Below are 63641 nucleotides of genomic sequence, written 5' to 3' on the forward strand. Positions count from 1 at the left end.
AATTTCTGTTGATAGCAGCTCGTCAACCTGTCCGTGGAACTTCTTTCCATTTCATTATCCGTTATCTGTTATCAAGAGCCAGTTGTCGTGCATAATGTCCAATCTAAGGCGTAAATGTTGTTTTAACTGACGTGATCACACATGGCAAGGGTTCTAGGGTCATTCCACTGATTCTGAGGTCACCAAACTATGTTCTTAGTCAGCATTTGTTCACCAGTACTCTATGCCGCACTGCCTCTGTATAATGGGCGCTTCACGCCTATACAAATATGCCCAAAGTGGCACTGCAGTTACAAAAAAAGAGCTGGAAAGGGTGTTAACGCGGCTGAAAAGAGCTTAAAATGACTGGCAAAAACTATGTAAAACTGGAAGACTGCAAATTCAGTCAAATGTTTCTAATAGCATTTTTACTCTTTTATGATATAAATCACAAGCTGGGCGTTTTCGGTGAATTGCAGTCGATGAGTAGAGCATTAAGAAAAAACGTAAAGGAAACAATTTTATGTTAACTTTATATTATATGTAATTATTTGTTGTTTATGTGTATAAAAGCACGTAAATCTGTCGAAGTGTATAAACTGTAAAAATGTACGGACCTTTAGGATTCGTTTTATGTAAGCTGCATACGCTTCCGTCACAAGCAAAAGAAGGGAACCAGCGGAAAATTGCTCCTCTCGGAGCACAAGAAAGGTGAATATGTTCCCATTTGATAGACAAAAAGGGGATCCAGCTATCTCAGTCCTCATTCCTCCATCCTCGTCAAAATTTTAAACATTCGAATATGTTCACCCTTTTTTGTGCTGAAAGAGAATTTCAGAGAGACAGCGATGGTGGAAGAGAAAAGAAACAGTGCCAGTGGGAGAGAAAGAGAGAGGAGACAGTGGTGGTGGGAGAGAGGAAGTGGTGAGAGAGGGATGGTTGAAGACAATAGCAGTGGCAGCCAAAGAGAGAGGCGATACTGATGATCAGTGAGAGACAGTGCCACTAAAAGAGAAAGGCAGGACCAGTGGAAGCAAAACAGAGGAGACAGTGAGACAGTGGAAATGAAAAGACAGATGAGTGGACACCATACATAGGCTTAAGGGGTCTGGACGCTTCCGTACTTTATCACTTATGCTGAGGGGCGGTTGCGTTTCGGACCTGAATTTTAAACACTTGGGAACGGAGGAAACATTTGGTTGAACTCCTCCTGCCGAAGTATTGTGATGCCAGCAGCAATGGCAAAGAAGTGCAAGAGGGTACAGTCTGAGAGAGGTGATAGCAGCAGTGAGATATACAATAAATCAATGGGAGAAATGCAAGTCAGTGGGAGAGAGACACAGACAGTGGCAGTGAGAGGGAGATGCTGAGTATGAGGGCCTCACTGCAAAGAGAGACTGGATGAAAAGATTTAGAATGTTCTGCGTTAATAGAGCGCAGATATGTTAGCACGTCTGATTTATTGGCGAGGAAGGTGGCATGTGTATCCGTTTCTGTCAGTCTTTTATGGAGGGACGTATTCACTTTTTTGTGCATTTTTCGCTGATTTATACTACAGTACTATACGTTGCACGAGATATTGCCGGCGAAAGTGGAGCGAAATTGTTCATGGTGTAATAGGTTGAATCTGAGCGCGCGCGGTAGTCTACACACGTACATCATCGAGCCACTATTAACAATACTAACTTCGGTATTATGCGGGATGCAGCGTTGTCCTGTGTTACAGAACATGCGAATATTCGAGGAAATTATACAACTTGTATTGCAGAACATGTGAACATTCGAGGAAAGTATACAGACTGTGGCATGTCACTGGACTGTATTTAGAAAACGGATGCCCCCGAAGAAATAGTTCGAAGTGTTCCGATGCAGAGCAGAAAGTTTGTATACAGGCGTACCAGAGTAATGCTCCTGATATTCTGATGTCGTAGAGGACAAGAATATAAACGTTACTTGTCAGTAATACAGTGTTTGCAAATGTTTCGTATTCTACACAAAAGTTAGTGAACACCATTCAGAGTTTAGACGATTTTATTTCGGTTGTTATTCTTATCATGGAAACAATGAGCCGCTGAAATTATTAGGTTGGCGCGTAAGTTCGTAGCGTTTTTGTTTTGAATGTTGGTATTACGGTTGCTATGGCTGAGTTTATGTATTGTCATTTTGAGGTTGGGAATAGTGAGTGGAGCTGAGGACGCTAAAAACAGGAGTGCCATGTGGAGAAGGCGGAACATAACCGACGTATTCTTGTGTTTGAGTTTGTTGCGTACACTTCAAGTTCGATAGAGGGGTGACAGTAGCGGAGGCAGCCTGAAACATTTGCACCGTTAATGGGGATAATGCTACAGGACAGAGCATGGCAAGAAAACACTTTTCTCGTTTAACGGGAATCGTTTTGACATAGCGACTGTCCACATTAATTCAAACATATTAATCCACAATGATCCACGTCAGTGTACTCGAAAATTGGCAAATGTGGTGAACTGCGATCACTCCACCATCTTGCGACATCTGCATGCGATTAATAAGGCTAAGAAATCGGGTTTGTGTGTACCGCATGCTCTAAGCCATAAAATCACAAAAATCAGTGGGTGGCAATATGTGCATCTCTGCTTGCACCTTATCAACTGACTCGTGAACAGCACCGACCATTCCTATCCTGTGAAGATAAACGGTAAAAATGTAAATGTCGTGTGACTAGGGCCTCCAGTCGGGTAGACCGTACGCCGGGTGCAAGTCTTTCGGTTTGACGCCACTTCGACGACTTGGGCGTCGATGAGGATGAAATGATGATGATTAGGACAACACAACACCCAGCCCCTGAACGGAGAAAATCTCCGACCCAGCCGCGAATCGAACCCGGGCCCTTAGGATTGACACTCTGTCGCGCTGACCACTTTTTTTAAAAATCTCATTTTGTTCGTTGCATCTGCTGGTGGCGGACGTCGCAAGACACCCGTTTCAGTTCCTTGTTGACCAATTAACTCAGTTTTTTAATACAGAGGGCAGCTAACTCTCTGACCGAACACGCTGAGTTACCGTGCCGGCATATTTTTGAATGTTATTTAAATTCGTCGGTAACCAATCTACTAGAAACCACTCAGCTACCGGGGGCGGACAGATTAACGGTGTATTTGTGCTAGCATAAGGGAAAGAAAGCAATGACAGAGCCCAAACAAAGCAGCAACTCCCCGTACATAGACCCCACGCAAGCACAAAAGATAATTCTATGCATGTGGTGGGGCAGCGACGGTGTGCAATACTACGTATTGCTTCCCCGAGGTGTAACCATCACTGCTGAAATTTATTGTCAACAGCTGAGACGTCTTGCAGACACAGTCCAAGAACAACGACCAGGAAGACTGGGTGAAGTGATGGTACTCCACGATAACGATCGTCCGCATTCTGCTAACTGACAAAAAACACTATGGAGGAGTTTTTTTTTGGGAAGTCATTCCACACCTACCTTATTCTCTTGATCTTGCGTCCTCAGATTTTCACCTTTTCTGTTCTCTGTCGAACATCCTTCAAGGAATTTCCTTTCCGGATTAAATATGCGCTCCAGACATGGGTCGATGAGTTCTTCGCCTCAAAACTACGTGTTTTCTACAGTAGCAGAATCAAGACGGTACCCCAGCGTTGGCAGAGTGTTGCAAATAGTAAAGGAGAATATATTATTCATTTCTAAAGCCTCTCTTATGGTTATTAAACTTACGGAAAAACTCTACGAACTTTTATACCAACCCAATATTTTGTTACTACGAGTCACAGAATATATTCTACGAATTTTTTTTACTTACTTTCGCGTATAAATATACGTAACACTTTTTTTTACGAAAGTGGGGAAAGACAGGCTTCCTGTTTACGGAACTGACATGAAAAATTAAATTTACTGCCTCCAGCACGTAATTTTTCCGAGCACACTTTCTGCGTTCTCTTTCCTATTTCCACATACATATTCAATCGGACATAGAGTAGATTGGGTAGCTACGAATTTAAATAACATTTATAAATATATATGAAATTTTCGTTATATTTAATTATATTAGTATCATAGAAAGAAAATAGTTGGTAGCACACCTGCATGATGATCCTTTGCTAAGTTCATGCTCCAGATTTCACACTCGTTTTGCAATGCACTCCTGCCAGCACTTTTATTAAAATATGCAGCCATTTTCATCCCATCACAAGTCCAAAACGACGCATTACTGGACGTTGCTTTATTAAGAAAAATGTTTAATTTCATAAAACTGCTAACAGCTATTATGATACAAATTGTGTAATGTTATATTACAATCAACACTATTTGGAATGTAGTAAAACAAAAAATAGTTGTAATCCATGTCTGCTGTTTTCCTCTGCGACTCTGAAAGAACTAACGAATGGTATGAATCATCAATGAATGTGCAGAAGCTATATATACTAAGAAAGAATATCAGCACTATGATGCTTTCATGGAGTAGGAGACTGAAAAAATAGTAATAAATTCGTTTGAAAAGTAATGATGAAGACAGTTATCAGGAGCTCAAGCACACTGCAGCTAGGGAACTGGGTAATAGCTCAATCATGACGTCCACGCCAAGGGAGAAAACTGATACAACTGAAAAAGTTATAAGTTCATCTCCAGGTGCTACTCAGTAATGAACTATTGTAAAATGGAAGTGCGCTCATTTTAATTTTGTTTTTTAAATTGGTTTAATTTACTTTCACTTCAGTTTAAAACAAATGTCTTAATATTATACGGATCTGTACATTGACGAAATGTATGGTGCCAGCAAAGCTGCGATATGGGGTGTTCCGTCCTTGGTCTTTGCCTGGACTGCCCACACATCTTAGTAAGCAGACATCAGCACGTTCGCAAGCAAACGGCAGTGAATCGCGCTACGGCCCTGCCTATAATATTCGTTCAGCAAATGTTTCAATAACAGTATCAAAGGCTAGGTGATTTTTCAAATTATATTCAGTGTCCAAGGTCTCTGAAACTGAGAGACGTTGTTGACGCATAGCTAATCTAAGAGGGTTTTTAACTCGAGCCAGAGTGCTGAATAACCTTTCTTCTTCAGCTCCAATCACATGCATTCGGAAATAAGCTCGAAATTTTAAGCTGGTGCATCTTATTCTAGAGGTTTAATGGTTGCAAATAAATGTATTCAAAGTTTTAAGTATGAATTGTTTTCAAATATTTAATTTCTTCTTCTAAATCTGTTGTGACTTCATTATGGTATTTATTGATAAATAATTTGCATGCCTCAGCGACCTGATCGTCAATAATTTTGAGCATTTCCATAAAACTCAAATGTTTCATCTAAAATCTCCACAGTTTCATATCGGATTTTCAAGTTAGACACTAGATTGTCAATAATAACATAAAATACATTTATCCTCAATAAATCTTCTGAATTCACATCTGTCCCTTCACTCCTGGTTTCATCATGAAATGATGTTCTCTCCTTAGCGCGCACCAGTGGAAATTCAGGATCGGTATTAACTGCAATGGCGACAACTTTAGATCAGGGAGAATGGCGTCCCAATTTTCACGAATTTTCTTTAAGTCATTTAATAAGCACTCAAAGTGTCTTACCTCAATATCAAATGTAGTATTTCGAGCTTGTAGTAATTTGCTTCTGCAGTCGGTTGGTACCAACAACATTAGATAAACTGATGCCATGTTTAAGCTTTTAGATAATCTCTTACAACCATAACACCTACCACAGAACAGTTTTCAACCAACAAAATGAATTTACTGAGAGTTTCAACAGAAATAGCCATCTTATCCAAGTGAGCTGAAACTGGTATAGCTGCGTCAACCGGAGCACTCCAACGGGTGTTCAGACATCGAATATAAAGGACTTCCAACACACTGTTTCTGAATGTCCCACCGTTGTGGACAGTTACTGAACGGGTTGTAAAGAAGTCGAATCATTCCGAAAGAAGTATCTGCTTGATGACACGTCTCAGCTGCATGTACTCCACATGTCTATGACAACCATACAGAAAAAAATTTACAAGAGGATTTCACGAAGGAAACGTACCCGAGCTTCTTTTTTCATTTTTGTTTTATTTATTTATTTTTTGCGGGGGGGGGGGGGGAGAGTCATCAGTCTTATGACTGGTAGGCCGCCACGAACTCCTCTCCTGTGCGAAACTCTTCATCTCAGAGTAGCACTTGCAACCTATGTCCTCAATTATTTGCTGGAGGTATTCATATCTCAAATCTCTGTTTTCCTCTACAGTTTTTACCTTCTACAGCTTCCACTAGGTTACCATGGAAGTTCCTGTGGCGTAACAGATCTCCTATCATCCTGTTGCTTCCTCTTGATAGTGTTTTCCACATATTACTTTCTTCTCCGATTCTCGGCAGAACCTCCGAATTCCTTACCTAATCAGTCCACCTAATTTTCAACATTCTTCTGTAACACTGCATCTCAAATGCTTCGAATTTCTTCTTTTTTGGTTTTCCCATAGTGTGTTTCACTACCATACAATGCTGTATCCCAAACACCCATTCTCAGAAATTTCTCCCTCAAATTAAGGCCTATGTTTGATACTAGTAGACCAGAAGTGACACTTTTCCAGCATTACAAAGTGTCATTACTTCTGTCTCTAAGCTGGTCGTAGGTTGTGCTCCAAAAATGAACAGCATAGGGACAGAAGTGATGACACTTTCTACAGGACCTGACCATCTATTTGCAGGACAATGATCAAGCACGTACAGTGTTAGCTGTTATTGATTTGTTTGACTGATGTGGCTGCTAAGTGCTGTACCACCTACAGCAGTCTCCTGATTTAAGCCCTCCTGAATTCAATTAGATTTCTAAACCGAAGGAAACACTTCACGGAATTCACTTCACAACTGCTACAAATTCATCTGGCAACAGACCACGCCGCTCGAACTGTCAACATAACTGGCACTGCTATGAGTATCCTACGACTTCCACATTGCTGGCAACGGGTTATACAACAATGCTGGTGACTACTTTGAAGGTCAGTAAAACTTTTAAACACGTATCTATTTTATACGAACTGTAAATAAATAGTTGCCAATATTAAAGTTCCAACCCTAATAAATAAACAGATTGCCTCGTCGCCTTTGCAGAGGCTGCTGGTGAACTGAACAGAGTAATTAAAATTAAATGTTTACATTATTTTACTGAACGATCACAATCATTAGTGATGCAAGAAATGGAAAAGTTCTCTGTAGGCGTATACCATGACATGTTTCCATAAAACATAACTAACAACACAATAAGGGCTATGATAAAATTAAATACAAATGGACTTCATTTTTTTGTTTTGCAACAAAAATAAATACGTAAAGAAGATCCAGAAGCACATTGTTCTTCCATAGTGAAATGTATCTACTGATTTAAATATTCTACATTAAGAAGTTTTTGATAAGAAACGTAACTGTAATATGAGAATGAAATTCGAAATTCTTTGTACACATCACTTAACTAATATGATTTATAAATTTTAAAAATAAGTAACATAGATTCTAAGCAATTTTGTTTAATGACTTTAACACCACGGTATTAACGAAAGCACTAGGTATCAACTAAGTGTCATGCAGATTTATACCCTTGTTGATGGCATTTTTTTTTTAAAAAAAGCAATCAGTTTTGATTCAACATGAACCATTCAAAGATCTGATTGTATCTGTTACATGAGTACCCTTGGGGACTATCAGTAAAATTTACATGCTGCGTCACATCATAACGAGAGAAAGAAAGAGAGAGAGAGAGAGAGAGAGAGAGAGAGAGAGAGAGAGCTAAGTGGCAGAATGGAGCACAGGTATAATGAATGATAGGTCTCTTACAAAAGTTTGTTTGTGAACTTTTTGCAATGAATTCAAAGCGGATACGTTTGAATTTTTGTGTCATTGTTGAGTTTGTTTTAATACTTTACATCATGTTGCAACAGGAATACATGTATTAAGATCTTGAACAGGACATCTTTCAGCCATGTAGATGTATTCAGCGTTAGCAAACATATGAACAATATCAGAAAGAATGGGATATCAGAGACAGGCAAAATTCGGGTTCTTCTACTAAATCTCCTTCCACCCTTATTTCATACATTACATCAATAAATTGCTGCAGGAAAATAGTAAAAAATGATAATATTATAATAACAAATTTCAAAATGAAACACAACATTATTCCTGATACAGGAAATTCTTGGCTGTAAAGTGTAAACGCTTTCATTATCTGTCAAGTGATTCTCAGAATGAATTTATTTCTAGTTATGCCCATCTTGTCACGGGTATCATCTTGTAACCGAGAAAAAATGAGAAGCATTATTTAATTACTATTGATACAACCTCTGATTCTACATCTATATCTACATGGATACTTTGCAAATTACATTTAAGTGCCAGGCTGAGGGTTCATCGAATCACCTTCGTAATTTTCTATTATTCCAACCTCGTATAACGCTCGGAAAGAACGAACACCTGTATCTTTCCGTACGAGCTCTGATTTCCCTTATTTTATTGTGGCGATCGTTTCTCCATGTGAAGGTCGGTGTCAAGAAAATATTTTCGCATTCGGAGGAGAAAGTTGGTGATTAGAATTTCGTGAGAAGATTCCATCGCAACGAAAAACTCCTTTCTTTTAATGATGTCCAGCTCAATTCCTGTATCATTTCTGTGACACTAAATATGGGAGACCATATTTCGCGATAATACAAAACGTGCTGCCCTTCTTTGAACTTTTTCGATGTACTCTGTCAGTCCTATCTGGTAAGGATCCCACACCGTGCAGCAGTATTCTAAAAGACGACGGACAAGCGTAGTGTAGGCAGTCTCCTTAGTAGATCTGTTACATTTTCTAAGAGTCCTGTCAATAAAACGCAGTCTTTGGTTAGCCTTCCCCACAACATTTTCTATGTGTTCCTTCCAATTTAAGTTGTTCTTAATTGTAATACCTAGGTATTTAGTTGAATTTACGGCTTTTAGATTAGACTGATTTATCGTGTAACCGAAGTTTAACGAATTCCTTTTAGCACTCATGTGGATAACCTCCCACTTTTCGTTATTTAAGGTCAACTGCCAATTTTCACACCATTCAGATATCTTTTCTAAATCGTTTTGCAATTTGTTTTGATCTTCTGACGACTTTATTAGTCGATAAACGAGAGCGTCATCTACAAACAACCTAAGACGGCTGATCAGATTGTTTCCCAAATAGTTTATATAGATAAGGAACAGCAAAGGGCATGTAACACTACCTTGGGGAACGTCAGAAATCACTTCTGTATTACTCGATGACTTCCCGTCAGTTACTACGAACTGTGACCTCTCTGACAGGAAATCACAAATCCAGTCACACAACTGACACGATGTTCCATAAGCACGCAATTTCACTACAAGCCGCTTGTGTGGTACAGTGTCAAAAGCCTTTCGGAAATCCGGAAATACGAAATCGATCTGAAATCCCTTGTCAATAGCACTCAACACTTCATGTGAATAAAGAGCTACTTGTGCTTCACAGGAACGATGTTTACTAAACTCATGTTGACTGTGTGTCTATAGACAGTTCGCAGCGCGAGTGCTCTTAGAACAATTCTCTATATCAGACTTACGTTTCCGAGGTATATTGTAATAGTTTTATATCCCGTTCTCGAGCTTATAACAGAATTTTATTATTGTATCTCAACTGTAATTCGCCATAAAAGCTATCCAGCTTCGAGAAATGGTTTAGCAGTTCTTTTTAAAATTTAAAAAAATGCGTGCATGAGTAAACATTGGATTTGCAGTGTCACGGAAGAATCCATCAACACTGAGTCGCAGACTTCCACACAAGCGTCGTCCACATCTCACTCACGTTTCCCATATTAAGGGTCTTTTTTTGTTTTTGAAATAGCCTATGTTATTCTTCAGGATTCAAGCTATCTTTGTACCAAATTTTATCAAATTCGGATTACCGGCTCAGTCGTGAAAAAGTAACAGCTACTTTTGCATTTATAATATTAGTATGAACTAAAAACGGATGAAAAATGCTGGAAAATGTCTGTTAAGGAAACATACCCTAAGAAGAATTTGTATTTTCAAATAGAGGTGGAACCCCGTTGTATAACTTGACCTCCACACGCGGCAGCTCCTGGGGCATAAAAAAATATAAAAAAACAAGGCATTTGTAGGGACATGGTAAACGTCCACTTTAATGAACACCTTGCACATGAGCAGTTCATACAAATTTCAAGTCTATTACACCGAACCAAGTTGATTCGTACTCCTTGGTGAAAAAACAAGAGCGATGTGGCCATTACACGAAACCCTAGCAAGTTTTTGGATCGTACCCATCGAGCATGAAGGGCACCAACACACGAATCATCTGGTCATCTGGAGTTCTCTACGCTGGCCATGTTAGTGGCTACGCAGACCATGCATACGCGCTACGTCACCCGACATGGTGCGAATGAATGATTCTGCTGCATGGAGTGCCGATCTCGGTTCCTGCATGCGGAATCGCTGGAACTGTGTTCTGGCAAACCTTTTCGTTGGAATCGCTAATGGAGTCACTGACGAACTATATAAGGTTCAAATGGTTCAAATGGCTCTGAGCACTATGGGACTCAACAGCTGTGGTCATAAGTCCCCTAGAACTTAGAACTACTTAAACCTAACTAACCTAAGGACATCACACACATCGATGCCCGAGGCAGGATTCGAACCTGCGACCGTAGCAGTCGCGCGGTTCCTGACTGAGCGCCTAGAACCGCTAGACCACCACGGCCGGCAACTATATAAGGGAAAGCTTTCCAGATTGTACTCTTGACCGTGGTCCAGCTGGTAGCACACGTCTGTGGTAGGCGCTAGCTGACACTCTGGGAGTAAAATCGCACCTAATTTGTGTTGCGGTGTGAGATTAGCAATGCCTACTCGTCTGATGTGGTGGCCCAGAGGTGAATGAACTTGCCTTGCCACGGGAAACTATAACGATGTTAGTGAATGCACCCCTTGCGCCACCAGCACCAAATCTGACACACAAATGACTTGATGAGGAATTCTTCAGTGGGATCACAATACAGTCTCGCTGAAATTCAGTTAATTGCACAAATTAAGCTAGTCGATGTCGTACACAAAACCAACTATGGTTTAAGAAACAAACTACCAGTCTTTCATCTGGGCCATACGGATTGTTATCTGTCTCGCTTTTACATAATCGGCTCATGGTCCGTACTCCGTTCTCGGCATGGTTCTTTAAACCATTGCTTATATCAACCTCTGCCAACATCGCTTGCGAACATGGAGTCTTTGCTTCGAGTCTTATCAAGTTTTCATTTCGTACCAGTTTCTGGGAGCGGTCTCTGGGACTGGCAGTACAGAATGGGTAAAGACTAGAACATCCAAAACGTATTATGAACAATGATCGACGAGGTGAAGGTCGTTGTTATAAGACTTTGGAGTAATATAATAATATTTAGGCCAGACCACGATGGGGAGTACAAACATGAATGTTGTCAAAACATTGGGCGACATGATCAGTAGTAAAGATGGGAGCCGTTTGGCAACATCACAAGTAGTATAGCTCAAGTTTAGTGATTTTCTCTCTTTCTCTCGTACCTTTATTATTTAACTAGCTGCGTACTCAGTGTTGTCTGGCTATGTATTTATTCCAATCTTCAGTTAATCCATCTCGTCCTTCCTCCTCTCTCTGCCAACTCCTCCTCCCCCTCTTCCTGTTCGCCTAATCCTCTTTCCATTCTCTGTCCGTCTCCTCCCCGCTCTGTAGATCTCCTCCCCTTTCCCTGTCCACTTACTCCTCCTCATCTGTCTGTTCATCTCCTCCTCTTCTTCTCTTTGCCTCTCTCTCTTCCTCTTCCTGTCTCTGCCCGTCTCAGTCTCTTTCTTTTCTCTGTCTATCTCCTCCCCTCCCTCTTTCTCTCCATTTTCCCCTCCCCTTCTCTGCCCATCTCCTCCTCACCCTGTCTGCATCCATTTCCTCTTTTCCCTCACCGTCTATCCTCGTTCCAGGGGTTTGGGATAAGAGATTTTAGCCATGACTTTGACCACATACGCTAATGTCAAATATTGTCAGGTACACTACTGGCCATTAAAATTGTTACACCAAGAAGAAACGCAGATGATAAACGGGTATTCATTGGACAAATATATTATACTGGAACTGACATATGATTGCATTTTGACGCAATTTGGGTGCATAGATCCTGAGAAATCAGTACCCAGAACAACCACGTCTGGCCGTAATAACGGCCTTGATATGCCTGGGCATTGAGTCAAACGGAGCTTGGATGGGGTTACAGGTACAGAATTCCATGCAGCTTCAACACGATACCACAAATCATCAATAGTAGTGACTGGCATATTGTGACGAGCCAGTTGCTCGGCCACCATTGACCAGACGTTTTCAATTGGTGGGAGACCTGGTCAGGGCAGCAGTCGAACATTTTCTGTATCCAGAAAGGCCCGTACAGAACCTGCAACATGCGGTCGTGCATTATCCTGCAGAAATGTAGGGTTTCGCAGGTATGAAATGAAGGGTAGAGCCACGGTCGTAACACATCTGAAATGTAACGTCCACTGTTCAAAGTGCCGTCAATGCGAACAAGAGGTGACCGAGACGTGTAACCAGTGGCACCCCATACCATCACGCTGGGTGATACGCAAGTATGGCGATGACGAATACACGCTTCCAATGTGCGTTCACCGCGATGTCGCCAAACACGGATGCAACCATCATGATGCTGTAAACAGAACCTGGATTCATCCGAAGAAATGACGTTTTGCCATTCTTGCACCCAGGTTCGTCGTTGAGTTCACCATCGCAGGCGCTCCTGTCGGTGATGCAGCGTCAAGGGTAACCGCAGGCACGGTCTCCGAACTGATAGTCCATGCTGCTGCAAACGTCGTCGAACTGTTGGTGCAGATGGTTGTTGTCTTGCAAACGTCCCCATCTGTTGACGCAGGGATCGAGACGTGGCTGCACGATCCGTTACAACCATGCGGATATGATGCCTGTCATCTCGATTGCTAGTGATACGAGGCCGTTGGGATCCAGCACGGCGTTCCGTATTACCCTCCTGAACTCACCGACTCCATATTCTGCTAACAGTTATTGGATCTCGACCAACGCGAGCAGCCATGTCGCGATACGATAAACCGCAATCGCGATAGGCTACCATCCGACCTTTATCAAAGTCGGAAACGTGATGGTACGCATTTCTCCTTCCTACACGAGGCATCACAACAACGTTTCACCAGGCAACGTCGGTCAACTGCTGTTTGTGTATGAGAAATCGGTTGGAAACTTTCCTCATGTCAGCACGTTGTAGGTATCGCCACCGGCGCCAACCTTGTGTGAATTTAAATTTCGCGACTGTAGCACGTCATATTCGTGGTGTAGCAATTTTAATGGCCAGTGGTGTATATTTAACAAATTTCACAGTTATTTATACACACCTTTATCTCAAGCGAATTTCGTACTGGAGTTACAGTTTTTCACAGCTCAATGTTTATGACGCCGCATCTCCTAAACTATGTGCAATGATATAATTTTGGAGGCACTTTCAGTGGTATACGCGGCTACAGCCTACAAAACATGTTGTGAATAGAGTTTGTAATGAAGAAGTAATAAATTAAAACGTCCTGCATCATGCGGTAGTTTTTCACGCATCTCAGTTCAAATGGCTCTGAGCACTATGCGACTTAACATCTGAGGTCATCGGTCCCCTAGAACTTAGAACTACTTATACCTAACTAACCTAAGGACATCACATAAATCCATGCCCGAGGCAGGATTCGAACCTGCGACCGTAGCAATCGCGTGGTTCCGGACTGAAGCGCCTAGAACCGCACGGTTTTGTGTCGTGAGCTATATCTCTTCTCCATAACCACCACTTTGAGAGGTACGTGGTTCTTACCACAAAAGTTGCACTTTCCAGTCTGGGTATGTGTACCAAGTTTCGCTGAAAGTGATCCAATGGTTTGGATGGCAACAGCTGTGACTGTGTTATACTTTTTATTTAATTTTATTTCCATTTGATACATATACCAAGAAAAGAGCACTATATCACATTATTAGTACACCTGACGATAACACCATATTTGTGCTATTATATACAGAGCACGTAGTTATTGATAATTATATTTGTAGGACATAATCTCTTAAAAAGTTAAGGATTATTTTACGTTTTTCTTTTTTGGATGAAAGTAATCTTACAGTTACCTTAGTATCTCCCACAAAGATACTTGTTGATCTCTGTAGCACGAAGTACGGAAAAATTTGCAGAGGAGGAAACAAAGATGGATAGTTGTCCTTACCATTGACGTTCGGTACCGTCTGTTGGATGTGCAGTCCGTAAACCAAGATATTCTGAATGTAGCCCATGGCACAGCTTTTTTACCACGGTGTTTCTTCCCATTCTTCAGCCCATGCGTTATATATCCGCCGTTTAAGTTTAGCTATGTGGTTGTGTCCATCGAAATGCAAACTACTGAAGCGCCAGTTGAGCATTGCATCGTTTGCGATGAAGTCCACATCCTATCTAGTCGCATATTTCTATTCTTTCAGTCACTTATGAGAAAGTAGGTTTTTGCTCCATCCGTTGAGCATTTATTCACTCATCCATTCACTCTTTATCGTATTCCACAGATATTAATCAGAAGGAGAAAATGTATGGATGTAGAATGAGATAGGCACCAAAATTAGCGTAGTACGCCTTACGATAACACCATATTTGTGCTGTCATATACAGAGCACGTAGTTATTGATAATTATGTTTGTAGGACATAATCTCTTAAAAATTTAAGGATTATTTTACGTTTTTCTTTTTTGGATGAAAATAATCTTACAGTTATCTTAGTCTCTCCTACACAGGATCCACTGCAAGTGCTATGACAGTTAGGCGGGAGGTGAGAAAACTTGGATTTCGTGGTCGAGCGGCTGCTCATAAGCCACCCATCACGCCGGTAAATGCCAAACGACACCTCGCTTGATGTAAGGAGCGTAAACATTAGACGATTGAACAGAGGAAAAACGTTGTGTCGAGTGACGAATCACGTTACACAATGTGGCGATCCGATGTCAGGGTGAATGTCATCTGCCAGCCTGTGTAGTGCCAATAGTAAAATTCGGAGAGCGTGGTGTTATGGTGTGGACGTGTTTTTCATGGAGGGAGCTTGCACCTCTTATTGTTTTGCGTGGCACTATCACAGAACAAGCCTACATTGAAGTTTTAAGCACCTTCTTGCTTCCCACTGTTGAAGAGCAATTAGGGGATGGCGACTGCATCTTTCAACACGATCGAGCACTTGCTTATAATGAATAGTCTGTGGCAGAGTGGTTACACGACAATGACATCTCTGTAATGTACTGGCCTGCACAGAGTCTTCACCTGAAACCTATAGAACACCTTTGAGATGTTTTGGAACGCCTACTTCGTGTCAGGCTTCACCGACCAACATCGATACCTCTCCTCAGTGCAGCACACCGTGAAGAATGGGCTGCCATTCCCCAAGAAACCTTCTAGCACCTGATTGAACGTATGCCTGCGAGAGTGGAAACTGTCATCTAGACTAAGGGTGGGCCAACACCATATTGAATTCCATCATTGCCGATGGAGGGCGCCACGAACTTGTAAGTCATTTTCAGCCAGGTGTCCGGATACTTTTGATCACATTGTGTATTTAAGCTTGAGAAGCATACAGTTTGTAATTGTCCTACAGCTATTAATTTCTTTCGTCTTGTTTTACGGCATATTAGCTGATCGTCACTAGACAAGAGTTTTTGTTCTTTACACACAAAAATACGGTGTTGTTCTACCAAGAAGAGATGGAAGTGACTATTAACGTTTTGAACTAAAAATATGATAACAAATGGAAAGTGAGATAGAAAATAATCGAATGGATTGGGAATTTTGTCGTAAGTTTGGTCCCTAGGAGAATATTTCAGGGAGATATGCAGGGTATTGCATAGAAGGCAGTTCGCACAATGTAATGGAGAGCGGGCAGAGCAGAGAACCGAAGGACTTCTGGAAGGAAGTGGGGTGGGAGTGGAAGACGGGGTATATTGTGGGCAATGGGAACTATAACGAGATATGATTTGAAAAGTAAAGAAGAAGCGTAAGTATTTGTCAGAACTGAATGGTAAGGCTTTTGTGATAGAAGCAGGCATGACCAAATCATTTATGCCCATAAATTAAGAGATTCTGGAAATATGTAAGAAAATATTGCGTCATGGCAGAACAACGTGGAAGTCCGTACACTTATGGTACACCATTACGAGTCCGCTATTTGTATCTGCAACATTGTATTTTGGAACAGTATTATGGTTTAGCGGTTCTGAGCGTCATGTACATTTGACACACATTATTAGAGTGGCAAGCCAACGGGGTGGCACGATGTTGTGTAATTTTAAAAAAAAGTAAATAATAAATTTTCTTAGAGAAAGTTTTTTGATTGAAAGATATTTGAATTTTTTTCAGTTATGTGGACTGTTTATACTGTTGCACGACAATGGATGGTTGTTGCTATGCCTATGGCGAGCTTCATAGAGGAATGAGAGAAAGTAAACTTTTATTATCACTATTCATGAAAGTAACAAATACCTGCAATTTCTTTGCAGAGCAGGTCATTTATAGACGAGATTTATGTTTTTATTCCATGACCGACGACGCACTGGCAGCTGTCCGGATGTATCAGTTGCCCTTTTTTACAATCCAGACGATGTACGTGACTTCTTATCCGGCGGGTTGTAGTGATTCAGTTAACAAATAAATTGACACACTTTGCATTAACTTTAAATTGCATTTCTCTGTCAGGAAATACACTTAGCGTCGCAACAAACATGCTACGCTGTCGGTAAGAAGAAAGGACAAAGGCAGGCACATGTACTCTCACCTAAAAAATATGAAAGTGCTTTTTCATATGGTTTTTCTTTCAGAAAGAGTCTCGTTAGCATTTTGAGGATCAGATTCACATTACCATTTTTCTATGCCACATTATTTTCATTGAAGCAATGTTGCTGTGACGAAGGAAAAATAAATAAAAAGAACTCAGATGAACATATAACGAAATCTTATCTTTTCTTGCTCCATATTTATTTGTTATGCTACAACGGCGAACACATCTAGATGAGATTATGCATGGTGGGATCTTGGGGATGACTACAGTCATCGCGAGTATAACTTCCTACATAAACGGCACTTTTCAGAACCGACCTGAAATCGTAGACTGCTCAGAATTTTCCGGCCTTTAGAGAAATAAGAACGCAGCAATGTCTCAAATATTACTTCAGTATAAAGTGGATGTCATAGCCCTGCAGGTAACTCACACCGGAGGCGAGAAACCTCCGTGAAAGCGAAGTCATATCCCTGGTTATAAACTTGTGCCCAGCATTAACTACCGTCAAACATGGGATTGACACTTTTGTATTCAACGAATCATAGAGTGTCTCAGTTATTCTCGAAGAGAAAATGAATGGAGGAAACGTGATAGTAATGGTGGTTAATACTGGAAACATAAGCGTAGTAGATATTTACAAACCACCAAACACCATCTGGCCCAAACAGTTTCCAGTTCTAGAATACACCTCAACGTAAGTAGGCGACTTCGACAGTCAAGGTCAAAAATAGGGCTATGCTCTATGGGATGAATCGGAAGAGTGCTCGTAGAATTTATGGAAACAAACAATTTAAAATTCCCTTGTGATGCAGAGGGGAAGAGTGCATTCAAATGTAGAAGATGGTGTACAGAAAGCACACCTGATTTCTGCCTGTCAGCTGTGATCACTTCCGACCCCAATACACGAACTATGATCAGAACAGTGCTTCAAGACTTTCCCAGAAGTCAACATCGCCCCAGTCTCAAGTCCCACGGGTTACGTATTCTTCCACTGCGATGCCCCGTATACTATAGGAACTTTCAGTAAATCTGAAAAGGGTTGTATGAGTTCTCGCCTAACCGAACTCGTACTCAAAGTTTCTGAGGGTTATCGAAATTACTGTCATATTTACTGTCAAGAACAGCGTAATCAGAGGGTGCTGTAAAGAGTACATTCGTGGCGGGAACTAACAGATCAACCAAGTATATAATAAATTCAAGAAAAGTGAGAGTTTCCAAAGTTCCAATCAACAGCTACGAAGTTGATGAATTCTTTGAATGAACGAGTGAGTGAAAACTGAAATAAAGAAAGCACGGACATCGACTTCAAGCTCTCCAATAGAAGACCTTGGACACTGATTCGGAAGCTTGGGCCCGTCCCATAACACAAAGAAGTCAACGGTCTCGTTCGACACAATCGCCAGTCACTTAATGGAGTTTCAAGGTTCCACAAGGTAAAGGAAATTTTCAGTAAATAAAGCGAGAACTTGCTAACATCAAGAAAACTCTACATCCTATTCCAGAATTCTCTTCTCCATTTACGATTACCGAAATGGAGAGAACCGTAAGCCATACGGAACGTAGAAAACCTGCAGGTAGAGCTGGTCTCTACCTGAATTTTTGATGCACAGTAATCCTACAACGCAAAAGCTGCTGGTCCCCCTTTTAACGAAATTATTCGCATAGGAACATTAACAGCAGAATTTTAGAGAGATAAATTTGTTGCTGTAAAAAAGCCAGGAAAAGAAGAACCAGCTGCAGAACAGTTTTGCTCAATATCTCTACTTAGCTGCACTTGTAAATTCTTGGAAAGAATTGTCCTAGACCGAATACAAGACCAAATTAATTCAATAGCACCATTTGAGAAGCTTAATTTAGACCCCGTAGAAGCTGCAGTGAGCAAGTGCTCCTCTTGGCTACTCACATAGAAACAGACTACCAGAGAAATTCAAGAGCGGGGTGGTTTTCGTTGACCTGACAGCAGGTTATGACACATCGTGGCACGATGATATAATACTGAAATTTCTGAAAAAAATATGTCAGGATCTAGATAAATTCCATAGAAACATGTTGAGCACTTTTGTCGAAAGGTAGCTCTCTACAACCCTGCCAGAGAGTTTCTAAAAATGAATCAATCTCTCTTCACGATGATTTCCTGTAGCTGCCTAGGAAACTCCTCAAATTCAGAAGGCCAGTGTATGAAGATGGAGTCCAAATTCTCTCCAGTGGGTACAAACAAGACGTTGAATCAAAACTTGAGTGGCAAGACACGAACACCCGGAACCACGAACTTATTAACGGCCCAACAGTTGAAGTTCCACTTTTTCATCGTCCTTGGTACAACATAATAAACTGAGGAATGGTAAAGGTACAGGGGTTGGACAAAAGTATGGAAACAGCGCGAGAAATGCATGCTTGAACGTAAGTGAGATGCTGGCCACGCCTACAGGTGCGCTGTTGTATTTGATCACGATCAGCACCTGTACAATGCCTTCAAGACGTTGCAAGAGCCAGTTGTGGTCAGAAAAGTGTTCTGTGTAGTTGTGACTGCATTTAAGTGTTTGATGTTTCAAGAGGCAACGTACCGAACATTTGTATCATATACAGGGATAGTGTAAAAACATCATCCACTAACTCAAAAAGCTGACGCAAGTGTGTGCTGAGTGTTCATCACGGAAGTTCACTGAAGAGGACTGTCACGAAAACTAAGAGGCCGATAGCTGCAAAGTCACTGCAGTATTCAATGTCACACTCGCCAACACTTTCAGCATCAAAACAACACGAAGGGAGGTCCAGAAGCAGGCAACTAGAGGTCTAACTGAAACTCCAGCATCATTCGTCAGTGATGTAATACCCGTAACAGTAAAACGTGGTGCCGAATCCATAAAACATGGACTACGAAGCAATGCAAGAAAGTTGTTTGGTCAGATGACTCTTGTTTCACACTGTTTCTAGCTTCTATCTAGGTTTACGTCCGAAGTGTGAAACATGGCGGGGTTTGGTGATGATTTGGACTGCCATATAGTGGTATTCCGTCTGCCCCTTGGCTACTCTGCAATGCCGTGTTACTGCCAAGGATTATATGACTATTTTGACTGATAAGCTCGGTCCCATGGAACAATGTTTGTTCTCCAATGCTGACGCTGTATCCCAAGAAGGCAGACTCCTGTTCACACGGTTCACATAGTCCAGGACTGGTTTTGTGATGAATTGCCTCATCTCCTTTGACCACCAACATCGCCAGATCTCAATATTACTGGGCGTTTGTGGTCTACTTTGGAAAGAATAGTGCACGTTCGCTGTCTACCTCTATCATCATTACCTGAAGGTGCCACTATTTTGCACTTTAAAAAATGCAGACCTGTATTTACCCATTCTTGGACGACTGGAAGTTTTTTTAATATCAACGGTTTTTCTACATCGTATTAGGCATCATAATGTGTTGTGTTTTCATATTTTTGTCGACGATCTGTATGTGCAAATGCAACATGCACGAGTGAAACACTTGCATTTTCAGTACGCGTGACTGTGATGACATTCAATGAGCCACATTGTGAATGAGTTCCTTAACAGACATGTCCTTGGTGGTACCAATAGTCTGCATGAATAGTCCGGTGAGGCGCTGTTCTGGATTGAGACTTGCATCATTCGTGTTCAGTCAACGCCGTTAAGTGTGTATATAGCGTAAGTAATTGCACACTGTGACGGTACAAACCCCCGTTACTATATGAATATTTCTAGTATGCAAGGATTGCTTTGTGGAGAGCGAGCGCGCTACATAGTGCGCGATTCGCGGAAGCGCGTGGCGCGCCTGCGCGAGATTTGCAACGTGGCCTGCAGCTTGGGGCATTGTTTGGTTTTTCGCTTGTTACGCGAAAACTATGTAACTTACGGTGAAGAGCGATGCGGCAGTGGATTGTGGTCAGCAATATGCACCTTCTGAACGATCTTTATTTCAAGTAGTCACGAGACGCAAAAGTTATAGTAATCTCAAAGTCGGTTAATATCACGAATACTGAAAGATTAATAATATTAGTAAATAACAACTTACAGAGACGAGCGAGCACTCATTAAAAACGTCTTGTCATAGCGGATCGAGTGCCATATTCATATATTAAGATTCGTAAATAATTACGCCCATAAAGAGCAATAAACAAAGTTTGAGGGGAAATTGTTTATAAAATTCAATAGAAAATTCATGACGTAAAGAACGGCACTATATAATATTTTGGGTGGAATCACACGTATTTTAAACTAGTTAAGTTATACTATACACTTAACCTGCAATAGTTTTCATTGTTTGCAAATTATTATTAACATTTATCGCCCATAATTAATTAATTATTATAGATATGAAGATTTTGAGCAGCGCAGTGTGTAGATCGCTATAGATTACGCCTAAAAACAGTGCTACATGCAATTCTATATTAAAACTTTGCAGCACAGATGTCAACAAACAAATTTGCGCTAGGTGGCGAAATTTTGCAAAAACTAAAACTTGATTTAAGCGCGATAGAATAATCCTAGAAATTAATGTGACATAGTAAATTAGATGTACTTTTTAGCGCGGCTCCGATGGTGTACTTATTTCTGTCGAGGGATGTATGTATCAAAATTTGTAACCTTAACTCGTGATATTGGTACTTGCATAACCAGGGGGGGGGGGGGGGGGGTGGACATCCGAGCTTATAAAAGCGAGCGGTCAGTCGTTTTGGAGGGTGGGTGGCGAGCAAGCCCCACTTGAGGGTGGCCCATGTGGTCGTTTGAGAATTGTTTTGAGTGTTGTTTAATAGTGCAAGTGTTTAATCATATATCTGGTGAACTGGAAGTGCTACGATTATTTGTGTGAGTGCGATTTACGAGGTATACATCGTCGTAAGTGAACATGTGGCGAACTGTGATTTCGCGCCAAAACTGTTAGAACAAAGAGGACAGTGGGACTTGTGATTCTTTTCGAACTATTTGAATAATTTTCTTTTATAGCAGCCTACATTACTGATATTGGGGGCTCGGAGTCAGATTATTATTAAAGCAGAACAGCAAATCGTCTCACCAGTGCTAATTTCATTGTGTGAAAGAAAAGAACAACGCCAATAAATAGTGATTGAACTGTGTCGTGAAAAACTGATTTTAGTATATAATCGCCTAATTCTTGTTCCCTAGTATTAACTGTACTTATGTCTGAGTGAATAATTAATTAAAAAACAATAACAAATGCGCGGGTGTGGAAGTGTACTAATGCACCAAGTGTGGAAATCATCCCCTGAGACTTACGTGAGAGCAAAAATTTGCAATAATATTTTTAACCAACATTTGTATACGCACATTTCGTGTGAAAATTCTGCAACCGCACTTCTTCTTTATTATTTACCGCCCCGTCGCAACATGTTTATTAAATGTGTGTAACGATTTTGTAATTGTAATTGACGCATGCGACAGTACAAAGCGCCAAGTGGGCCAAGAGTAGAATATCGCCAGCAGCGTCGTTTCTTGCTTGTGCAGAAGATTCTAGGCGATAGATGGATCTACCACAATTGTAGACCAATACTGAAGCATGTGTGTGAAAGAGATGGAAATCATCTTCCCACATCCTACTGAAAGAAGAAATGGCAAACAACGTATGCTGACCTAGACTGTGGTAAAAATGTGGATTTGGCTGTATGTTACTAAACTGATGCCCTCATCTTCTGTCTTCCACTCATACTGTCTCCCACACACCATCATATTAACGAACTGAAGGCATAAATGATGCAAGTGTAAGTCACAGAAAAAGTTTTATTGAGCTAGAAAATTAACATTTTAGAACATTTTACTACAAAACTGTACTTTCCCAAATTCTGTATGCATTTACTTCTTTGACTGCTGGATTTGTTTTACAAATGCGCGGAATGCTTCCATTTGATCCGCATACTTACTGTTAGAACTTTCAAGACGACTAAGCCACTGCTTGATATTAGAGTATTTGTTTGGATCAAGTCCGGATTCTGGATTTAACTGAAAGAAAAAAGAAACAAGATTAGTGTCAATGTGCTAATGGTTTGGTACCAGTGAACAAAATAGACACACCAACAAATACCAACAACGCTAAAAAGTTGAATTTCACTAAAGAAGGCCTACCAGACCGCTTTAAGTGATACAAGTACGAAGTGTGTGACGCATTTGCAAAATTCGTGACTAAAGCTCTACTATTTATAACATGGAATGAATAAACTCTCGGTGAAACCTGTATAACTTTTTTTGAGGCCTTTCAGCTGTTCATTATCTATTCCAATAGAAGTCAGTTTCCTTACAGCCGTACTTTTTATTTATACTCTGATGTTTATCTCAAGTACGTACAACTGATTTCAAAACAGTATGGCCTCATCGTCAGGTACCTGTTGGGTGTACTTCATGAATTGCATGCTGTTACTACTGTAACTGATCTTCTATCAAGGTAGGCGCCCATAATGCATCTGCCACACAGTTAGATAATTAGAGTCAGTGTATCACTCAGCTCCCGCTTGATTTCGACTCATGTAACCCACTTAACAGGTAACTGAAGATGAGACAATATTACAATATTATGTCACAATCGACTGTATGTACATTAGAAATTCATCAAAATAAAATTTAGTACATACAGCTTTAAGGAGATAGAATATCGCAGGAATAAATTGTGTAACTTTATTTTGAGACTAAGATTATTACAGATTTTTTTCCAGTCTGATACTGTCTTTCAAGTAAATACGGACGTGACTCTTTTCTATAGGGTGGCGCACGAAATGTGTTATCAATTGTTTCTTTCACAATTTACGACGCACATTAGATATCCCGCTGGGATCTCTACAGCAGTACCAGCAGAGCTTGGAATGATAGATGGACATGTGATACGCCTCTGAAGACATACTACACACGTCTTTCACGTGCGAATTTGCTGATTTATCCGCGTTGCAGAAGAACGATAATTTTGTTTGTTACTGGGAGATTGCCACTTTACATACGTGCATACGGCCGGCTTCAACTTGCACTGTCTTAAGATAAGTTACTGAAGAATGAATTGGTCGTAGATGTGTTACATGTAAATATGGCTACAACAGAAAATACTTAGAAAATGTACATCAATTAACACAGCTACACTCCAGTTGGATCCACTGAAACGCAGTTGTTCCCTTTTTCCGTTGATGTGTCAGCTGAGGATTATAACAGTAAGGCAACATGATAAACACATTAGAGTACGGAAATCCTAAATAGAGTTCACAAGATAAATCGAAGCTATCGAGAGAGACGTTGTCGAACGAACATGTGAACAGCGTCATTGTTGTGGATCATGCAGCCACTGACAGGGTTACTGCCCACCATCTGTTTCCACTTTGTACGCATAGCTGTAAATGTCGTACAGAGCATCACATGAACAACAAATTCTGTCCGGAATTATTTCTTGAACTGGGCAGGTTCATCAAAGAATGTCATCATTCTTATTCGTCTAAGTTTCAGATAGGCACTCCAGCAAAAAAGTTATCCCCAGGAAAAATAACGATAATATAGTGTCTTGATAATGCTATCCGTTCGGGGATGAGGAGAGTCCATTCGCTGTTCCACACAGTCTCACACATTCTCTGTTGGGTTAAGATCGGAAGATCTAGCGTGCCAGTCGAGGTCGGTTATGGTGCCTATGCATTCGTCAACCTCGCCCACAACATCACTAATCACTTCTGGCCTGAACTACGCCCTTCATCCACAGTGTATCCAGCGCCTAATTGGGCTGCCGTTACAATTGACTACTTCCACAATTTGAAGAGAGGAAAAAGCCAAGAATCATTGAAACACACTACGTGAGTCCAGAGAGCTACTGTCTAACTTCTTATTCAGGGGTTGCAGCTTTATGTATTACAGAGAGCAATGGCCTTTTGTGAGTAACGTGACTCCAAATGCCCATTGGATGCAGCTCCCTTCACAATGTTCGTTCGGAAACTGCTTGAGATACACCTACTGGGTTGGTGCAAACGTTCGTAGTGTTTTCCACAATTTTAATGAACACAGTAGACACACATAATAGAGACTTTAGCCACCTGTAATGCGTTCTCCTTCACTATTTGCAACAGTCTGCCTACGTTGGGGTAACTTTTCGATTCCAAGACTAGAAATCACATGGGTTGAGGCAAAGAACTCGTCAAGCCATGTTCGGAGTGCATTTTCATCCGGAAAGGAAATTCCTTGAAGGTTGTCGATAGAGAGCGGAAAAGGTGAACATTTCAGGGAGCAAGATCAGATGAATAAGGTGATTGCCGAATTACTTCCCATTCCAACTCCCGCACAGTGTTTTTTGTCAGTCTAGCGGACTGCGGGTGGGCGTTATCGTGGACTAGCGTTACTTCACCCAGTCAACCTGGTCGTTGTTCTTGGATTGCGTCTGCAACACGTCTGAGTTGTTGGCAACAGATGGCAGCAGTGATGGTTACACCTCGACGAAGCAATTCGTAGTACACCACACCATCGCAGTTTCACCAGATAATTAACATGATCTTTTATAGGTGCGCGCAGCTCTTTATATGGGGAGTTGCTGCTTCTGTGGACTCAACCATTCCTTTATTTTCCTTATTTTAGCAGAAAGATACCATCTCTCGTCACCGGTACAATACAGGATAGGAATGGCCGATGTTGTTCACGAACCAACTGATAACGAGCGAGCAGAGATGTATATATGACCACTAGCTGATTTTTGTGATTTTGGCTTAGAGCACGAGGTACCCATGCATCCTACTTTTGAACCTTCCCCCTTGCTTGCAAATGTCGCACGATGGTGGAGTGATCACCACAGTTCACCACATTTGCCATTTCTACAGTACAATGACGTGGATCATTGTGGATTAATGTGTTTAAAAGATCTTCATCAAACCCGGAAGGTCTTCTTGAATGTGGAGAGAGACTAATGTCACAACGATCCTCCTTAAAACGAGAAAATCATTTTATTGCAATACTCTGACCAATGAGATACAAGGCGCTAGTGTTTCTAGCTGCCTACGCTGCTGCCATCTCTCCGTTGAACTGAAACAGAATAATACATCGAAATTGTTCCTATCTTTCCACTTGCCACACCATTTTGTAGTATCCATAGCTCAGCTCACCGTCTCCAAATCATGAAATGGCATTACGTAAAATTAAATAGCAACAGTGAACTAGAGACAAAAAATTACAATCGATAAATAAACCCATAGCGATGGAATACCACCATGCAAAACAAAAACGCCACAAACTGATACACCAACCCAATATGTTCACTAACAGCAAAGATTCCTGACGAATTTGAAACCGATTGCCATTGAGAAGGGGCGACAGTCGTCTCCAATCCCTGTCGTTTAGGATCCTTCTGCGACCAACATTCATACCCGGGTTATGTTTCTGCAAGTGGTACATCATACCTTGTAGATAAATTGGGAAGTCCACGCTGATACATCCAAAAATCGGGCATCTTCATTCACAGTGTGCATGGAAACGTGAAAATACCGGATGGATATAACTAAAGTGCATCTAATCACAGAGGTCCATTGTGGGCTGTAATTGTCGTATTGTGGCAAAACTTCATAGATTTTCTAATGCGTTGACGCGGAACCGATGTACACTGGGGAAAAGAAATGGTTTCAAATTTGGCCACCAAGTGTAAATTTAGCGCTGTGAATAGAAGAAAGACGCATAGACATATTTTGATATCTAGTGGATTAAGAACAAGTCGTGGGCAAAAAAGGTCAAGAAAGTGGGAAGGGCATAAAGTTGATTCCATTTTTAAGCACCGCTTACACAATTTGTTCAACATGAACACCGGAGACGTCGAATAGATGCTGTACAGCGCCAGATTTGCACCTAGTGGCCAAATTAGGAACTATTTTTTTCAGCATAAAACTGTTCCGCATTAACGCAATAGCATATTTACCAAATTTCGCCGCCATAAGGTAATTGCAGTCCACACTGGACCTCTGTGGGTAGCTTTATTTTAATTATAACCACCCGTAACAACAGCTCGATTCTGCCATTGTACCACGCCTCCAAGTCGACCCATCTTATTGAGCTGCTTCCTTACAGCCTACTAGTGCTTACACAGTATTTCACAGCCATTACTTATGTGGTGTCACCGCTAGACACCACACTTGCTAGGTGGTAGCTTAAATCGGCCGCGGTCCATTAGTACATGTCGGACCCGCGTGTCGCCACTGTCAGGATCGCAGACCGAGCGCCACCACAAGGCAGGTCTCGAGAGACGTACTAGCACTCGCCCCAGTTGTACGGACGACGTTGCTAGCGACTACACTGACGAAGCCTTTCTCTCATTTGCCGAGAGACAGTTAGAATAGCCTTCAGCTAAGTTAATGGCTACGACCTAGCAAGGCGCCATTTGTACCATTGCATGTATCTCAAGATAGTCTCACTTGTCTCATCAAGATTGCTGTATACCAAAGGACGATATAAAAGTTAAGTGTTCTAGTAGCTACGTTCTTTTCTTTATCACATTCATTACGAATCCTGTTCCAGAATTCGCGCCAGTCGGCGTGTGTGTACGTGTGCCCTCTCGGCTACCCGTCTCTGTGGACTGGCTGCCTTGTCAGTCCACTACAACTTACGTCAGTGGTAGACCGTCATACGACTGGCTGGTACTTGTTCTACACCATCCGCAGCGCTCTAAACCGTGCAGTGAGCTCTTTTAAGGTGGCGGCTAATATTTTGTACATTAAGCAAAGTTGCTGCAACATCATATTAAAGATACGTTGAGGGTAATATATATATATATATATATATATATATATATATATATATATATATATATATATATATATATATATAAGAAACACTGAGAGTGGTGCAACTGTCCCTTTCGTTCACTATGGGGAGGGCAGGTTTACATATTCTACCTCTTCACATGATATAGTCTACTTTGTACATTATTTAATATGCCAGTGGAAAATCCACAGGCTGCCATGGTCGATGTTTAGGAATGAATTACTGGACATCTTATTTTAAATTACTGTCAATCACTCAGACGTTTGTAAAAATCGCATGTCCGAAAAAGCATCACCCGAATCAACAGCAGATGAAGTCTGCAGTGACATGAAGTACACGTAAAGATGGCGCTCGCACGTCGTGACCAGGTAGGTCAGCGATTTATTGAGATGATTCGGCAGAAAAGGTTAATCTGTAAGTAATTGGCAGAATGCTTCGTTGCGCCATATCAACGTTTGAATGAGCTCTAACTAGGTAGAATGGGAAATGGGTTCACCTTATCGTGAAATTTACGTACTCACAGGGCGTGCTGCACCCATAGTGATCCTTATATGGAAACAATGTATAGAAGAGGGTTGTACGAAGCATCTAGCATGCACAGAATTAAGTATGTGACCGCAGTATTGAGTGACCGGCCACACACCAACATGGGCGAAGAGAATACCACTGGTTTGGCGTAGGTCGTCTGTAACGGGCCGAACTTATTGACACGTAGGCCTATATTGTTCAAAAACCTCAGAGAGCAACAGGTTGCTCAGCAGCATCATTCGTCTGTTGAGTGGCCAAGTGTAGTGTTTTAAGACTACTACCACTTCAAATTGTCCTAAAGGGATGGCTGCCAACGTGATACCACGCTAACTTGTCGCCCACGATCTGACATTCAGCATTGTTGAGTAGCATACCAGACAGAGCCTACAGTACCGAGTACTTCTTGATGATGACAATCTTAACATCCGACACTGCTTGAGGGAGGTTTTTAGAGTCCAAGTTACTGTGATCTTTCAGGGAACTTCACGTACTGTAATGGAATACGACAATGCTCTGACACGAGTCATGAGGAATGTGCAAACTTTCTTCGAAGAACAACGGGCCACATTCACCTGACATGTCTCCTGTCGAAATAATTTGCGATTTATATGAATATCAGAAAGAACAGACACCCTGCATTCACTTAACTGATTCGCCCCGATGGGCAATGAATCCACAACCTTCAGTGCGGTTGCACATTAACGTCCGAACTCCTGCGGGAATCTCCGAGTAGCGAGCATGAAGGACATGGACAGCGACTGTGGACAGGTGGCGCTGGCTGGGAATGTGGATCGACAGGGGAGCGTACCGAGATCTTCCACACATCTGCGCTGAGCGCTGTGTCCGAGTGGTGTAGTGGTTAACGCAACTCCTTAGTGAGCAGAAAATCCTGTCTTCGAGTCTCGGTCTGGCACAGATTTTCACTCGCCGCCGCTGATTCCGCAAAAAGTTCCAATGCAACTGATATCATCAGTTCATTCCCTTTGCTTTCGTTTCTGACCCCCCCCCCCCTCCCCACCACCTTCAGATTACATAATATCTGCGATTTGTTTGTCATTATCTTATAGCAACCACCACCAGTGCAGCTTGACTTTCCAGAAACACGACGTATTTGAGCACCTACCGTGATATTTAGGGGTTCTAATTTCAGCACATGGGATCTGGTGCTGTCTAGCCAGTAGCCATCTACCTGTATCAACTTCAGAACATTAGTTGCTCCTCTGTAACGTTTTGTGTCCTTCGCTCTACAGCGTGACGTGTGTGAATATTAATTTGCTAATCAGCCCCATCACCTTCTTCTTTTTAACATGTGACAATCCAAGTTAGCCGCTTTCAGTTTTCGACTCTCTGGTTCCTCGGTATGGCCATACGGGTCATAGTAATGACTCAGTTGTGTACAATTTGTTTTTGAAAGGCACGCGTCACGCACTTGATGTTCGATGTACAGCGCTTTCGCGTTAGATTTTGCAGTTCGTGTTGTGTAATACATATTTTTCTGCAACTGTACACGTTATAATTAAGAACTTACAAAGACCAGTACGCGTTTCTTGTGTTAAATATCCCCTTACCTCTAGCGACGTTACAGAATTGGCAACACAGTAGTCTGCGAGGGTGACGCTGTCTCCAGCCAGCCACTGTTTACCGTCCAGCATTCTGTTCAGAGTCTCCAGACCATCCTTCGCTTTTTCGATGTCACTGGCTTCTACTTCTTTGCCATGAAATTTTGGCAGCTGTGAACAAAAAAGTTGGTTGAAACCTAGATTAAAATTCTGATCTTCCAACTGAAAAGTAATTGGTAAACACAAAATGGGCTATAAATCTGATTATGAACAACAACGGTGGAGAAACGTATAAGACAAAACATGTAATTTCAATGAAATCCTTACACAACACAAAAATTAACTGTGGGTTGTTGTCCTAACCAGGTAACTAAATACTAGGTGTCAAGTAGTTATAGAGCTGAAATTAAATTCCACCTACTTCAAAATTAAATCGGATTCTGCAGTAGGAGAAATATGTGATGGGAAGAGCCTCACTGAAAATTCAATTGTTCTTGCATGAAGCTAAGCGTTAACACGGTATCGAAATTTGGCATGCAATACAAAGGGATCCTGGTCGTATGCAAATTATACCATGCAATCAATACCTTCACAGCACGATAGAAATGGTAACTTTACCAGTAATAGCTCTACTAAAGCAGTTACTAAACAAGCTTTTTCTGAAATTCCTTCATCAAAGAAGAACCAATAAATTTTCGACAATATCAACCAAGAAGATTTGAGAATAAATTCAAAGAGGGGCTAAGGGAAATTAATGCAGTTTAATGAATGTAAAAGTTGAAGATATTAACGTACGGTGAGAAATGGGATGCATTTGTTAAACACTGCCGAAAGAACAACAGGCGCTAGGAGCAGAGTGGAAGTCTCTTAGATGCTAAATAGCTGTCTGGTAACATACATAAAGGTACATTGATGTGGGAAAAATAGGTGATCAAAAAGTGAAATGACAAAACAATGAATTGTTTGAGCGCAACAAAGTCACTGGGAGTTGAAGAGGTGCTAATGGAATTGCTGAAGTTGTCAGTCGATGATTTGATGTGCTACTGAAATTGTATGAACCGAGAGGTGTTCCATTATACTGAAAGAAATTCGATAGACTTACTTTATCAAAAAAGGGTATGTCGAAAAAATGAGAGTTACCGGATGAAAAGCCAGACGTTTTACACTTAAAGCTGATTGAGTCTTACAGTATAACTGGAAGTAGAACTGAAGACACAAGATGTAAGTCACTTTGGTTTGACTAAAATATATTTGACGTAGAAGCAACTTATAAATTCAGTTTACTGATGGATAAAGTCAAGCTGGATTCGATTGATAACCGTTGTGCTCATACCCAAATCTCCAGATGCCAGACACTGAGAATGGTAACAAACGTTGTAAGTCGATAGAGTATCAACCACAACTCCGATTTAGCTTGTATTATGTGCTATCGTCCAGCAGAACGGGCGTAAATGTTAATTAAAAGTAACACCAGAACCACGGTGCACAGGAAAAAGGACAACTGCGAGTAAGTACCCTGTATAGCTTCCGTAGAGAAGTTGCTAGAGCACTGGACAATCGTACCAAGGGTGCTGGGTTCAAACTCCAATGATAATTTTTCTTACTGTATTAGGCATGAAAGTGTTGTATGGGACAACATGTACATGACATGTAAAAGGGCTGTTTGGAGTTTACAGCAATGTTCTTTTGGCAGTCTGCTTTCGCTTCGTTTATTTGAAACCAGTAAACCTGTGGCGTACATTTGTAGTTTGAGAGAATACACAGTCAGAACAGAAAAATAACATAACAACTGCATCATACATGTGGAAGAAATGGTAATAATAATAATAATAATAATGAGAGTAATAATAAAACCAATAGTAGTAATAATAAATAAACAAAACAGTAAGATCAATAATTAGTACATAAAACATTCAAAAATAAATGCAAACACAATCAGACACACACACACACACAGAGAGAGAGAAACAGTGTCATTCATTGAGGAACAAAGGCTTCACAATAATGGTTGCATGCGAATAAGTGTGTGGAGCAAATTACATGTAACAGTTTCAAGCGTAAACAGTTAAAAAAAAAGAAATATTGTCATCAGTGGGGTTTCAACGCTCTAACAAATTACCCACACGAGATCTGCGAACAATTACTCACAGATACGTTTTTCCTGTGCTTCGTAGTTCTGGTATTTTTAATACCGTTTTAATACCTTTAATTACCATTTACGTATGATCTACTGGACGACAGCAGATAGCACGAACTAAATCAGTGTTTTGGTTGATACTCTATCAACATACAACTTTTGGAACTGATCTGGGTGTCTGACATCTGGAGGTTTGGGTGTCAGTTACTGTGAAATGATTACAATCTGGGAAGAACACAGCAAAAAGTCGCGTATTAACAGGCATTTTATTGCAGGTCTAGCTAGATTTCAGCTACAGTACAACCATCATCAGTGTGTTTAGTTGAGAGTCATACAGACACAGGTAAGTTTAAGAATGCTTTCTAGGTCTATATGACTCGCTACTAGACACACTGATGATGGCTGTACTGTAACTGAAATCCAGCAAGATCTGCAATAAAAAACAGATTGATATGCGACTCTTTTGCTGTGTTCATTTCTGACTATAATGGATGAGGTAATAAAAACCAGGACTAATTCATCCCAATTTTGAATCTATAGACACTTCTCTAAAAAGTACAGTGGATAAAATGTTCTGATCTTAATAAGGATGGAGATAAAATCATAGTAATGGCCTAGTAATACAAAGTAAAGAAGTGGAAGCAGTACAATTAGAAAAATCAAGGAATATGACATCGTGTTATCTAGGATGTTCAGCTCAGTTACAACCTACCATCATTATCGTTCAACTGTTTATCGAAGACGCAGTAACGGAAGGAAGACACTGTTTTATAGGAAGCAGGAGAACAGGTAGTAGTGCTAGAGTCTGTAGATTCCATAGCGTAATTCGCAGAAATTAAGAAGAAATATTAAACAGAACGGGTGGTATTTTCAATATCGACAAAGTAGAAAAACCGTCAGAGGTTAGTGAAAGCAGAAAAACCTTTTTCAAAAATAGAAGCCAACAAATATCACATATGGGCAAAAAATGAAAATTTAGAAACTTTATGTAGAGCACTGCAAGTAAAATGCCGACTGTGGAAGAAGATGGGAAGAAGTAACTGGTAGTATATTAAACGATGTTTTTGATGAATTTCAAACATTAAGTAGATTGATATAGTGTGACGTGAAGAGTTCAGAGCAGGTGATGAAAGAAATCAGTAGTAAAACCACTGTTGCGGAAACTTGATTATGAGGGAAAATTTTAGTTGGTGCTAATTAATTATATATTTTTGAGTCATCAGTCTTCCGACTGGTTTGATGCGGCGTTCCACGAAGTCCTCCCTGATCCAACTTCTTCATCTCTGAGTAACACTTGCATCCAAAGTCTTCAGTTATTTGCTGGATATATTGAAGCTATATTATTCTACAGTTTTTACCCTCTGCAGCTCCCTCTAGCACTATGGAAGTTATGTCCTTGATGTCTTGAACACACATCCTACTCCCTGTCCCTTCCTTTCTTCGCCAACTTGCGGAGAACCTCCTCATTTCTTATCAGACCACCTAATTTTTAACATTGGTGTGTAGCACCATCCCTCAAACGCTTCGATACTCTTCTTCACCGGTTTTTCCGCAGTCCATGATTCAGTATCATACAATGTCGTGCTCCAAACTCACATTCTCTGAAATTTGTTCTTCAAATTAAGGCCTTTTGATATTAACAGAATCTTTTGGCCTGGAACGCTTTCTTTGCCTGTGATAGTCTGTTTTTCATGTCCTCCTTGTTAGTCCGTTGTGGGTTATTTTGCTTCCAAGGTAGCAGAATTACTTAACTTCGTTTACTTCGTGATCACCAATTCTAATGTTAAGCTTCTCGCTATTCTCATTTCTTCTTCTTGTAATTACTTTTGATTTGTTTCAGTTTACTGTCAATCCCATCCGATGAACTTAATTAGACTGTTAATACCAATCAACAGATCCTGTGATTCTTGTTTTCCTTCATTGAGGATAGCAATACGATCAGTGAAACATACATTGATATCATTCCAATGTGAGTTCATATAACGCACTTGAACCTTCCTTTTGTTTCCATATTGCTTCTTCTATGTAAGGATTGAACGGTAAGGACGAAAGACTGCATCCCTGCCGTACACTCTTTCTAATTGGAGAATTTCGTTCTTGGTCTTCCAATCTTATCGCCCCCTCTTGGTTCTTGTATATATTATACATTACACGTTGTTCTCTGTAGCTTACTTCTATGGTTGTCAGAATCTAGAACATCTTGGACCATTTTACATTGTTGAACGCTTTTACAGACCGACAAACCCATTGAACGTGTCTTTATTTTCCTTCAGTCTTGATTCCCTCATCAAGTGCACTGTCAGAACTGCCTCCCTGGTGCATTTTTACCTTTCCTAAAGCCAAACTTGTCGTCATCTAACAGATCGTCAATTTTCTTTTCCATTCAGCTGTATAGTATTGACAATAACTTGGTTGCATGAACTGTTAAGCTGATTATGCGATGATAGTTCTCCCACTTACCTGCTTTTGCTATCTTAGGTATTGTGTGGTTGATATTTTTTCGAATGTCTGATAGTATATCGCCTGTTTAATAGATTATACACACAACACAAGTATCAGTTGGTTGCCGCTCCCTCCAGCGATCTTAGAAATTACAATGGAATTTTATCTCTGCCTTCTGTCTTCGTTGATCTCAAGCCTTTAACAGTGCTTTTAAACTCTGACTAATACTGGATTCCATATGTCTTCTATATGAACTTCAATTTCTTCTTCCATCATGTAATCAGATAATTCCTCTTCTTAACATAGACCGTGAATGTACTCTTTCCACCTTTCCAATCTCGCCTCTGCGTTTAACAGTGGAATACTCATTGCACTCGTAATGTTACCACTGTTACTTTTGATTTCTTCGAAGTTTGTTCTGACTTTCCTATGTGCTGAATTAGTCCTTCCGATGATCATTTCTTTTTCGATTTCTTCATACTTTCCCTACTGCCATTTCGCGATGATTTTCCTGTAATTTCTACTTATTTCATTCCTAAGTGATTTTTATTTCTGTGTTACTGGCTTTCTCTTCATATTTTTGAATTTTCTTTTTTCGTCGATCAATTGAAATATTTCTCCTGTTACTCAAGGTTTCCTCGCAGTTACTTTGTTTGAACTTACGTTTTTTTGTCGAACATCTGTGACTGCTGTTTTTAGAGACTTCCAATCCTAGTCAACGGAACTGTCTAACTTGGGCTTTCCTTATCGCAGTATCCACTAGCTTCAAACGTTTCTCATAATTCCTCGCTAGTTCACTCCCGCACTTCCTTCCACAATGGTTCTTCTGGACTGTTCTGCATTGCTAAATTGTGATCTGAGCTTATATCCGTTGCTCGGTGCGCCTTACAGTCAAATATCTGATTTAGAAACGCTGTTAATAGTTAAAAACTTCATCGAATAACAACCGAAGCAGGGTATTCCGCGATTTGTGTATGTTCTTAAATATGAGAGCATCATATTAAATAACTTCTTCTCTGGTGGCCCCGCAGCTTGCCTAGGGTCCTAATATGACACATTCTTTATACTTTTGACATAATTAGCTGCAAATTGTTTATTTCTTGTTCATTACATAAGTTCACTGCAAGCTTGTTTCGGCGTGTGTGCCGTTATCAAGTGTTCGTGTTGACATTACATTTACATATCATTTTATCTACGTCTATTCTACGTGCTATAAGATTTTATTTTACGTTTTACTTACGTGTGGGTGGAATGACGTCAATAAGTCATCTTGGAACGTAAGTTGGTTTATGTACTATGTTGTTAACATTTTCCATTGAAGAATAATAGTGAAATTTGTGTTATTTGTTGACAGTTTTTGCAGATAACTTTGTAAAAAAGTATAAAGGAGATGAGACTGTCAGTTACATTCTACCTAATGCAAAGTACCGGTCACCCATTAGTGGACTCTAATATGGGGTGTGTCCAACCTTCGCTTTTATGTCGGCTTGAACTCTACTTGCGATGCTTTCAACAAGTTGTCCGAATGTCTCTGGAGAGATGTTAGCCCACTCTTCTTCAAAAGCCGAAACCAGAGAAGGTTGGACGTCGTGGTCAGGAGCGAAGTAGATGCTCTAACCCATCCAAGAGGTGTTCTGTTGGGTTAGGGTCGGAACTCTGGGCAGGCCAGTCCATCTCGTAAATGTTACTGTCCACAAACCATTGCCACACAGATGCTGATTTATGACAGCTGGTGTTGTCATCACACAAACGGTCAGCGTCTCCGAACTGCTCTTCTACTGTTCGCAGCATATGCCTTAAAATGTGTTCTTGTCCTTCCGCATTTAGCATTTTCATAAATGAAGCAGGAGGACCGCACTCTAACCACGAAAAACATCTCAGTGCTGTAACACCATATCCTCCGCATTTCATTGTTGACACTACACACGACGGCACGTAACGTACTTCAGGCAGTCTCCAACCCCAAAAGCTTCCAATGGACTGCTACAGGGCATAGCGTGATTCATCACTCCAAATTATTCGTTTCCAGTTATCCACTGTGCAGTGGTGTCGCTCTTTACGCCACTTCAAGCTTGGTTGGTTGATCTGGGGTAGGGGGCCAAACAGCGAGGTCATCGGCCCCATCGGATTAGGGAAGGAAGTAGGCCGTGCCCTTTCAAAGGAATCATCCCGGCATTGGCCTGAAGCGACGTAGGAAATCACGGAAAAGCTACATCTGGATGGCCGGACACTGGTTTGAACCGTCCTCCCGAATGCTTGTGTTAACCACCGTGTCAACTCGCTCTGTTCACTTTGAGTTTCAACCTTCGTTTAGTTTTGACTACGGGAACGTGTGGCTTATGACGAGCTGCTGGACCGTTGTATCTCATTATTTCCAAATATTTATGCACAGTCATTGTGGTAGCCAGACTGGTAATATCACTTACGAACTCATGATTCATTCCTGCCACTGATTTCAAGTGATTTTTGGTAACCACTCCCAACTCCCCGCAATGCTCGACGGCTCCTACCCATCAGTAAATTAGGTCTGATCTTGGTTTAGCTGTGCCTGTTTCTTCGTCTTTCCAACTCACAGTCGTATCACCAAAAGTTGACTTGAGCAGTTTCAGAAGAGTTGAAATGTCCCTGACGGATCCGTTACTCAGATGACATCCAGTGACATAAGTCGCCGAACTCTTCTGACCGATCCATTCTGCTGTTACTGATTCTCCACGGACAACACTGAACTCCTCCTTTTAAACTATCAGCTCGACCTGTCGTGACGTCTAGTGGTCAGTACCACATTACAGAGGGATGTCCGAATACCTTGGATCAGACAGAATATGTGTTGCACAAAACGATTTTTATTCTGCAGACATGAAACTTAACGTAGAACGTAACTTCTGGAATGAGATCATGGGTAATACCAAAGATAGCGAGTGAAACTTGTAGTGAGAAACTGCAGGTACTGTTATGTCGTAATCCAGATAAATTTACACTCTTAACACCTGGAATGTTTGAATTCTGAAACATGCAAAGGAACGAGATACTGTTAGTGAAATGATATTAAAATAGGTACTTACGAATACTTTCAAAAATCTGGCGTATAGATCCTGGTCAAAAAACAGCCTTTGGTCAACGAGAGCACGTTTGCTCACGTCCTTAGGGTAGAGAGAGTCATCTTTTGCATACTTGGAGACGAGGTACATGGCGATGGCACGACTATTAAAAAAAAAGAAAATGTTGTTAGTAATCCTTTTACTCAACTTAATATCTTAAAGATCTACTTCTTGTCATTGTTACTACAGAAAATTCAGGAAAAATCTTGTGGAAACAAGTTTTTATAATGTGTATTTTGCGTGACCTATGAATAGTGGAAACCTTGCCATAAGGCAACGTCAGCAGTGGAACTTCAAAAAGTATGGGATGGTAAATCCAAAAAGAAAAAATAATGACACAAAGAGGACAGTGGACAGGCTAGCTAGTGTGAAAGAATAGAGCATTCAATCTTGACACAGTAACGGAACAATTAATGATTTATCAAGGACAGATGAGGAGATCGCTGTGACTCGTGGGAGATGAGGTGGTACTGACTTCAGTTATTAATTGCTTTAGAGCAACTGCAGTTTGCTTTTGACGACCGGAGTCATCACAGGGAAACAATGGGACATTCTAGCCACTTACGGAGCAGAAACGAGACGAGAGCGTGTTTCATCGCAATAGACAGCTCTATGAAGCAGCTCATCAGTTATAACAAAAATAGCCCTTCAAAGCAGCTCACCACCGGAAAATAACAGACGTCCAGCAGACAGTACATCCACTGGATTAGGGCTGAACTCCCTCTTAGAGTTAGTTGAGCAGAGGTGTGATTTTTTACAGGACTCATTAATTCAAATAATTAATTAATTAAAATAGTACCAAGGGCATATCAGTCGATCTGTTTATTGCTGGTAATCTAACGAGACGTTGTATCTGTTATAGATTACGGTAGTCCATGCTGATATGTTGCGTCAAGTGCAGGAAGCTACGAGTATTTTGTGCGTACTGCTCACATTATGGACCAGTGGCGGTGGTATGTATAATATACGAGATTGCATTAATACGGTCGACTGAACTGGAACAGTGGTTAAGAAAGTCGACTAGTATTCCAGAGCAGAAAGGTTTAAATATTGGTTGAGCCATTCAGATTTAGGTGTTTCAGGTTCCTTTGAGTTTTACAAGTTCGCCTAAATTATTTCAGGCAAATTCCACTTCAACGAGGCTATGGAAAATGTACTGGGTGGTTATAATTAAAGCGTAGCTACTCACAGAGGTTCAGTGTGGGCTGTAATTATCGCTTGGCAGCGAAACTTGTTAGATATTCTAATGCTTTAAAGTGAAACCGATTTACGTGGGAAAAAATTAGTTCCGGTTTTGGCCACCAGGTGCAAATCTGGCGCTGCGGTGGCCCATGTGCAATGGATTAGCAACGGCACGTGGGCAGGAAATGTCAAACAGATGATAAAGGCATTATTTTGATTTTATTATTAACCGCCGCCTACATAATTCGCCCAATATGAGCACCGGAGACGAGTTGTTGCATCCGTAAAACGACGTCATCAACAGTTGCTCGTAGCAGTTTCGGTGGAATCTGAGCGATGTATTCCTGTATACTGGCCTTCAGATAAAATAGAGACCGAACGTGTCCCTGGCAAACGCTTTCTTTTAGATATCCCAAGAGCCAAAAGTCACGTGAATTCAGATCAGGTCATGTTGTAGACCATTCATTTGAATAGCCTTAGGAAATAACATGTTGGTGGCAGGTTGCGTTAAGCCGATCTTTCAATGGGCGAGTGACATGAGGAGTTGCCTCATCTTGCACGAAGACAGTGATTTCCACACAGATGCGCTCTTCCAAAGCAAGAAGCACATGCTGTACAAGGAGATCTCGATAACGTGCAGACAGGGCCTCCGGGCGTATTCTCTTCAAAGAAGAGCGGAACGAGAATAAAGGTGCTTCTGATTCCACTGCAGACAGTCACTTACGGCGTATGCAATGCCTCTTTGTGCACAACAAGTGTTTTAACAGTACCCCAAATTCGACAGTTCTGTGTATTCAGTGTTCCTTGTAGTGTAAAATGTGCCTTGTCGCTCCATAGAATATTGTCCGGCCACATGTCATCAGCTTCGATGCGTACCAGAAACGATGAGTAAATTAAGATTGTTGCTGCGGATCATGAGATTCAGCTGCTCCACCGTCTCGACCTGGGAACCTGTGTAAAATAGACCTCAAAACTTTTGTGCTGTTGACCATGGGATGAAGAGTGCTCATGACTCTGCACGAGCAATAGCTCTACTCTGGATACCTGCTGCATGGCAAGTTACCAGCGACAGCAACCTCGTCAACAGCTTCCATTGGGATAAGACGCCTTGCTCTTCCGGGTGTCACACCAAACTCACCCGTGTTTTCGAATTTCGTTATCTTCTTAAAACCACATGATGGCATCGGGCCTCTCCTCGATTTTTCAGTCGGCGATACTCCCTCAATGCAGTGGTGTAATAGCTGGCGGAAATACGAAACAGTTTCACTACAGCCGGCCGGAGTGGCCGAGCGGTTAAAGGCGCTACAGTCTGGAACCGCACGACCGCTACGGTCGCAGGTTCGAATCCTGCCTCGGGCATGGATGTGTGTGATGTCCTTAGGTTAGTTAGGTTTAATTAGTTCTAAGTTCTAGGGGACTTATGACCACAGCAGTTGACTCCCATAGTGCTCAGAGCCATTTGAACCATTTGAACCAGTTTCACTACAAGCGCACGGAATCTCCTCTCGATAGCGATACTCTTCATTCACGTTATGGCTTGTCAAATGACAGCACTGATGTCATACCATCATAAAAGCAGTGTACAGCGAAGATTTGCACCTGGTGGCTGAAATGGTAACTAATTTTTTCAGTGTCAATCGGTTCCACACTAATGCATTAGCATATCTACCAAGTTTCGCTGTCACACGATAGTTACAACCCAGTCTGGACCTCCGTATAATAATAATAATGTCGTGTGACAAGGGCCTCCCGTCGGGTAGACCGTTCGCCTGGTGCAAGTCTTTCGCTTGGACGCCACTTCGGCGACTTGAGCGTCGCTGGGGATGAAATGATGATGATTAGGACAACACAACACCCAGTCCCTGAGCGGAGAAAATCTCCGACCCAGCCGGGAATCGAACCCGGGCCCGTAGAATTGATGTCCGTCGCGCTGACCACTTTTTTTTTGTTTTTTTTTGTTAATCTCATTTTGTTCTACAGTGTACGTTGACTTTGTTCGTGGAGGACGTCTTATGACACTTGCTCTAGTTGTTCATTGATCCGTTCACTCAGTTTTTTTTATTGCAGAGGATAGCTAAACCCTCTGACCGAACACACTGAGCTACCGTGCCGGCATCACTCAGCTACCGGGGGCGGACTGGACCTCCGTGAGTTGCTGCAACTTAGTTATAACCACGCGGGACTTCTCTACCCGTGCCTGTTTGGTATACTAATCTGTCTCTAAAGGCGTTTAAGTGATTTGGACGTTCAGTGATAATCTGTCTCTGCTGGTGATAGAGAAAATGACGGTTTCCCCTCAAAGTGATCTTCTTCCAAACAGCGTACATCTAACAGTGTTGTATTTCTTCTGAAATGGCCATGACATCTTCCAACACAGCGAAGCACCGAACAGGAAGGATGAGTGTAATCCAAAGAAGGGTGAGAGTGTTAAAATCTACTGGTTAACTGCCGAAGTATTCGCAAATTGACAGAGTTTGTTAGAGCTCCAAAACAGCACTGAAGCTCACATAATACTAGGCACAGAAACCTGGTTAAAACCTGAGGCTGGCAGCAGAAGATCTTTAAGAAGAATTTAAGCGTGTACCGAAAGTCTGAACGAAGGTGCACATATATTCAGTCAGATTTTGATAAGATATCAGAGTTGTGCAAGTTCACAAACGATCAAACATGGTCTTCTGTGAATATAATATCAATGAACCACAGCTGGAATCAAACACCCGGGAGTAACACTTAGTAGGGACATAAAACGGATCTATCACATAAGCCCAGTGGTGAGTAAAGCATGTGTCAGACTTTGGTTTATTTGTAGGATATTAGAGAAATTCAGTTAATATAAAAAGGAGACTGCTGGAAAATCACTCGTGCTACTCAAACTAGAATACGCTCAAGTTTATGGGAATAGTGCCAAACAGGACTAACAGGGGATGTTGAACGTATACAGAGAAGGGCAGCACGAATGGTTACAGGTTTGATTGATCCGTGGGCGAATCTCACAGAGAGGTTGAAAGAACCGAACTGGCAGAATCTTGAAGATAGAAATTATTCCGAGAAAGACTACTAATAAAGTTTCTAGAGCCGGAGTTATATGGCTTCCAAAGGGATCGTAAGGACAAGATTAGATTAATTATTGAACGGACAGGGGCATTTCAGCGTTCTTCTAGCGCTCCTTATGTGAACTGGATGGGAAAAACCGTAATAACTGTTACAATGGGACCCTCTGTCATACCCTTCACAGTGATTCGCAGAGTATAGATGTACTCGTAGAGCCATGTCTTACTTCCATCATACTGTACAGGCAGTTTACCTTTGCTCTATGCTTCAAAGAGAGAGAGAGAGAGAGAGAGAACTGCGCAAACATAGGTGACACGCAAAGCTAACGAACACTTGAAATGTTTTGTGCAATAGAAATTAAAACTGAAACCAGTCTTGTCAGTGATGATGATGTTTGATTTGTTGGGCGCTCAACTGCGCGGTCATCAACGCCGGTACAAAGGCCCAATTTCACGCAATCCAAGTTTTTCACAATCCAATCCAGCCACGGTCACGCATGATGATGATGATGATGAGGACACTTTTTTTTCACAAGCTGCTTATATTTTATGACCCACTGTCTAATCTCTTATGGTGGGTCGTATGTTGCCACTGAGCCGCTGTGACTGGGTCCGGGGTCCGGGGTCCGGAGTGACTGAAAGTAACACCACACCGGCTCCCGTCCCCACTCACACCGTTGCCCGTGTCCCGCCACGTGGAGGCGGGCTCTGTTTAGAGGACAACGCAAACACTCAGTTCCCCGGCGGAGAAAATCCCCAACCCTGCCGCTAATCGAACCCGGGACCCCGTGATCCAGAGGCAGCAACGCTAGCCACTAGACCACGAGCTGCGGACAGTCTTGTCGATGGACTTCACAATATGTAGAAATCATTTCTTTAGCGTAGCCAACTTGAAAGAGCAATGCAGTCGCAGTTTGGAATAAGATAATTACGTTGTGAACATCTCTAGCATGCTGGAAAAAATTATCGAAAACTGCCAATCTTCACGAATAATAAGGAAGATCGCCGACTAGGAGACAATCTGGTCAGGCGGACTTCCAGGAAGTTTGGCCGCTGCCGCCGATCCAGCTCGTTCTGGTTTTGTGAGCTTTAGCTTTGTTCTGTGGTTGTGTTTGCACCTGAGCTACCTATGGAACTGAGACATGCTTAAAAAAAAAAAAAAAGGACACATGACTCTATTCGTCGACACGGTACGGACAAACTGCTTCTGAATTGGCGAAATGAAAGACAAAATTGATGCGAAAATATCGGACAACACCAACAATAAAGACAGTGGCTCGCAGTTTAGTGCGTACTACGATCTGGCCATGGTGAGGGTGCAGCATTGTAGTGGGACGAGACCAATAGGCCTACGTATTCTCAATTGCTCAGAGACAGCTCATCTGAGATCACAGGCTTTAGGGCGATATTAGAGAGGATCCTGTACAGTTCGCCCTGACCGCACGGCCAGGATATGGAAACAAGTAAAAAAAGCTTGACAGTTTGCCTGAATATCAAACAGCCTGCCCTACTTTTCAGGGTAGGAAATGAAATGTGTTTACAGGATGAAAAGATAAATAACAAATTAAAGGAACTCTACGGCAGCCAGTTACCATTTTAGATTAGCCGCAGAGCATTCTGCCGAAGTCTCTAGGGAATTTAACTATATGATGTGGCTGGAGACCCGTGAAATCTTTACATGAGTTATAGCCCAATGTCTACATGGAAATACACATGTCGGATATATATATATATATATATATATATATATATATTACAGAAGTTCTCTTCTTCAAGTATTATCTGGTAATGATTTACATTAGATTTTACTGCTGTACTTAAAGCTTGTTTAGAGCAAAAAGCGTGCTTGTTTAATCGGAAAAGCACACAGTTCATCATCCCATCGTTGTGGTTGAAAGGTAAATGAGACTGTAGGTTCCAGTCTATACAAAAATAATTGTTGATGAAACTTCCTGACGGATTAAAACTGTCTGCTTACGGAGACTCGAATCCGGCACTTGGGACCATCGCACACAGTGCTCTCACTGAGTGAGTCATCGAAGCACGTCGCATAACTCGCCTTCACAGCAAGGTCCCTCCGGGCCCGGAATACAGTTTTATTCTGATAGGAAGTTTCAAAGTAGTGTACACTTTGCTGAGAAGATTCATTCTGGAAAATGTTTGGCAAATCAAAACTGATATAAACGTTTTCTGACGCTCACCTTTCGGAAATGTACAGGCCGTTGTCATCCAATGCTGGGACTTGATGCTGGGGGAATTTCTGGAACAATTACATTAAAATGTAGCAAGTAAGATTTGTATATTTAAGATTAACACAGTAAAAAAGAGAAACGGCTAGAAATCTTGTGAACTGTAAAGCACCCCACTGAAAAATCCTGTCAATGTTATTGTAAACTGTCTGTTTCTATACTAATAATTAAACCACGAAACCGTAGTCTAAAGACGCTAATCTCCAAAAATTTTCACTTTATCGTAGATTGGGACAATGGATAGGATTTATTTTACCAAAATCGGATCACAAAAGATATCGTGATTTCAGTTTATCTAAAATCGTCGTGTCTGTCTGCTTGAACATGGTAATCTCCAAAACTATTACACGACCTTTCATGAGGTTTCACAGGTAACTTGTGAGAAAATAGATATTGTAATATAATTTTTTATCTAAAATCGTCTGTTGAGTTCAATAGTTCAGATGTTTATTCAGTGCGGCGTAGTACGCCAAAGAACCAACAGAAGGCACTGTCAGTTTTTTTAACCCAGTGAGAAATGAATTTTCGAAAGTTTACATCAGTGACAGAATTAAATACTGCAGCCTTATATCTACAAATATAAACTAACAGCTGGGATATACGGAACTACTGATTTCGCATTGTGTATTAAACACTTATCGACATTACTTTGCTTCTTTAGATAGGTTAGGAGAAAAGAGCTATTAAGATTGCTTTGTGATTCAGGTGCCCACATATTACGAGTACATTTTGATTTCTTTCTGTATACAAATAAAAATGTCTAGAAAACAGTCGAGTCTTTCAGAATACACCAGAATGGCTAAAAGACTGAAGAAGATGCGATCTCAAGAATCCAGTGAACATAGGCGAGACTTGCTATGGCTCCAAAACACCAGGCTTTAATCGCTCTTTGGAAACTCCTCCTGGAAGTAAGGCGCACCTTAACTCTGATTGAGAGCGTAATGCATTGTCTCACTCCTCAGAAACCCTCACTCACGGAGTCTTATAGTTACTCCTGTTCAAAGTAAAATATATAAGCGGAAATTTTGATGGGTCGTGGTGCAGGAGGGAGTTTTTATAACCCAAATCCCATTTATTCGAAACAATTTACCGTCTCAGATTAAACATGTACATTTCCCAGTGATATTATGTTATGGCATGACAATAACAGAAAACAAAGTCAGGCGCTGTATGTTGCGGGCGTGGGCCTTAGTGGCAGCTGCTTTTTGCATGGCAAGCTATATGTGGCTCTCTCCAGTGCAGTCTAGTGAAGCAAGTAAGTTGTTCATTCACGTCCCAAATCAAACTACTTCGAACGTTGCATACAAAGAAGTTAAAAACAAATTCCATGTGTAAGAAGTCTCAGGAACAGCTATAAATAAACATCTGGGCAATATCAGGTTTCTCAGCTAACCAGGAATAAACGGAAGGACTTAGAGAAAGCGATTTATAATAGACCATTTACACATCTGTTAGACAACTGAGTATGCCACTGCCCCGGCCAAAAACCGTGCACGTTAGAACGATCCTTCTGGGATTTTGGGAGGCCCGCCGACCCAAGATCGAATATGCTTGGCGGATTAACGATGAGCCTGGATGTGGTTTTTAGGCGATCTCCCACATCCGACTAAGTGTATACTGGACTGGTACTGATATCCTATATCAAAAATGTTTTCGTACTTCCACATGGAATGACACTAGACGCATTCGGATGGGGTTCACAAAATTCCGTCCAGGGGTGGATTGACATACCGACCCTGTGAAGACGTGGGATAAACAAGCTCCTCGTGAGGCCATCATGGCCTAAGGGTGTCTACAACCGCCGTGTCCTCCCCTGACTTTCGGCGTCATGTGGACGCGGTATGGAATAACCAGGAATAAACGCGGTATGGAATAACCAGGAATAAACGGAAGGACTTAGAGAAAGCGATTTATAATAGACCATTTACACATCTGTTAGACAACTGAGTATGCCACTGCCCCGGCCAAAAACCGTGCACGTTAGAACGATCCTTCTGGGATTTTGGGAGGCCCGCCGACCCAAGATCGAATATGCTTGGCGGATTAACGATGAGCCTGGATGTGGTTTTTAGGCGATCTCCCACATCCGACTAAGTGTATACTGGACTGGTACTGATATCCTATATCAAAAATGTTTTCGTACTTCCACATGGAATGACACTAGACGCATTCGGATGGGGTTCACAAAATTCCGTCCAGGGGTGGATTGACATACCGACCCTGTGAAGACGTGGGATAAACAAGCTCCTCGTGAGGCCATCATGGCCTAAGGGTGTCTACAACCGCCGTGTCCTCCCCTGACTTTCGGCGTCATGTGGACGCGGTATGGAGTGGTACTGTGGTCAGCACACCGCTCTCCCGGTCGTTATGCAGACCTTCCAGACCGTACAGCCACTACTAATCGGTCAAGTAGCTCCACGAAGAAAACAACTGATAAGAGATAAGGACAAGATTCACTGGTCTTGACGCAGAACAAGCAACGCCTTGGTCCAATGTTTCGCTTTACTCACTCGTGATTATGAACAAGACTTTAGGGCAGTAATGAACGACAAGTGGATGCAGCCAAACAGAACGAATTACGATGACACAGATATACCCACTGGACAGCGAATATTTTTACGATGGTAAAAAAGTACCCTGTTTTCTAAACGTTTGTAATAGTTACGCAATAGGAGTATGCGCTTACCTCCAGCATCTCAGGCGTCTGCATTTCCTTGCTAAGCTCCTTCAGGACCACTACATTCACCTCCAACTCAACGATGGCCACTACCAGACGAACAAATCGACATGGAGGGCTCATCATGTGAATGTAGAGTGTAGGCGGAGCCATTGTAATGTTCTGCAATATAAAACGATAACGTCAATTGTTTTGCAATCACTGATGTTTTTTATAATAATAACAATTATAAAACATTCTTATCATCATTAAAAACTTCATCCATCGATCACCGGCCTTGTTGACCACACGCTTCCCCCAACAATTTGCCTCCAACTCCAGCGTTCTCCACCCCCGTTTCATTCAGTTACCTGAAATACTCAGAAAAGTTATATCATATTGCTATTTACCCCAAGACCGCAGTCTTGGCGTACCAACAGGATGTGATTCCTAGTTATTCCCTAAGTTTGAGGACTTGACAGTGACTTTTGAAGCACCTTGCTTCACGGGCAGCACAGTGGATTGGATTGCTTCTCACAAACTCTGTAATCCAACGTCCACCTATTGCACGAAAAGACTCTTTGTTCGTGCAGTGTCATTAAGCGAAAGGAGATGTACCAAAAATCTACCAGCATTAAGGTATTAGAGTTACATGTCCGATGGAGTGCTGCTCCAGGGTATGAAAGAATTCTTTGTAACAACGCTTCGAGCTTCTACTGTACACTGATATCAGTAGGACAATTGTTCCTGATTCTTATACAGAGGGGCCCAAAAAATGTATCCACTGTTTAAAAGTCCATAACTGACAAACTAATTGACGGAGTTGTCTCATCTTTGGTAGTATAATAGTTTGTAGTTCCGGCAATCACCACACAAGCATTGTATTGCGCTGTTTTGCTTTATCAGATGACAGTCGCCAGATAGTCAGTGTTTTGTTCTAAGTTGCACCTAGTTACTCGAGTAAACGTGGCTGGCGCAAGGCTTACATTCGATGAAAAGAAGTCACTTTTGAAGTGCTATTTTAAGTACTAAATCATTAATGAGGTTCAACGGCAATGGCGAAATGAGTATCAAATAGAGCCACCAACACGTTTAACGATTCGTCACATTCGAGAAAAATTTGAAGCCGAAGGCTGTGTTAAAGATGTACACAAACAACGATCTGGACGACCTATAACAGTAACAAGTCCAGCTAACTCCCGTCGTGTGTTACAATTCACTCGTTCACCACAGATGTCTGTGAGACAGTGTGCCCGTGAAACTGGAGTGAGTCGCTCAAGTATTCGGCGAATTTTGAAGACAGCAAAGTGGAAGTGCAACATCCCACGATTGCTACACGCAATGAACGAGGACGACCCAGATCGTAGAATGGAGTACTGCGAGTGGTTTACTAACATGGTGCACAACGATGAAGAGTTTGCAGAGATGATTGTGTGGCCTGATGAGGCACATTTCAAACTCAGTGGTACAGTAAATCGCCACAGTTGCATCTACTGGGCCTCCGAAGATCCGAACGTCCATGTAGACAAAGCCGTGAATTTGCTAGGAGTAAATGTGTGGTGTGGGTTGTTTTACCGGGGCTTGACTGGGCCATTCTTCTTTGACGGCACAGTTACCGGTGAGGTGTACCTTCAGAAGCTTCAGACATCCATTTTACCAGCCATCCGAGACCTGTATGGAGACGGAAGAGTTTACTTTCAACAAGATGGTGCCCCAGCCCACTACCAAAATCGTGTTAGGGCGTATGTCGATAAAAATCTACCAGGAAGATGGACATGCCGTAGAGGTGCTGTGGAGTATCCACCACATTCCCCAGACCTAACTCCTCTGGACTTTTGCCTGTGGGGAACACTAAAGGACGTCGTTTATCGACAAAAGCCACGCGCATTGGATGAACTTCGAGAATCCATCGTACATTAATGTGCAAATAACCAATTGAACACGTTGCAGTCAGTAGTTCGTGCTGCAGTCAGGCGGCATCGTTCGTGTGTGGATATTAATGGTGACCATTTCGAACACCTACAGTGATATCTTTAAGTTGGAATTTAAGCTACACTTTCACCAAAAATCAGACAACTCCGCCAATTAGTTTGCGGGTTATGGACTTTTAAACAGTGGACGCATTTTTTTGGACACCTCTGTATATTTACAGCCCAAGTCATTGCGATAATAGTGGCGGTAACATTTGTTAGAAGAACTGAAGTAACACAATAGAGCGAGGTGGCGCTGCGGTTAGCACACTGGACTTCCAGTCGGGAGGACTACGGTTCAAACCCGCGTCCGCCCATCTTGATTTAGGAATTCCGTGAATTCCCTAAATCGCTTCAGGCAAATGCCAGGATGGTTCCTTTGAAAGAGCACGGGCGATTTCCTTCCCCATTTTTCTGTCATACTAGCTTGTGCTCCGTCTCTAATGACCTCGTTGTCGACGAGACGTGAAACACTAATCTCGTCCTTCTCTTCAGTAAACAAATGTTTTTGTTAAAAGACTCGACATGTGTAGTGAAAGTGCTGGAAGCCAGTAGATGGTCCAGGAAAGAGAGCAACTTCACTGTTAACATTATACAGCGGATTATAGAAAGTAGAGACCGCAGTAAGACAGTAGATGTCTGTGTTGAAAGCCACTGTTGTACGTCTGATAATAAGAAGGCTCACCAACCAGCAAAGGAGGCAACGTCTAGTCGGTTATGTCTTAATGTGAAGCTTTTGCATACACAGTATTATACACTCCTGGAAATGGAAAAAAGAACACATTGACACCGGTGTGTCAGACCCACCATACTTGCTCCGGACACTGCGAGAGGGCTGTACAAGCAATGATCACACGCACGGCACAGCGGACACACCAGGAACCGCGGTGTTGGCCGTCGAATGGCGCTAGCTGCGCAGCATTTGTGCACCGCCGCCGTCAGTCTCAGCCAGTTTGCCGTGGCATACGGAGCTCCATCGCAGTCTTTAACACTGGTAGCATGCCGCGACAGCGTGGACGTGAACCGTATGTGCAGTTGACGGACTTTGAGCGAGGGCGTATAGTGGGCATGCGGGAGGCCGGGTGGACGTACCGCCGAATTGCTCAACACGTGGGGCGTGAGGTCTCCACAGTACATCGATGTTGTCGCCAGTGGTCGGCGGAAGATGCACGTGCCCGTCGACCTGGGACCGGACCGCAGCGACGCACGGATGCACGCCAAGACCGTAGGATCCTACGCAGTGCCGTAGGGGACCGCACCGCCACTTCCCAGCAAATTAGGGACACTGTTGCTCCTGGGGTATCGGCGAGGGCCATTCGCAACCGTCTCCATGAAGCTGGGCTACGATCCCGCACACCGTTAGGCCGTCTTCCGCTCACGCCCCAACATCGTGCAGCCCGCCTCCAGTGGTGTCGCGACAGGCGTGAATGGAGGGACGAATGGAGACGTGTCGTCTTCAGCGATGAGAGTCGCTTCTGCCTTGGTGCCAATGATGGTCGTATGCGTGTTTGGCGCCGTGCAGGTGAGCGCCACAATCAGGACTGCATACGACCGAGGCACACAGGGCCAACACCCGGCATCATGGTGTGGGGAGCGATCTCCTACACTGGCCGTACACCACTGGTGATCGTCGAGGGGACACTGAATAGTGCACGGTACATCCAAACCGTCATCGAACCCATCGTTCTACCATTCCTAGACCGGCAAGGGAACTTGCTGTTCCAACAGGACAATGCACGTCTGCATGTATCCCGTGCCACCCAACGTGCTCTAGAAGGTGTAAGTCAACTACCCTGGCCAGCAAGATCTCCGGATCTGTCCCCCATTGAGCATGTTTGGGACTGGATGAAGCGTCGTCTCACGCGGTCTGCACGTCCAGCAAGAACGCTGGTCCAACTGAGGCGCCAGGTGGAAATGGCATGGCAAGCCGTTCCACAGGACTACATCCAGCATCTCTACGATCGTCTCCATGGGAGAACAGCAGCCTGCATTGCTGCGAAAGGTGGATATACACTGTACTAGTGCCGACATTGTGCATGCTCTGTTGCCTGTGTCTATTTGCCTGTGGTTCTGTCAGTGTGATCATGTGATGTATCTGACCCCAGGAATGTGTCAATAAAGTTTCCCCTTCCTGGGACAATGAATTCACGGTGTTCTTATTTCAATTTCCAGGAGTGTATTTGCCTAGCGTTGAGAACACAGGCCGAGTGGAATAATCAATCGAAAACTTCAAAATGCGTTCCGGCAAGGCATTACGCTGAAATGCAACCTGTCCTCCCGACCAAGACCAGGTTTGTCAAAACGACCAGTACCACGATTTAGGTATAGAATCAACGTCAATGCATTGACATTTTATGACTGTTAGGATGAGTCGGTCGAATATCTAAACCATCTGTTGCTCTCTTGCACCAAGTATGAACCTGAGTGGGAAAAAATTATGAAGCTGTTGAGCTCTTCACATTTTTAGTTTCCACAGAAAATTATTTCACTTTTCAGTGAGAACAAGGTACAAATTCTTATACCAGTCATTCAGTTCATATCGAAATGCAATTTTACTACGTACTTTTGAGTGTAATTTAATTTATAGCAATAACACTTAGAGAGATTATATTGAGTGTAATTTAATTTATAGCAATAACACTTAGAGAGATTATATCCTGTTTTAATATGTGTTTTATATGATTTATGTTTGAACACATATTACTCCGTGTTGAGAATTCCAACTGGTTCACTTAAGTACGTATTATAAGGAACTGACCTTAAATACGAAATGTAACTCATCTCATATACAAGAAAGATAATTTTAGTTTGCAGCTATCAGTAATCAATAAGGATGATTGTAAGGTCTGTTGGACCAAATGTCGATAAAGTAAATAAATAATACCAGTAGACTACATGTAAATTTGTTCAGTGTCTCAACTCACTTCCATCTTTAACATGTGCAGTGATTCGCTTCTTTACCTGTCACTTTTTTCAGACTTCTCACTTGTAATTTCTCGGAAAATTCAAGTACACTTGCGTGAATGGTGTAATTTTACAGCTTCATCTGTCGCCTGTATTGTAAGCCATTCTATAGAGATTAAAAATGTTGTTTCCTTGTTCTGTTTCGTCCTTGCAATTATTGCCTGGCCTCTGTGTCTGCCTAGCCACGCATCACTGCCTCAAAATGTTTCTACTGTTCTGAACTCTAATCTTAATTCACCTGCATGTCATCTTGATCCGACATAACAAAAAGACTCGGAATGAGTCACCCCGTGACACGTTGCAAAAATAGTCGCTGCGGAAAGCAGTATACAGCTGATAAACGGCGGATTAATTCGTATATCGCAGTTTGATTTTACAGTAATCCTACGGCTATATAAGCCTTCAATCGGTCCAGTGAAGTTAAGCACCGTTCGCTCTTCGCCTCATGATTTGTTTTTACATTCAGGCGTGTGTTAGCTTACTTCCCCGCGTTTATTACAGTTTTCGGGCTTCTTCTTGCGGTTTGTACTACTTGATAGCTGCGATAAAAAGTTATGTGCGCATGTCATCGTATGGGTACCTGCAGAAGACTATGTAAATGACTTGTCAATCTTGCAAAGCACACACAAAATTAACATCTTGCACGTAAGCATATTCCGTTAAAATTAGTTTCAAGTATTTTATGGAAGCAATTTTATTTACTGAAACAAGTTTCGGTAACTGATGAATAGCTGATCCACTTGGTACAAGTTCTTTAATTCTATTCCACGACCGGTTTCGGCTTTAATACTGAAGCTATTTTTCTGATGGAAATTGAAAATTGTGCTGTGGTGAAGAAAGTCAAATGATTTTGCTCTGCTTCAAAACAGCACGCCGCGAGGGTTAGCCGCAGGTCGCAGGTGCCTTGCCACGGATCGCGCGGCTTCCCCCGTCAAAGGTTCGAGTCCTCCCACGGACGTGGGTGCTTGTGTTGTCCTTAGCGTAAATTAGTTTAAGTTTGATTAAATAGTGTGTAAGCTTAGGGACCGATGCAATTTGGTTGCACAGTAACTTAACACAAATTCCCAAATTTTCCAATACAGCACAATTTTCAGACTCCACTAGAAAATGACTTCAGTACAAAAGCCGAAACCTGCCATGAAGTAAAAATAAGGAACTGTTTAACAAATGGAGTGGTTACTCATCAATTCAACACACAGTTGCGGAGCAGCAATGTTCTCCGAAGATGGAGGTCATTCTCAAAGTGAATTGTGATGCGGTTTCAAATAGAGACAGATGCAACAATAACAATACTGTGTTTTCGACTTAAAATTTGCATGCATTCATCTAATTTCTAAACAAGTTGTGTGCATTAATAAAATATTAGGAACACCAGAAAGTAATGACAGTTTTTGTATTAAACTCAAACGGATATAGTGTTAAAAAGTTTTCATTTTTAATCAGTAACGTAATCGCCCTCTTTATCAAAAACTTTTTTCCATCTGGTGTGCAAATTTTCAATGCCTAATCGATAACAATGCTTTTGAGCAAAACATCTGGAGATGCCATTTTGGACCACTTAGAAAACGTTATAACCGTCGGAGTACATAGATATTCGATTGCGCAGTATCGGGCATGTGTGACGAATGAGGCAAAACCTCCTACTCAAACTGATTAATTTCCCCTGGGGTTCGACTTCCGTAGTACGGTCTTGCATTATCATGTTGCAGAAATCGCCTTTTCTCTTGATGGTCGGGCGGAACCTTTCAGTTAAAGGTTGGTTTGCTCGGTCCATTTGTACACAGCAAAAGTGTACATTCACAGTTTGTCCAAGTTTCAGCACTTCAAAATGAACGACCCCGTGAAGACTTCGCCAAACACACAAAAGTGCCTTTTTGGGATGTACTCCTGGCTTGGCTGTACTTGCTGGCGATTCGCCGGAGAAAGACACTGCCTTTCTTGTGTTTTACCGTTTATCATAGAAGATCCATGTTCAATCTCCACTGATCAAGCGATCAAACAATGCTTCTATACTGGCTCGCTGAAGTAATAAGTTACATGTTGTGGATCGGTTAGCTTTGTTTGTTATTACCAACCTGCTTGCAAATGTTACTGGATGGTCGATTAAAGTTGGTTACGAGTCTTTGACAGTTCCTCGAGTGTGTGACTCAAACTTGCTTTCACTTCCGCCGTTAGCAAGTCGTTGTCCACAGCTGTCGGTCTTCCTGAGCGATACGAGTAGGAAAGATCAGAATTACGGGATTTGAACTTAGAAAACCAGATTTGGCGTTTATAAACGTCTAATTCACTAGGAAAAACATAGCAAATGTTTTCAGTAGCAGCTGTTGCGTTACTGCCCCTGCAAAATTAAAACGATGGAAGATATGTACCTCTCCTGGTATTTGCTGGCTATTTCACCACAAACTGCCAACAAAAAAATTAAGAGCTAATTATTTAAGAGTGAAAGACGAGGCTATGATTGTTTTGGTTGTGGATGAAGTACCACTTGGCTGTGCCCGTCTGACTTCAGAATGCGCTAGGGGTTTACGTGAAGTCAAGGGATTGGAGTTGTGCGTGTTTTCTGTGTGTAACTTGTGTTTGTACGCGTAAAGAAGTAACTCTAACCTTAAAATGTCTTTTGCACGACTTTGAAGTAAACAATGAGCTGATAAATGATAACGAATATTGACATGCGCAGAAACGACATTACTTTCCGGACACACCATTACTTAAAGTTCGTGAGATCAGGTTTCACACACCTCATCGTAAGAATTATCGATGCTAATGATTACGCACAAAAATGCTCTTGAAATCTTAGGAAACAAGGACACAAATATTGTGATCGTGGAAAGTCGATTTGCTCTAATCACTCCAGTCACCCTTCCTCACTCACATAGTAGATGCAAGTACGCTACTCACAGTGAACATCCAAACACTTCTATACACATCCATACACGTCAATATTTTCCTTACTGCCTTGTACCCGTGGATGTCACCTATTTAACTAAAAGTCTATCCTGTTATGTTTCATGCACAAGAAAACTAATCAGTTCCTGAATTCGTGATCAACAACTGTTCTGACGCCACACTCACTCCTCTCGTAATGGAATAGTGGTGGGTCATACTGCTACCCAGAACAAAACGTTTGTGTGCCTCATGGGTCAATGGCGATCATACTACAAAGATGACGTCAACGGAATTTATGAATGTAACGATCGAGTGTGTTAGCCCCTGAAAAAGAAATGTAGGACCGCCGATGTATGAAGTAGGGAGTAAAGTAACACCTTCTATATTTCTTCCACTGTTGTTGTTGCTGCTGTTGTTGTGGTCTTCAGTCCGAAGACTGATTAGACGCAGCTCCCCACGGTACTCTATCGCGTGCAAGCCTCTTCCACTCCGACTTACTACTGCACCCCACATTCTTTTAAAGCTGCCTACTGTACTCGTCTCTTTCTTCTCCGTATGTAATTTTTACCACCCAAACTTCTCTTAAACATGAAGCTGACAGTCCTCTGATGTTGTAGAATCTGTCGTATCAACAGATCCCTTCTTTTAGCCAAATTATGCCCCAAAATTCATTTCTCCTCGTTCCATTCAGTACCTCCTCATTAGTTACGCATTCTGCCCATCTAATCTTCAGCGTTCTTCTGTAGTACCACATCTCAAAGGCTTCTATTCTCATCTTGTCTGAACTGTTTATCTTACACGTTACACTTCCGTAGAAGGAAATACGTTAACTAGCAAATTTATTTGGCTTAGGCTCGGATGTCAGAATTGTCTGTGAGAAGACGTAAGAGCGGTACTGTCTGAAAAAAAACGCGACATCAACGTAAGATGGAAAGGAAATTTAACAACCTGTCAACAAAAGATCGCACAACGTCGGATACAACTAGGTTGGGAAAAAGAAATTGGCTGTGAGGTTTTCGAAGGCACCTTCAAGGCATTCGCCTTTATTGATTTAGTGATCTATCGGAAAACTAATCTGAATGTCCGGACGAGGAACTGAATTAGGCCCGTCCAGCGGGAGAGACGTCGCGCTGATTAAGGCACTTTAATCAGCGCGACGTCTCCTTCGGTAACACCGATGCGCTTATTAGGCAATGACCTATGGTAAAATTGCTGAATGCTAACTGTGACTTAGAAATGCCCAACTGCTGAAGATTGCTTTTAGGGATGGAGCAGCAGATATCAGCACAGTTAGACGCAAGATCTGTACGTAAGCAGCAGAGCAAACAGCGTCGACCGATACGAAGCACAACGGCCGCCACATCACTGAAGTGATCGTGCCAAACATACCACGCCCCTATGGCATCATGTGTTCCAGATAGCAAGAGACGAAGAGAGCCGCATGTCTGCGTCGATGAAAGCCGTGATATTCTTATTACTGCTAACAGTCTCATTTAAAAGCGAGCGCGTTTTGAATGTCGCAACTGCGCCGACAAAGTTAAAGGACAACGAAAACAGTAGCCACCAACTTGTTATACTAATTCAAGATGAAAGGAGGAAAAATCTTAATAAACATTGCGACGGAACACGAGACACAGGTTCATGGCTTTGAATGTGAATCGAAGATGCAGCCGATGGACGTACATCACAAAATATCGTCGAAGAAGAAAAATTTCGGAACTGAGAAAACCGGCTTAGTGATAGCTAATGTTGTCTGCAATTAGGAAAATATAGTGCTGATGGGTGTTAGGAGAAGGGGTAAACGGTCATATTTACGCAGCACATAAACAGTCTCAAAAACTGGAAGTATGTTTTCGAAGTGTTTTCGAACTTGTTATACTAATTTAAGATGAAAGGAGGAAATATCTTAATAAATATTGCGCCGGAACACGAGACACAGGTTCATGGCTTTGAATGTGAATCGAAGATGCAGCCGATGGGCGTACATTACAAAATATCGTCGAAGACGAAAAATTTCGGAACTGAGAAAATCGGCTTAGTGATAATTAATGTTGCCTGCGACTAGGAAAATATAGTGCTGATGGATTTTAGGAGAAGGGGTAAACGGTCGTATTTAGGCAGCATATAAACAGTCTGAAAAACTGAACGTATGTTTTCTAAGTGTTCTCACAGTAAAATCCTTCCTTATAAAAATAGGAGTTCTTACCTCATACATTATTCAACCTGATCCTCTAATCATGAGGCTACCTAGCGTTCGGTCCCCAAGAGGAAGAGCGACGTTGTCGTCTCTTCATAGAGATGGATGTTCTGGATAATTCAGAAGACCGAGTGCTGTGGTGCACAGGTAATGACGCACGGTAAAACCATATACGAGGTTCTTCAGAATAAACGAGACACTTTCAAGTGATATTAGAAAATATTTGTATTGAAACTAGGTAGTATACGATTAAACGTATGGCAACACCAACTCAAGAATTTTTTGTGCCATGTTCACAAACGTTCAGTGCGTGAATCGTTAGTCACCCCGCACAAGTCCAGTATGGAGTCCAAATCGGCCCACGCTCGTCGAAAAGTATTCTCATCGATGTCAGTCACAGCTGCCCTGATATGTCCCTGTTACGTCAGCCATGGTGTGGGAAAGCGGAGGTGTGAAAACAGTGGCTTTGATGTAGCGCCACGTGTAAAAATCACACGATATCAGCTCCGGAGAACTTTGAGGGCCATGCCAGCAACCAGAGGTTTCCAGAAATTCAAAACCGATACATCGTCATATTGGCTCAATATCTCAATATCCAAGAACATGCGAACATCATTGTGGAAGTGCAGAGGAATACCATTCTGTTGACAAGTGAAACTGTCACTGTCGTCTTGCAATTGCGACATGAAACACGCGATATGTCTTCTCTGTTGTCTGTTAGCCATGTCGTTGTGGATCAGTGCAACAAAACAAACTTCTTGAGTTGCTGTCTCTATGCATGTAATAATAACTTATCTCCACACAAAATTTTTTTACAGTCACTTGAAAGTGTATTGATCATTTTGAAAATCCACGTATTGTCGAACGGCGGACAAAACCTGTTGCAAAGGACGGAGATTATTCTGAAAACTGATCAATTACTAGTGGAGGTTGTAACTACGTTTTGCGTAAATTTTATTTTTTTCTTCTGAATTAAAGAATTCGACTAGTAGGCGTTGTTTTCCGTGATACGCTCGCATTTCTACTGAGGCACAACCAATAGCGATACTTTTAAGTTTGGAAGTTTCCCTTTGGCGTAACAACTGAGCATCTACGCCTCTACAGTGCACAGTGTCCTAAGAATGACAGACTCGTCTCATAAATTCTAGAACAAAATAACAGAGGAAATTACTCTTCCAAAAATCGCAATAAAGAAGTCTAAAACCTTAAAAATAACTACGAGAAATAATGAAACTCAGCTCAGCTAGTTTGCCCTTGATATAAATTCTTGAAAAGAAAGGTCTTTTTTGACTTCTCACAGCGGCGTAATGCAGTAGGACCTCAACGGTGAACGTCATACCGCCACACGGCTTTGCATACTTCGCGCACATCTTATGCACTATGCTACAAAGAAAGCGTTTGTATTTTAAGCGCAATGTTGTTCATGAACAAACGAAATTTTGGCAGGTGTTGTACATACCAAATGAAACTGGAAGGAAAATTCTGTCGTACTTCCACTGCTCTCTGCGAGATCTGTAAGCGACTCAGACACCGACGTTCGTTTTATATCTGAAGAGTTGCGTTGACATCCGGTGAGTCACTGCTGGTGTGATAAAGGGAGAAGCACTTTCGCACGCTTCAATTCGTACTGCGCTACGATGATGGAGAGATATCACTGTCATGTCAAATACATGATAAGCACACAATTACAGAGAAATATCATAGAATTTCATATCTAGCCACACTGTTTAGTTAGGGTTCTTTCTTGATTTTAGTGTGAATGTCTCTTGCAGAGATAATCGCAGGAAGGTTAATACTCAGAACGAGGTGGTCAAGCGACAAGACGATGGACTGGCAGTCTGGAAGATGGTTGATAAAAACCCCAGTCAGCCATATAAATTCAGATTTCCCTTGTTTCCCTAAATTGTTTAAGGCGAATGCCGGGATAGTTCGTTTGAAAAGGAGACAGACGGATTTTTTCTCCTGTGGCAGTTAGCGCTCCGTCTGTAATGACCTCGTTGCCGACAGGAAGCTAAGTCCGATCTTCTTTCTTTCCTTAAAGACGAATATGTAAAATGTTAGTGAAAACTACAATGCAGCTCATACGATTCTCGCAGTTTCGAACGATTTTTGTCTTTCACAGTCGCGCAAACATAAATTTGAAAGAACTGTTATACTGGGGTTAACATATTTTTTGTGTCCAACCCAGGACATATAACCATATTTTTCCGTCCAACATGGGGCATATTTTTTAAATTACTTGGAAGTCTTAACAGTTTACTCAAATACTAAATTTCATTAATGCTGTTGTATTTTTTACAGGACATGACTTTTCTCTGAAGTGGTTTGTTTTAATAACATCATAAAATTCACAACAAGAAAGTTCTGAATTAAATTTAACGTTCGGCAGCTGTTTAAGAGTAGACACTGAAAGTACATCGCTTTCTGCAGACCCGATGTTCCCCACGATTGAAAAACCTCTCCAAAGTGGAGGAAATCATCGTTAATGCCATCTTCATCTTAAAAAAAAAAATCTTAAGTTTGGTGAAGCAGTATCATTAATAGTACTTTTATGTTTAGCTCTTTTCTCCTAGCGTTTAATATCAGCCTTTCCTTTGTGTGCAACAGAAAATTGTACAGTACATAGTGTGCAATAAACGCGTTCATTGTTACTGTCCTTACACAATTTCAAACTTCTGTACTCCTGTTGCGGGTGTATATTAAACACACAGTTTATTTTGCTCACTGCTAAACGATGAGACAAAAAACCAATAGTAGGATTATTTGACACACGGAAACAACGTAAACATATTGCTCTTGTTGTGTTGCCAAATGACTAACACTAAGGGAAAAGTTGTGAGGGAACCGGTAAGCACGCCTCCGCATAGACATCGGCGATCGCTCCAAGGTCGGTTGACAGAGGTACGACCGTAAGAGAGAGTTTAAATACGCGGTGTCGAACACACAGGTCTAAAATTTTAAAAAAATCCTCGCCAGTCATAAAATGCTCAAGCCCCGGACACTTTAGCCACCCTCGACACCTTAAAAACCAGGCCTGCACGGGCCAATCCCGGAAGTATGGATAGCCAATGCTTAGCACCAGGCTTAACACAACGAGCATGGAGCAGCAAATGTGGTAAGTAGCTACAGGGATAAACACTTATAGACGTTGTTATAACTTATTAATGACAATTAACAATGAACAGAGCGCCTTAGAATCAATGACAGATAAAACATTTGCGCTCAGATTCCCTGAACATCACGTGATAAAATCATAAACCAAATATCGCTTCAGAAAAAGAGACAGTATATCTTACACTAAATAATTTCTTGGAGAGAACTTGGTAAACACAACTAATGTTGCCTCACAATAAAATAAGCACACAGGGCCAATCAGCAAACGTGCGGGGTGGTTATAATTAACGGATAGCTGCCCACAGCGGGTCAGTGTGGGCTGTAATTGTCGCATGGCTGTGAAACTTGGTAGATATTCTAATGCGTTAATGGGGAACCGATTTACGCTGGAAAAAAAAATTGTTCCCATTTTGGCCACCAGGTGCAAATCTAGCGCTGCGAATTCAAGGAAGACGTATAGAAATGCTTCCATATGTGACGGATTAGGAACGGGACATGGACAGAAAAGCTCAAACAAGTGAGAAAGGCATAATGTTGATTTTATTAGTAACCGCATTGAACAAAATTTGTTCAATAGGAGCATCGGAGACGTCGACGAGATGGTGCACCCGTAAAACGACGTGATCAACAATTGCTCGCAGCAGTTCCGATAGAATCTGAGCAACGTGTTCCTGTATACTGGCCTTCAGATGAGGTAGAAACTGAACGTGTCTCTGGTAAAAGCGTTATTTTAGATATCACCAAAGCGAAAAGTCACGAGGATTCAGATCAGGTAATCTTACAGGCCATGCGTCTGAGAAACCACTGGAGATAACACGTTCGTGGAAGGTTGCGTTAAGCAGATATTTCACTGCGAGAGCGACGTGACATGTTGCCCCATTTCATGAAAACAGTGGTTTCCACAGATCTGCGCTCTTCGAAGTGCCGTACAAGGAGTCTCGATAGCGTGCATACGTCACGGTACATCTGGAAGGCCCTTTGGGTGTATTGCCTTCAAAGAACAGACCGAGATAAAGATGCTTGTGAATACGCATCACACCAGCATGTACGACGAATTAGGTAGTTCTGTGTATTCACTGCACCCTGCAGCGCGAAATTGGATTCGTCACTTCATGGAATATTGGTTGGCCACATGTCGTCAACTGGGTGGCGTAGCTTGCCTTAGACGGGCCCTACAACTGGGTGGCCGGCCAGTGTGGCCGAGCAGTTCTAGGCGCTTCAGTCTGGAACCGCGCAACCGCTACGGTCGCAGGTTCGAATCCTGCCTCGGGCATGAATGTGTGTGACGACCTTAGGTTAGTTAGGTTTAAGTAGTTCTAAGTTCTAGGGAACTGATGACCTCAGATGTTAAATCCCATAGTGCTCAGAGCTATTTGAACCATTTTACAACTGGGTGGCGTAGCTTGCCTTAGACGTGCCCTATATAAAAATTTGTCGCTGGGGCCTTTTACCCGACAGTGGCGAAGCTCAAATGGAGGGCAAAGATTTTCCACAAAAAAACAAAAACTCTCATTGTGGATAAAATAAACATTTATTGAATAAATATAAATTACATAGTTAAGTAATTATTCACAATTTATGCTCCTAGGCGTCAAGTTAGCCAAAGAATTCAAATATATGCTTTTCTCGCCTTTTTTCGGCAAACTTACGTGTTATATCATCCATAGCTGAAGACGATTTTAGTTTTTCGATATGTTCTGCCTCTTCATTTGCAAATGTGAAGAGTGTCATCGGTTGTAATACTTCGAATGTATTACTAAGGTCACAGGGGCTTTGAAATCTTCGTTTGGTTTGAGAAATTAATATATCTAAACAGCAATAGTACACACTTACTTTGAAGTACGGTCTCGGGTCTCGGTTCTGTAATTCTTTCATCTTCTGATAACCCATCAAAATATCGCATCATCATCTACCGTCTTTTATTTTTGAAAACAGTTGTTACCGCCCATTCTTTTGCTAGGTCTCTGGACTCGTTTAGCAAATCGTTGAATTAAGTTTGATTCCTTATTTATTTCAGTCTATTCAAATCATTGCATAAAAAGTTCTCGGTTTATTTGTCGAGTCAAACTTGGATAAAATCAAAAACTTTCGATGACTACCTCCGTCATCTTCGTCAGTTTTACCCCTGACGAAGATGACGGAGGTAGTCATCGAAAGCTTGGGATTTTATCCAAATTTGACGCGGCAAGTAAACCGAGAACTTTTTATTCAAGGACTCCGTCGCGAAAGACTTTGTAGTCATATTCAAAACATTGCTTAGTAAAATACTAGTTTTCTGTAAGTCATTATTTTCATGCTGTAGAGCCTTAGAAATTGGATTAATGATTTCAAATAATGAATTAAAAAGTCGACAAGCACTATAAAATCGTAGTTCTCTAAAATATTAATTATAGCTTTACTTTCGTCATGCTCGTCTTTTTTTAATGGAAATTAAATTTATCTGGCACAAAGTTTTCATTATTAATGAATAATTTTCCCTTATAGGTGACACAGTGTCGTATCTTGAACATTCTAGCAGGGCATACCTTCTTAAGAGTAATTTTATATTTTAAATAGGTTATTTATCGTTACTCAGTATTGACCAGCGTTTTATATTATTGCCAAAAAAGGTGTATATTTATTTCCAAATTATCTAAAAAAATTGACACTTCACGAATACGTTTTGCAACATCATTTAAAATTAAATTTAATACGTGTGCTGCACAATGAATATAATCGGCATTGGGCGCATGTTCTTTTTAAGGGCTTGTAATCTTTCATACAAACCCGTCATAACATTTGCTCCATCGTAACTCTGCCCTCTGCAATCTGACGAATCCATTCCACATTCTTTTATAGTATTAAAAATCTCAGTTTTAAACCCTTCTGCACTACAATCAGCTACTGATATAAATCCCAAAAATGACTCATACAGTTTTATTTGTTTAAACACACGATCATCATTTTCTACTATCGAGATGTATCGAAAAAATATAGAAAGTTGTTCATTTTTTGACAGGTCTTGAGTTGTATCCTAAATAATCACCATAAATGTAGCTTTTTTTTATTTCTAAAACAATATTTTCTTTAACTGCAGTAGCAAGTAAACTAACAATCTCATTTTGAATCGTGGGGCTTAAGTAATTTATTTCACCCTTTCTTTTAAAATAGGATCATAATTCGATAGTGAACGTATAATTGACATGAAACTTCCAGATTCAGATTTATGGCTTCTTAATGGGAAATTACATGAGCTAAAGGAATTATGACATTAATAACACGACGCAGTACATCTCGCGGGAAAGTAATTTTACTATTGATTTTACTTTGCAATAAAGTATCGATGGTATTACCTTGTAACCAATTCTTACAGGACAGAGCAGCGTTAATATGCTGCTGTGAGTTTTCATGGTCAGATATACATTGCGTAAAATTGCTTCTAACTGAAACACCGTTAAAAACACCGTTAACCCATGCGGAGGAGTATGATTTGCTTTAACCATCTGCAAACAACCTCTGTAACTGACAATACGGTTTGTTTAAAATATGAGAATGACATAGCCATGGCCTTAAAAATTTTATACCAGCCTTGTTGAAATATGAGTAATGATAGGCTGAACAACATCGCTTTGCTTCTGGATCCTTTGGAAACGGTCCTTGTGGTTTAAATGGGCCCAATTTAAAAATTATTTTTTGTGCACATTCAGTAAAGCTGTCACCAAAACTTCCTCTATCTGACGAAGATATATTATGAAATTCCGCAGACCTATTAAGATCTTCGGTATGGGTTTCCTTTATTTTCCGAAACTCTAGTCGGCAAGTTGTTCCAGAAGAATCTAAAAATAAACTGAAGTAAAATTAATATTGAGAGTTTCGGGAGGTTACTCAAAACTGTAGGGTTAAAAATCTTCAGTTTTTTTAAATTAATCTTTATACCAGGCTTGGCGATCCCAAATTGTTTCATGGGCCTCCACGATGACGTGCAACGTCACAGCGGGCCACATTTTATAGCTTGTTCAGTCTTAAGATCTTCCTGATATCTTTGTTCCATCTGTCCGG

At 41.5% G+C, this 63641-nt stretch overlaps 1 protein-coding gene across 1 annotated transcript; it reads right to left on the reverse strand.

Moving 5' to 3' along the window:
• Nucleotides 1-22579: 22579 nt before the first annotated feature.
• Nucleotides 22580-58075, reverse strand: LOC126234704 (glutathione S-transferase D5-like). The gene is made up of 6 exons (XM_049943448.1): nt 57949-58075; nt 46503-46655; nt 43769-43827; nt 37300-37438; nt 29668-29829; nt 22580-22816 (listed from the first exon to the last, which is right to left on the reverse strand). The coding sequence occupies exons 2-6, from the start codon at nt 46644-46646 to the stop codon at nt 22670-22672; spliced, it is 651 nt and encodes a 216-aa protein (XP_049799405.1). The 5' UTR covers nt 46647-46655; nt 57949-58075; the 3' UTR covers nt 22580-22669.
• Between the last annotated feature and the right edge of the window lie 5566 nt (nt 58076-63641).

The sequence above is a fragment of the Schistocerca nitens genome, chromosome 2, assembly GCF_023898315.1.
Source record: "Schistocerca nitens isolate TAMUIC-IGC-003100 chromosome 2, iqSchNite1.1, whole genome shotgun sequence".
NCBI lineage: Eukaryota > Metazoa > Arthropoda > Insecta > Orthoptera > Acrididae > Schistocerca > Schistocerca nitens.

Bases quoted from the DNA above. Each gene is read 5' to 3' on its own strand.
- LOC126234704 (XM_049943448.1), bottom strand. From the start codon at position 46,646: ATGGCTCCGCCTACACTCTACATTCACATGATGAGCCCTCCATGTCGA. The intron at 37,439-43,768 runs GTGAGCGTCAGA...TTTTTTTAATAG, and splicing joins GGCCTGTACATTTCCGAAAG to TCGTGCCATCGCCATGTACC. The intron at 29,830-37,299 runs GTAAGTACCTAT...TTTTGTTCACAG, and splicing joins CCAGATTTTTGAAAGTATTC to CTGCCAAAATTTCATGGCAA.